General features: G+C 37.9%; 9 protein-coding genes and 1 non-coding gene across 12 annotated transcripts; 8 read left to right on the top strand and 2 right to left on the bottom strand.

Moving 5' to 3' along the window:
• The first annotated feature begins 9,859 nt into the window (after window positions 1–9,859).
• LOC116193297 (cold-regulated protein 27) lies at window positions 9,860–12,681 on the top strand. Its single transcript, XM_031522114.1, has 5 exons — window positions 9,860–10,043; window positions 10,726–10,911; window positions 10,997–11,261; window positions 11,965–12,083; window positions 12,201–12,681. The coding sequence occupies exons 1-5, from the start codon at window positions 9,969–9,971 to the stop codon at window positions 12,267–12,269; spliced, it is 714 nt and encodes a 237-aa protein (XP_031377974.1). The 5' UTR covers window positions 9,860–9,968; the 3' UTR covers window positions 12,270–12,681.
• Window positions 12,682–13,615: 934 nt separating this feature from the next.
• LOC116215570 (coenzyme Q-binding protein COQ10 homolog, mitochondrial-like) lies at window positions 13,616–16,322 on the top strand. Of its 2 annotated transcripts, XM_031551447.1 has the most exons (5): window positions 13,616–14,055; window positions 14,137–14,332; window positions 14,937–15,068; window positions 15,743–15,872; window positions 15,963–16,322. In XM_031551447.1, the coding sequence occupies exons 1-4, from the start codon at window positions 13,736–13,738 to the stop codon at window positions 15,863–15,865; spliced, it is 771 nt and encodes a 256-aa protein (XP_031407307.1). In that variant the 5' UTR covers window positions 13,616–13,735; the 3' UTR covers window positions 15,866–15,872; window positions 15,963–16,322. The 2 variants fall into 2 exon arrangements, with proteins under 2 accessions (XP_031407307.1, XP_031407227.1); XM_031551367.1 differs by having other exon boundaries at window positions 15,743–16,322.
• A 3,004-nt stretch (window positions 16,323–19,326) lies between these two features.
• LOC116189057 (non-specific lipid-transfer protein-like 1) lies at window positions 19,327–21,038 on the top strand. The gene is made up of 4 exons (XM_031518586.1): window positions 19,327–19,677; window positions 19,797–19,857; window positions 20,368–20,470; window positions 20,576–21,038. Exons 1-4 carry the CDS (start codon window positions 19,552–19,554, stop codon window positions 20,655–20,657), a joined length of 372 nt encoding a protein of 123 aa, XP_031374446.1. The 5' UTR covers window positions 19,327–19,551; the 3' UTR covers window positions 20,658–21,038.
• A 753-nt stretch (window positions 21,039–21,791) lies between these two features.
• On the top strand, window positions 21,792–23,590 carry LOC116189048 (alpha-amylase-like). The gene is made up of 4 exons (XM_031518575.1): window positions 21,792–21,987; window positions 22,070–22,199; window positions 22,312–23,117; window positions 23,212–23,590. The coding sequence occupies exons 1-4, from the start codon at window positions 21,901–21,903 to the stop codon at window positions 23,473–23,475; spliced, it is 1,287 nt and encodes a 428-aa protein (XP_031374435.1). The 5' UTR covers window positions 21,792–21,900; the 3' UTR covers window positions 23,476–23,590.
• A 3,075-nt stretch (window positions 23,591–26,665) lies between these two features.
• LOC116191375 (alpha-amylase-like) lies at window positions 26,666–28,571 on the top strand. Its single transcript, XM_031520251.1, has 4 exons — window positions 26,666–26,825; window positions 26,974–27,106; window positions 27,279–28,063; window positions 28,163–28,571. The coding sequence occupies exons 1-4, from the start codon at window positions 26,739–26,741 to the stop codon at window positions 28,424–28,426; spliced, it is 1,269 nt and encodes a 422-aa protein (XP_031376111.1). The 5' UTR covers window positions 26,666–26,738; the 3' UTR covers window positions 28,427–28,571.
• A 342-nt stretch (window positions 28,572–28,913) lies between these two features.
• Window positions 28,914–31,744, top strand: LOC116191359 (protein CYPRO4). The gene is made up of 2 exons (XM_031520250.1): window positions 28,914–30,661; window positions 31,219–31,744. Exons 1-2 carry the CDS (start codon window positions 29,033–29,035, stop codon window positions 31,498–31,500), a joined length of 1,911 nt encoding a protein of 636 aa, XP_031376110.1. The 5' UTR covers window positions 28,914–29,032; the 3' UTR covers window positions 31,501–31,744.
• A 581-nt stretch (window positions 31,745–32,325) lies between these two features.
• LOC116210938 (protein WEAK CHLOROPLAST MOVEMENT UNDER BLUE LIGHT 1-like) lies at window positions 32,326–37,046 on the bottom strand. 2 transcript variants are annotated; one of them, XM_031545112.1, is made up of 3 exons: window positions 36,615–37,046; window positions 34,777–35,633; window positions 32,326–34,592 (listed from the first exon to the last, which is right to left on the bottom strand). In XM_031545112.1, the coding sequence occupies exons 2-3, from the start codon at window positions 35,599–35,601 to the stop codon at window positions 32,706–32,708; spliced, it is 2,712 nt and encodes a 903-aa protein (XP_031400972.1). In that variant the 5' UTR covers window positions 35,602–35,633; window positions 36,615–37,046; the 3' UTR covers window positions 32,326–32,705. The 2 variants fall into 2 exon arrangements, with proteins under 2 accessions (XP_031400972.1, XP_031400965.1); XM_031545105.1 differs by having other exon boundaries at window positions 34,777–35,637; window positions 36,615–37,045.
• Window positions 37,047–40,289: 3,243 nt separating this feature from the next.
• On the top strand, window positions 40,290–40,362 carry TRNAR-CCU. The gene has a single exon. It is a non-coding gene; the product is annotated as a tRNA-Arg (tRNA).
• Window positions 40,363–41,003: 641 nt separating this feature from the next.
• On the bottom strand, window positions 41,004–44,119 carry LOC116193206 (protein TIC 22, chloroplastic). Its single transcript, XM_031522004.1, has 8 exons — window positions 43,630–44,119; window positions 43,340–43,402; window positions 42,563–42,637; window positions 42,252–42,302; window positions 41,961–42,020; window positions 41,809–41,880; window positions 41,397–41,598; window positions 41,004–41,303 (listed from the first exon to the last, which is right to left on the bottom strand). The coding sequence occupies exons 1-7, from the start codon at window positions 44,047–44,049 to the stop codon at window positions 41,470–41,472; spliced, it is 870 nt and encodes a 289-aa protein (XP_031377864.1). The 5' UTR covers window positions 44,050–44,119; the 3' UTR covers window positions 41,004–41,303; window positions 41,397–41,469.
• A 13,833-nt stretch (window positions 44,120–57,952) lies between these two features.
• LOC116192317 (probable calcium-binding protein CML28) lies at window positions 57,953–58,637 on the top strand. The gene has a single exon (XM_031520847.1). It carries the CDS (start codon window positions 58,042–58,044, stop codon window positions 58,348–58,350), a length of 309 nt encoding a protein of 102 aa, XP_031376707.1. The 5' UTR covers window positions 57,953–58,041; the 3' UTR covers window positions 58,351–58,637.
• The last annotated feature ends 2,955 nt before the right edge of the window (window positions 58,638–61,592 follow it).

The raw sequence follows: 61,592 nt of genomic DNA, 5'->3' as shown, positions 1-61,592 counted from the left end.
TCGTTTCTATACAACTGATATATTTTTATAAGAGGAATTCGACGACGACGATGTTGACTATTATTCGTATATCTAATTAATATAATTAAGATGGTTAACCACACGAATATCGTTTGACCGGAACTATATTTTATAATCTCCTAAACTTTAGGATAATTTACGGGGAAATCTATAACCGAAAGAAAAATGGATTACGAAATGTGAGAGAGAGAAGATTTTGGTCATACCAAACTTTTTTACCAGTGAAGGGAAGTACGTAACTGGATAAGGCTCTGACTTTCTTATATGCATTAATTCTCAAGTCAATGAACCCACAGTTAGATTTCCCTATATATGTTCTTATCATTAATATATGTTTCTCTCTATTTTCCGACTTAACGGTTCACGTACACGCTTTGTAAATCCAGCAGCCTAATCTCCCGACATACGAAGCTAAGCATTACCGTCTTTCCCGTCCTTCCGTTTCGTAGATGAGTAGAGCAAACATAACCAACCAAAACCGAGCATGTTTTCTTCACACGAACGATTCGAGACGTAAAGAAAAGCCCGAACCGAACTGGCCATGGGAAGAACCCCACAATTTGCGGCTAACTGAAGCGGGTTGAAACTTAAACGTGATGCAAAGCGATCAATTTCACAACGACAGATGAAGGAAGAGGAATGGAGGGCGCGGACCCGTCTTTCCTTCAATGATATATTATCATCATCATCGTCATCTGCTTATGGACGGGCTGCGTACTCGCTATAGACCTTTTGGAATTGGTGGTTTGTGCTTGTACTAATCGTCGAGGGATAATCGAACAAAGGTAAATAAAATATGACGAAATTCGAGCAAATCAGATGATGGGGAAAAAGGACAAAAAATATCTATCCACTTCTTCATATAATAATAGCAATTCAATTTCTCTCGGTGGATAGTCATTTTCTGGTCCAAAAGGGTCTTCGAAAAAGCCAAAAATAAAAATAATGTAGAGTTACCTCTGGAGCAATATCTGATTGGCGGTCATCTTTAATTCAAAAGTTCAAACTAATAAATTGTAATATCTTTATTAGATTTTTCTCAACTTTTCATGGAATTTAAATTCTTAATAAATAATAACAAATCCAAGTGAAAAATTATGTAAAGCAATGAAGAACTAAGAGATTTTAAATGCAATTTGTAACAAGACTACTTATAATCTTTTTATTATCTATTAGAATTTTTATTTTATAATATTAGATTTAATAATCTCTTTTATAATTGAAATAATAATAATAAATCCAAAATTTATTTTTCGAATTTAATAATGCCGTTGCATATGTCATATGTGTACCAACAAGGTATACTGCTCCTACTTAATTATCATTTTTACCAACATAATTAGCACTGATTTAAGTATTTCGACACCGATCCAGGCTAAATAGAGCACACATGCAATATTTTCTATTTCTCAAAGGGTAAGTAAGGAAGAGGGGGCAGAACGTGGCGCTCCGCGCATGCTTGAAGGACAAGTCCCGACATTAAATGGAGAAAAAGAAAAGGCAAAACATGAGGGCATGTGTGCATAGAGGGAGCTGAGCACTATCAACTTCAATTGACTAAATCTTAGTGATGTGAGTAGTACATAATGCGCATGGTGCGCCCTTTTTAGTTTCCCCCATTTTAAGCAATCAAAAGTTCTTCCTTCATATCTCAGGTATCGTTTCCTGTTATGGAAAATTTAATAAATTCTCACGGTCTAACATGTATCACTTCTTTAAACAATATCGCTCTTAAATGATTACGCAGCTTGTGGCTATAGATAGTGCTTAGAAAGAACAAGAAGGAGTTCAAGTCTCTGCAAATTTCTCTTGTCAATACCATTATCAGTACAAGAAAAACGCCCTATTACCGAGGGAAGAGCTCGCGGGAAAACCATCAGGAAAGGGCCATTTCCGGTGGTTCTCCGGCTAATCGGAAAAACCTACCTCGGTAATTTTCTGAGCATGGAGGATTTTATAGATTTGTAATCGCAAATGGAGGACTTCATCGAGGGTCCCTTCAACATGCCATCATTTATAACAAAGAATGGAGGATTTCATCGAGCATGTTGAGCATGTTGAGGATGACTGTGTATCGTCGACTTGGATTCACAAAGTTCGGGAGAATTATATCTAAGTTAGGTTGGAAAGGTTTAAGATACAATCACTTTGATATGCCATCCATGCAAAAAAGTAAATTTACTTAAAATTATAATAAAATGACTCAATAATAAGTTAATTATACGTATTCCGAGTGAGCTTATATTAAAAGCTACATGCATGGTAAAAATGCTTTACTTGAAATTTTAGTAAAATGCACGATCGGATCACGTCAGCGCATACGATAACTGTAACACAGAATTGATTGAGTTGAAATCTAAGCGCGTCACACTTCACTAATAACCGGAGAATGCGCGTCCCCTTCTTAATTAACAGTTGATTATACTAGAAATCCCTCTGTATGCCTTTTTCATTTGACTCTTTCCCTTTCTACAGCCCATCTTCCCCACTTTTCTTATGATTAATTAAGTGTCCAATTACTGGAAAGTAGAACTCGATGAGTGACACCTGTCCTTGTGGTAATCTTCCACCAACCTCGGAGGTTAGAAAAGACAACCCACGGACCAAAGGTCCAAAGTCATATATTGGGAGAGAAAAAAAAAAAATTATACACTCCCACAAAGTAAAAGAGGATTGAAGTAGATATTCCTCCACGTTGAAGTGCCTCATTGGGAACCAAACGCCTAAATTCCAAGCCCCACGTGTCCAACGATGACTCCTCTCGAGGTCATAGCGAGAGATTCGCTCTCACTTTAGAGTTATTTGAATTACGGATTATGAATGATTACGAAAGATTGAGTTATGAAGGATTATTATATATTGCGGATTATGGATAATTATAAATAGATGGATCGTGGAGGGTTATTATATAATTTATGCAATTCTTCATAATCCATTCCTTCATAATCATTCATAATCCGCAATCCAAACGAGATATTGAAGAGCTCGTGCCGGTAATACATCATATAGAGTGGAAGATATCATTGATAATATGTCAGAAAATTATACTTTATCGTTAGTATAATTAAAGTCTCGGCATCGTTGAATTGGAAGAGTCTATAACCTTTGCTAACCGACGAAAGGCCATCTGTTGGTGCAGAGTCCCTGATACTATGCTCGAATGTACGGTAGAAGCTCCCATAATTGGTAATTTATATTTAAAATTAGTTATAACTTTGACACCCAAAAATAGTTATAACTTCACATACAACTCTTTATTGTTTGAGCGTATGCTCTAGTATCGAAAAGTTTAATAGGTCCCGCAACTAATCTGGTTCGAATGTAATCAGCTTGCTAAAGGGGTAAGACCCTCCTCAACATAGACTTTTTCTATTCATAAAATTCGAATCCGAAACCTTATTTAAAAGGAATAAATGTCGAGCCGCTTGAATCAACTCATTTTTTATCGGTCATGGTTCATGCTAATCGTGCCTTGTGCATAGCTAGTAGACCAAACTATACCATATCGATCGATACAAGTAGTCCAGAAGCACGGTGATTCGTGGGAATTCTTTTTTATTTTATTTCTAGTGATCTTCGCGAGTCGTGACGCCCACTCATAGGCGCTCCGCAGCGCCCGACACGTGGCAAGGCTCTAAGCCGTCGACTTTGTCTGTTTTTGTCTTGTTTGCGGTCAACAAATTTAATTAAGAGTTATCTTTCGACAGCCCCACCGCATGATCAGATCAGAGAGAGAGAAGAGAAGTCTTTGATTCCTTGTTTCAACTACCAGAAACGACGATGGACAGTTAGTCCACGTGCGAGCACGAGATTGAATTGAAAGAGAAGCTTTGCTCTTATCCTCTATAATTAAAATGTCCTATTCCTATGTCCTCGATAAAGCTCTCCAGCTTCGCTAGCTTGAAGTGAAATAGGACATGGACAGACATTGCGATGAATTGAATGGCCGTTTGGGGACAAGAGTCCGTTGGGACTCCTTGTAATCTTCCTGATTAGCTCGACACGTGGTTCCTGTCCATGATCAGAAGACAGTACCCTGAAAAAAACTTTGATCCTGAATCTTTAAATCTGTACGTTACAGAACGTCAAGAGCTGAAAATCTCGTGTCCAGGAGTAAAAACGATCCGGATTACCTATTAATATAAACTCTTCAATTGAGCATGGGTTTATTTACATTAGGGTCCGATAAAAATTGAAGATCATAAACGAACGGGAAGATGCCTCCGCCACGGTTGATGGCAAGATCGGAGTGTCGTGAAAAGGGTTGCTATTATAGAAAGGTTAGTGTAACTAGTATGGAATCAGAGAAATATTGAGGGGTGGAGATGATGTTTCGCCGGTGAGCCGAGTTCGATACCGGTTGCTTGATTTATGGATGAGAATCACGTATTCAAAAGCTCCCCCCCCCCCCCCCCCCCGGAACACGGGGCCTGGTTAGGCTGGTTTAGCTTTAAATAAATGCACCATATAGTGACGTTTAGATAAATCACGCATTCAAAGGCAATGCTTGTTTGTGCTGCGTTTTTTTCCGAATTTCTTTTGTTTGTTAAAGAGAAAGAAAATACCCTTGTAACCGGAAAAAAAAAAGGAAAAAAAGAAAATAGAAATAAAATATTCTTCCGCTATTGATTTTTTGGACTCGATATCGTGGGGTGTTAGTGTTGCAACTTTTTACAGAAAATATTTCCATAGGATTCAATTCTGGGTTGGGCCGGGAGGTATCATCAGATGTTCTAACTGGCCCATGTCCGTGTTGGGAGAATTTCGATGGGCCTGATGTCCCTTTAAAGGAACAGTAGCCCATTGGACCTAATAAAGAAGTGAGATGATACTTCCTTGTCATTGTTACGAGTTCAAATGGACCTAATATATGTACTCTTACGGAAAATCGAATAAAATGATGCGTAATTTTTATTTTGTTGTTTATGGTGGTCGCGTAATCACATACCTTTATAAAAACCTTCATTTTGCTCGGCTTCTTTTTTATAATTTTTATTTTTATTGATAACTTATGGGTATTTGGATGGTTTTGATTTCAAGATATACTTTTCATATACAGTGGAGGTCTACACAAACTCGACTTAGACGAAATTATGAAAATTTAAAATTATTTCAAAAAAAGAAAAGAAAACAAAGGATCTCGGGCAGTCCTAGAGATTCATCAAGATCTCGATTAAGACTATTTCCAATGGGTATGCCTCTCCCCTTGTCTCTGAACTAGACCCACACTGTCACATAGGCGTCAAGTCAGACAGAGATAAACAGTTACTCTAGTCGTGTCTATGATTCTAGTGACTATGATCCGGCCCCACGCGCATACCATATTAATTAAATGAATATAACTACTATTATATATAATTAATAATATGTATTTTTAATGGTTTTTTTAAAAAAGGGAAATGGCTAGCGCATGAGGCCCAGGGTTGCCACGCGACAATCTCTATTTACCGATTGGCCGTTTCTCTAAAGAGGGCGGTGCGCCTTGCGTCAGAGACGCGTGCGACATCTTATCCAGCCGCATTGAGACCAAAGCCATAACAATTGTTAAGCCAAGCCACGTTCAGAGCAATAAATAATAGCACCAAATATCCCCGTGAAGTCCTTAATCTTCTGCTCCCCCAAGTAAAAAAAACACAGAGCCTTCACCCACCACTTCCAGTTCGAAACCCAAGAGAAACCAGGGATTTGAGGAAAGGGAGAAGGAGATGGGAGAAAAAGAGAGGTGAGGGTGACTGCCATCTTCGTCCATATCTGTTTGGGAGGTCAATGGCGAGTCGGAGAACCCAGACGAGGTGTTGACGGCAATCACCAGCGGTAGCCTCGCCTCCTCATTGTCTTATCTGTCGGTTTGCTTTTTCTTTAATTTTTAAATTTTAATTTTAATATCTGAAATTTTATAATGTTAAAAAAAAAGGCCTCATTCAAACATTTTAACAAACTTTGTGGCCTTATTAACACAAAATTAAAAGTTTTGGCCTTAAAAACAACACATTTGGTACTTAATCCAAACTAAATAAATAAAACTATGGGGCTAGATGTCTGCTAACTAATCTTTTAGGGACCAAATTAAAAGTAAACTCTAATTTTCATTCACATATCAATCGCGACAAATTCGGATTATAATTTTCGAATTTACATTTTAAACTGGGGGTGACCTCGCGCATTGCCGCAGGATGAAATTTTTTTTTAAAAAAATTGATTTGTCATAATGGTTTGTGAAATAATTATTATAGTGTATAATTAAAACTAATAATAAAACTGTTTATTTGTAAAATTTATGAACTCTCAATAGTAAATAATTTATTTTTTTAAAGATGGTATTATGTTACCATATATGATGTCATTTATCTTTTTATTTCATAGAGTGTGTTTTGATTCTTGAATGTGTTAAATGGGTTAATTCCTGAATGTAAAGCTTATAGTTTTGCTCATAAAAAGAGATGTACAAATATAATTTGAAAAAATTATTAAATAAAGGAAGACATGATGGACTTTAATAAAATTAAAATGTTTACATTTTATAAATTTATGAAAATAAATTAATAACGAAATTAATTTTCATTGTTGACTCTTTCCATATGGATAAAGGGGGAAAAATATTACCTATAATTCAAAAGGTGCGTGTTTAATCAATATAACTTCCTAAGAAAGATGCAACATATACGAATAAAGTTTTTATCTATGAATGAATATTTATATAAAAAAATTATATGGTACATGTATAACTCTTCATAAAAAGGTAAAATGGATAAGAGAATATTGTGAAATACACGGTGTCAAATCTTATTGTGATCGAGAAAAAAAAAACTCATACAATATATGGGCATAAAACATGGCATTTTATTTTTTAAGGAATAATTTGTCAACCATAATGATTGGCCATTTGACCTGGTAGATCAATTAGGTCACACTACTATCTAGTCGGGCCAAGATTAAAAATATTGGACAAAAGAAGAAAAAAAACAAAGAAGAGGGAAAATATTTCACACTTATAAACTAATTTTTTTAAAAAAATATTATATATATCGTAATTTTTATATCTATTATTTTTAGTAAATTTTTTTTTCTAATTTTTCTAAATAAAAGTTGGGGTAAAAGTAGTTTTAGAAATAATCTGACTATAACAATCGAATCATTTGATATAAACGCGTTGACTGAATTATATAGTATCTTACTCTGGTCAAATTTGAAATATTAAAAACGCGTAACTTTTCGATAGAAAGATCAAATCATTTGGCGTAACCTATCGACCGAATTACGCAGAACTTTATTGGGGTCGGATTTAAAAACGCTAAAAAGGCTTAACTTGTCGACCTTACGATCGGATCTTTTGGTATAATGCGTGATCGATTTATGTGATATTTACTCGGATCGGATTTGAAAGCGCTAAAAAAAGGGCAAATTTTAGAAAATGAAAATTACAAAAAATAAAAATACAGTTGATGATCGGATCATTTTGCGTAACATGTCGATGAGATTACGTGGTACCTTATTCGGCTTAAATTTAAAAATACTAAAAAGATGTAACATTTCGACCTAACGATTGGATCGCTTAGTGTTAACATATTGACCGAATTTTGTGAAATTTTATTGGGATTCGATATTAAATGCTTAAAGTATTGATATTATAATTGGATCTTTTGACATAACGCATTAATCGAATTATGCTGTACATTTTCCGGATCGAATTTGAAAACGCAAAGAAAAAGGGGGAATTTGGGAAAAAATTTGAAAGTTTTTTTTAAAAAAATGAGGGGTTGCGAGTGGGAAAAAGCCACCGACTCTCAAAGCGACGGATTTCAAATCATTATTTGTATATAATTAAAAAGAAATAAAAAAAATACATTTTTTTAAAAATAAAATAAAATATCGAAAAAAGTGGACAAAAACCTCTCTTCTCGCTCGCAGGTGCCCTTATATGACCTGTGTTCATTAATGAGGCGACTTTATAAAAAAAAAAAAAGGAAAGAAAGTGGCTAGTGGAGGAAACGTCTCCACTCGTCGACAGATGCCGTTATGGACTTATTTTCATTATTTGTATATATGTATAAAATATAATATATTTATGAGCAGCCCATTAGTAAGAGAGAGAGAGAGAGAGGAAAATTATTGTAAAAAGACAAAATTAAAATATAAAGAGAAAAGAAAATATATACGTGGGTTTTGCTTTGACTGGGGCCAACAGTTAAGAAGACACCGCCCCGCCGCCAAAAGTTTTTCCCGGCGTTTCGGACAAAAGAGATATTTCGGATTCCCCCGCCTTCACTCAACAGGACCAAAAATATCTGGTGCTTAGGTGGCATGTTTATTGATTTTTTGGACTCGATTTCGTGTGGTGTCAGTGTTCCAACTTTCTACGGAAAATATTTTCATAGGATTCAATTCTGGGTTGGGCCGGGAGGTATCATCAGATGTTCTAACTGGGCCTTGTCCGTGTTGGGAGAATTTCGATGGGCCTGATGTCCCTTTAAAGGAAAAGTAGCCCGTTGGACCTAATAAAGAAGTGAGATGATACTTCCCTGTCATTGTTGCAAGCATGGGTGATTAATTTCGGGTACCTTATTTTTTTCACGATATCCGGACCCTACCTCGTAAGGGACAAGTTTCAAGATTTTGGAACCGAACTCTACTATGTTGAAACATGGAACTGGAACCTACCTAGAACCTGTTCCGGGTACCGATGATACCACAATGATTGGCCATTTGACCTGGCGAATCAATTAAGTCACACTACTACCTTGTCGGGCCAAGATTAAAAATATTGGACAAAAGAAGGAAAAAACAAAGAAGAGGGAAAATACTTCACACTTACAAACTAATTTTAAAAAAACATTATATATATCGTAATTTGTATATATATTACCTTTAGTACAAAATTTCTTCTAATTTTTCTAAATAAAAGTTGGGTAAAAGTAATTTTTGGAAATAGTCTGACTATAACAATCGAATCATTTGACATGACGCGTTGACTGAATTATGTGGTATCTTATTAGGGTCAGATTTAAAAACATTAAAAATGCTTAACTTGTCGACCGTACGATCGGATCTTTTGGTATAATGCGTGATCGATTTATGTGATATTTACTCGGATTGGATTTGAAAGCGCTAAAAGAAAGGGAAATTTTAGAAAATGAAAATTACAAAAAAAAAATACGGTTTATGATCGGATCATTTTGCGTAACATGTCGATGAGATTGCGTGGTACCTTATTCGGCTTAGATTTAAAAACACTAAAAAAATGTAACGTTTCGGCCTAACGATTGGATAATTTGGTGTTAACATATTGATCGAATTTTGTGAAATTTTACTGGAATTCCATATGAAATGCATAAAAGCATTGACCTTATGAAATGTCTCCTCTCACCCGCATGTGCCCTTATAGGACCTATTTTCATTAATGAGGTGAATTTATCAAAAAAAAAGGAAGGGAAGTGGCTAGTGGAGGAAACGTCTCCCCTCGCCCGCAGATGTCGTTATGGGACTTATTTTCATTATTCGTATATATGTATATAATAATAATATATAATATAATCCTAGATATTTTGTGAGCAGCCCATTAGTTAGAGAAAGAGAGGAAAATTATTGTAAAAAGACAAAATTAAAATATAAAGAGAAAAGAAAATACATACGTGGGTTTTGCTTTGACAGGGGCTGACAGTTAAGAAGACACCGCCCCGCCGCCAAAAGTTTTTCCCGGCGTTTAGGACAAAAGAGATATTTCGGATTCCCCCGCCTTCACTCACAGAACCAAAAATATCTGGTGCTTAGGTGGCATGTTCATGGGCCCCATGACACGTGTAAAAGCATCGACAGCTGTCCAAAAAAGGCCTTCCCCTCTTCCTCCTCCTCCTCGTTCTACCTCTCTTTCTTCCTCCTCCTCCGTCGTCTTCTTGCTTTCCGATTTCGTTCATCCTCATCGTCATCGCCATCCCCTCCCTCTCTCTCGAATGGAGAAATCGCAAAGTAGTCGGTCCACCGCAAGTTCAAACGCCTCGGCAGAGCAGAAGCTGTGCCGGACTCCGGTAGGTGCCGCTTATTTTGAACCTCTCATCTCCCTCTTTGGCTCTGTTGACCTTCCTGACTCACTCATCGTTGATTGATCGACCTTTCATTTCGCAAAATGGTGCCATTTCCTTGATTTTTCTGCGGAGTGTTGATTGATTGTTGGGTTGGGAGCTGATTGCAGGATCTATGATTAGACGATTTGCTCAAGCGCTTCTTAGTTGGAAATGAAACCCTCATGATTGAAGCTAGCTAGTTGAAGATCGTGATTTTTGATTGACTGCTTATTATTTCTCAGAGCCCAGCGCTGGGCAGTAAAGGGGTCAATGGACGATATATTGTTTTTCTTTTTAGGAATAATTAAGAATTACTGGACATATCAGAGCTGGGTTCGTTAATAGTTAGTAGTAAAAACGAACCATTAATGCAATAGGAGATGTTTAAGGCAATGAAAGAACACTTGATTAGTTTCGGCATCAGTAAAAACCATATATGGCATTACCACCGATGTTAGTTCCGAATCCAGTTGCTTTGTAGCTCGCATCGTTATGTTATTGTAACTTACGAAGTGATCATCACAAGCATGGTATTCGAGTTGTGGCTTTCTGTTTATTTGTGAAAGTCATTAGGATGATTGTAGGAGGTATTCGTCGAGGACTGTTAGTCTCTACTGTTATTCTTAATGTATTTGGTCTTTCTCAGGAATCCTCGATGGCAGAATCCATGTCCATGGAATGGACAGATGAGAAGCACAGCCTCTACCTCAAATCCATTGAAGCTTCCTTTGTAAACCAGCTGTACAATTCCCTTGATTTACGCAACTGTCACTCGCAAAACGAGCAATCCTCCGGGAAAATGCCTAAACCCATCAGTTCCCCTTCTGGTCAGGTTAGGGACTACTAACCTCATTCTGATGCTTTTACTTGCTCTGCATTTCGATATTCTTACATTTCTTTTACTCTCTATGTTCCAGTTCAAAGTTCTTCGAGATGGCTTCTGGCAAGAGATCAATTTCACGAGGCCTGGCTTTCAGCAACATAAAGATGATGAGTCTCGCTACGTTCTTTCTAGTCCATGGATAAAGCACTTTAAATCCGCACCTAAGCTCCCGGAATGTGAAGCAGTGAGCATGAAAGACAAGGGGAAAATCTCATGTGCATCAGCTGCCAACTTAGAGCAGCCTTCTCAATGTTGGTCTCATCGTAAAGTTGGTGGAATCAATAGCAGTGCTGATTTAGGTAAAATGCTGCATTCTGCATTTAAATCCTCTGCAATGTCATGCTTAGAAGCGATACGTGTTAGCTTACAGTTTCGAGCTATTTTGTCATACACTTTCTTTGTCCCTGCCTGCTGGTTGCGCTTTTTGTTGAGAAGTCAAACTTACTAATCAGATAAGGAAAGGTTCATTGAAAGGTAGAGTCCTTTCTTGCCTAATCTAGCATTTTGTTTGGATATCTTTAAACTCTTGTAGTGCTGCTGCTTTATTCTTCAAGCATCCGCCGCCTTTCCTTTGTAATTGGTGATGGAGTGTTTTTATTTTGGAAATTTACCCTCAGGGGTTCATCGAAGCAATCCTGACAACTCTCCATTTTATTATATTTTAAACACTCAACACCTATATTTCATGCTGAGTTGTTCTATTATTGCTTTTTGTCCGAGTAAGCCTTCCATCTCAGCACATTAGAGGAAAGTGCTTTATGTATTTTCTCAAAGGGTGAAGCTGATAATTATTTTGCATGATATTGCTTTAATATTGTGATTCTCTTACCATGAAGACGGTGCGTCTCAATTCACTTATGCAACTCATCGCCCCCTATTTCCTTGTTCAGCCAATCTATGGTCAAAGTATTCTTTACTTGCTTATTGCTTGGGACAAGCATAAAGCAAAGACGAGGCAACAATATTTTTGGCTGATGAATTAAGTGATTTGGGTTCTTGCAGAGGTTTCTGATCAGAACTTTATCAACGATGATGAGGAAGGAGACAATGCCGGCAAGAGCAGCATGGATGGTGCCAAGAGGATGAAAACTCGGGAAGGCGGAACTCCAAGCACTGATCAGGTAATCGACAAGCTCTGGATCATTATTCTCATTACACAACATATTACAATCATGGAAGCGGTTCAGTATGAAATGTCCTTCAGTATGAAATGTCCCCCTTCTCTCTGCTTCTCCCAGGTCGTTCCGTTCGGTATGCCCCCTTTGAATGACGATGTTACGAAGACCTGCGCATCCTTGGGTGGATAAGAGTACTTGGACCTCAGAACGGCTATTAAAAGATTCGGGCAGGTTTCTCTGTACAGACTAACAGGGACAAATGATTCAAGATTAGATTGCTCGTTGGTTTGCCTGATAAAGTGAACGAGAGCTTGGTGCTTCCTAATTCATGCGGCAGCTTGAAAGGAGAAACTAATGAAAGAACGAATGCAACTTTCTTCGAGGAATAACGCTTCAGTTTTGTCGACATCGAAAGTATCGCCAAAAAATTATGACTTGCTCTAGTGTTTTGTCATCATCAAGGTTAAAAGAAACGAGTCTGGAGAGATTCCTGTGAGTGATGAAGATTATTGTTTTGCCGCTGTTGTCAAGATTATAAACCCTATTCTTAATCTTGTGCTTCTCTCTTTATATGCTGATTCAATCAAGTTGTGTGATCCAATATAGCTGCTCCAGTGTCCGAGCTTCGAGGGTCTTTTGTTCCGAGAGCGGTGGTTGTCGACGTTATTGTCTTCTTAGATTACCAATGAACGACCGGTTAATACAGATCGCAGCTTTTGTAGACTATATTGTGTTTACAATGATTGTACGAAAACACGACATTTTAACGGCAACAGCGTGTAAAATTTGGCACTTCTCATACAATTTGCACAGCGAAAGTTAAAAGGAAAAAAACATGTATTATGTTTGTTTATCAAATCAAATTTAATTTTATATTTTTTTTTTAATTTAATAATATAATCATTATTTTTTTAATCATTTTTTAAATTCTTTATCATATTTTTTTAATCTATTATTAAAATTATTTTTTAATATTAAATTTTTTCAGCTATTTAATAATCAATAATTTTTTTCAGTTTCAACATTTTTCGTTAATTCAACAATACAATAATTACTTTATTTATTTATTTTTTAAATTCGCATATTTTTTTTCAATTATTTTTATTTTTATCGTCTCAAATCAAATTAAATCAAACTTAATTTCGTTAGCAAATGCAATGTGATCAATCAAAATTTTTTTTTTGGGCTAATCTTGTTCAGGTTTCGTCCAACTAATCATAGGGGCTCTGTGAATCCTCAGCGGCGTATAGAGTGGGTAATCACGTCAAAAGTGCTCCGGTGACCCCAAAGAAATTCGAATTCAGGATCGGATGCAAGTTTAAGCGCAACTTAACCACTAGACAAATCTCTTGGGTTAATAGTCAAAATTATTTGCTTCAACAGACTAAAGATCTTCTAGAAACGTCCAGAGGTTCGGCTTCAATGAGAACCGCCAACTTTAACCCCCTCCCGACACGTGTCGCATTTCTAGCGGAGGAAGAATCAAATTTAAATAAAACAATTTTATTTTATTTTATTTTATTTTTCGCAAGGAAATTTTCCTCTCTTTCGTCTCCTAAATCGAACGCGCTCATTTCATTCTCGGTTCTCCTCCTCAACTCAGCGGATCCCAACCCTACCCACGAAGATCTCCGATACCTCTGGGAAAATTCGTAATGCCGCCATTTTCAGCCGCGCCGAAGGCGTTGGGGTCGTTGCTATGGCGCAGGACTAGTATAGGACGCTTGGTCAGGCGCCACGCGAGCTCCGATCCAATCAGCAATTGCGACCGATTTAGGTGTTTGGGCTGCTCCGGTGTTGCCGGAATCGGGAATTCATTTGGCGGAAAACAACCTGGTCGTCACAAGGAGGCCGGGCTTCTCACCGGAAGCTTATGGAGCGTTAATAATGGGCAGAGGAGACGGTTTTTGGGCTGCGGAGATGGCGAAGAGGGCAGCGTCCTGTCTAAGGTTTACGAGGAGAGGCGCGTTTTGGGGTAATCTTCTTTGAATCTCCATCTCCTGACATATTTTACTGCCGATGATTGCGAAGGGGCTGATTGGCTCTTCATTGTCAGGTATTCTCCGACCCAGCTGTTTGATGTGGTTGCTGCTGTCGACTTTTACCAGGATTTCCTCCCCTGGTGTCAGCGGTCCGAGATACTCAGGAACTATCCCGATGGATCCTTGGATGCCGAACTGGAGATTGGTTTCAAGTTCCTAGTTGAAAGCTATGTTTCACATGTTGAGATGAAGAGACCAACCTTTATAAAGGTGAGTTTGCCTACAGGCATGCTCATGAAAGCTGTCAATGAATTTGTAACCCGGGTTTAGTTTTCTAATGGGTCGGTTGGTTTATGTTTCCGATTATTATAGAAAATAGTGGAGCTTGGTCGTTGAAAGCGTTCGATTGAGTCCTGCCAGCATCTTTCATGAGCTTGTCCGATTATGTTTTTCTAGAATTTTGGAGTTTCATTATACCAAGTATAAATTGTTCGTGTTTAGTCTATTGACATCTATGCAAGTCCTTTGTATGATATACTTATCGAATTACTCAGAAAGTGGTAGTTTTATCGTGCTGGAGATTTTGTGTGCAGTCTTTGAGTTTGGCCAAATGTCCTTCTTTACCTCTTTGTCATTTTCAGATTGGTATGATTTATTGCTGATCTCCTGTTGAATATGGTGCTTTAAGGTTATGATTAAAATGTTGGAAATGTCCTCTTGTTGCTAATGACAAGGTAAAATTGCCTATATTAGTTCATTGTTAAATCTGTGGTAAATGGCCTGATACTTGTCCTTGATGTTTTTCAGTGGATATTTCCTTGTCTTTACCCAATCTGTGGCTTTGTTATTGATTATTCCTCTGCTTTTCTCGCAGTCAACAGCATCAGACAGTACACTTTTCGAACATTTGATCAATGTTTGGGAATTCAATCCTGGACCAGTCCCGGGATCTTGTGACCTTCACTTTTTGGTGGATTTCAAGTTTCAGTCGCCACTCTACAGCCAGGTACTGGTCCTGTTTCTCCATCCGTTTTCTTTATTTATTAGAACTGAAAACCTGCTTGGTCACGGCCCTCCTCGTTTTCGCTTACTCTGTTACTGAATTTGGTAGATAAGAGCAGTGGACATCTGTAACATGTGAAATTCGAGATGATTACATATCAGTGTGTGATTATGTTACAAGTTAGTTGGGATTCTCCTTAGTTGTTTCTTCAAGCTTTGTCCAAATTAAGACGTGTAATTATCCTTGTTTCCCATCTTTTGTGTCTCTCAATTTGTGATAGACACCAATATCTCTGTCACACTTTGAAAGTTTTCAAAGGCCTCGGCTGACGAAAGAAAAAAAGTTTTCAAAGGCCTATCCTGCTCTCTTCGTCCTCTTTGCAATGCAGAAACTGATTGCGAGAAGCCTTTGCAATGAGTTCCTCTCGTGCTGGGAACTACTACAATAAGGAGTTGGATCCAGAATAAATGAAGTCTATATAGCAATCACATTGGATTTTATCTGTTAGAGAATTTAGAGAATTTGTTCACATGTGACCATAAATTTTGGGATCTATGGGTTTGTGTCTGCATCCACATTTACATGAAACACAACCTTCCTATAATATGTGTCTTGAGTCTGACATTTGTGATCAGTTCCGATAGTTTTGACATCGGGTGTGGTATTGTTGCTGTCAGGTGGCCTCCATGTTCTTCAAAGAAGTGGTAGCTAGATTGGTGGGCTCATTCAATGAACGCTGCCACTCAATATATGGGCCTGAGGTGCGGATTCTTGAAGAACCTCACCGTCAGAGGGCGTAAGACTTGAGTAATAATTCTTGTTCTGATCTCTTTCACAGCTGAAATCCGTCGTCATATACGACACATTGAAATATTGGTCCATGTCATGCTTGATCAGTTGATCACTCTACGGAAGTGAGGCCCTGGCCTGGTGAGCTAACCTCGGAAACTGGGCCAGAGGAGCTGCTGATAGTGTACGATGCCTTGCATTCATTTTAGATTATCGTTCAAAGAGGGAAGTAAGAAATCCCTTGCATTGTTTGTAATTTTATGTACGGGATAGGAAGATTTACAATAAATAGCATTCATACCTATAAAAAAACACAATATAGCATTCATTCGAAAGCGACATTGCCATTTGTTTTCAAGTACATGGCATGAGAAGACATTGATCAAATTGTAACAAATTGAAAAATGAGTGTTTGATCACTCAAATAATTATCAGTTTAATGGTTATAAGGGAGATTCATAAGCTTAATAGATGAGTATCGCGGCTAGAACATCTTGATTATCAAGCGAAAGCGTGTGCTATTGTATTGCTCCACCTTTGATATCTCATTAATTCTTTCTTATATCATCATTGAGAGGGGTGGGTCATTTAAAATTTTCTCCTTAATATTCATTTATGTTCTTTTGATGTTCATTTAAATTGAATAATATTAATTCCCAATTCTAATTCTAGACGCTATTATAAGTGAAGACCAACCCCCTGCTCATATCACAACCACCACTGTTGACCAATGGATACGGCGAGAAAGAACTATATTGTTAAATAACTCCCAAGTTGTAAGGTGGTGTTAGGGTACAGAAGCTCCTTGAAAGGTGAGTTTTAGCTTCGAAAAAATAAATTTCTTGTTATTTAAGAAGAAAACTTATCATTTAACAAGAGTTTTGATTCAAAATAATAACAGATTGTTTGGTTTGTGGATAAAATTTTAGAATCATAATTCTAACTTAATTCTACCCACAACAAAACAAAATAATTCATACAAATTCAAAGAGTGGGCCCCATTTATACCACTTTTTTTCACAACAAAACAAAATAATTCATACAAAGTTAAAGGGTGGATTCCATTTATACCACTATTTTTCAAAATTAAAATCTGATTTTAAAATTCTATTATGAAACCAAACGCAACATAAGTATTTTATTATTAGTATCTTATTTTTCATAATAATAAATTTCTTGTTATTTAACAAGTTTCTTATTATTTTGATACCGATAATCTGCAACGTGAAAGGCTCTAATTGGCCTTCGTAAACACTCCCTTATAAGGAGCCTCCATAGTGAAGTTTATCTGAAATTACAATTCACACCATTATTACTCTTGAAAGAACTCTTGCTCATATCACTGTTGACATCCAGCCGCCGTTGTTAGTTTGGGCTGCCTAATGGATGTGAACTCCATGCATCAACGATGATTTCCAGTCGATATCGATTTTATTTATAAAATCATTTTTCAGATCTTTCAAATGGATTTTTGCAAATGAAAATGTTAAAGTCTCCTAGAAAGTATGCCTAATAATCCTCCTAATACTCACATATATTAAATAACTCTTGAATGTAATGAAGGTATATTATTAAAACAACATTAATAGAAGCGACATAGCAGAATCGTGGGAGCTCCATTTGAGAACTCTCAGCTCTTGGTAAAATGTCATTGATTGTTTAAATTATTCCATTTGATAATCATAATCTCCATGTGAACTGACCTTTCATTTTAGTTAAATGAACTTATACTATATTCTATTGGTGTTATATTCAAAGAAGGTTAAAATTTACCTATAGTGTTTGCAGGTAATAATATATAATAAATTATTTCTGAAAAATTAAATATTTTCTCGATAATTAGAAAGAACTCATTGAAAGACGTGATATGCCTCAAGTTCAACGTGCGAAATTCTCTATAAATACTTGACAAGTTCATTTTACAAGTGATATACTTCAAGTTCAATATGTTATATTCAAAGAATGTTAAAAATTGTCTAGATTATTTTCAAATTCATTGAACATGAAAAATATACCACTTATGCCGAGGAGTTCTTTCAAAATATTGAGAAATTTTTTAATTTTCTAAAAAAACAATTGTATATATTATTACATACAAATAATATGGATGAATAATCAAAGTGCGTCAAATATGACTAAAACAAATATAGTAAAATTCATTGAACTAAATTTGAAAAGTCAATTCAACGTGGAACTGGAGGTTATCTAAAATATCAATTAGAAAAAGGTCACTCTAATAGAATTTTCAAATGGAATTTACATAGTAATTAGTTTTAGTTATGCAGATATGTTTGATTCTTAATGAAAGAAGTATGTTGTTCAAGGTGATAAACATTTGGTAACTCATAAATAATATTTTCCTCACAATTTTGCCTTACGTTTATTTATTTTATGATATTAAATTGTTTTAAAATAATAAAGGTACTCAGATTCGAATACATAAAAAAGAAAATGCTTCAATTATAATTTAGACTAAAATAATGTTTTTTAAACGAAAACAAATACATTAATTATATAACTAAGTACAGACTCGTGTTTTACAGGCATACAAAAAATTAATAAAATTTTGTTGGAGAAATTAATTTTAATATTTATTTGGAAATCTAAAATAATAATTTTTTTTATTTGCAACTTTAGCGTTTCTTTTCATTTTTAAATGATTAGACGTGGATAATAATTTCGTTGATGATATAAATTATCTGAATATGACCAACTATGAGCCGGGGCTTATAAAATTTGGATAATGTAGCTCAACCACATCGCGTATTTTGGATTTTTCGATGTATACCTTAATATTCGAAAGCCCAATGGGTTCCAACCAATCTAGTTCAAGCCATGTCAGTCCATCAAGAGGTTAAACTTATTCAGTCAAGGAATTTTTTCATTTACAAGATTCGATTTAATCTAAGGAAAATAAGTGCTGGATCACTTGAACCAAAACGTTATTGATTCTCGAAAATCAATGAATGTCTCTTGATAACAAAAACAAGTGTATAGTAAAATGTCCAAGAGGAAGATTACAAAAACAGAAGAAAGTATCGGAGATCCACCAAGATCACTACAAATAAAAATACAATGTGATATAAGCACATCAAATAAACGCAATGCAATTGCAAAAATCTTTCCAGTTGCTGTAGATTTATTCTCGGCCTATTGCAACTACATTTTGTATGGACTCTATTTAAAATCGGGAAGCAAAGCTAAATGAAATTCATATAAAAACTGTTACTATGTAAAACATAGAAGTAGAGCCAACGGAAGTCTTGAACTGTACTCAACGTAAGAACCCTTCATAGATTAATAGTCAATTCCCTAAACAGTCAAACCAAATAATCGAGCCTCCTTAATCGATTCAAATCAGCGAAAATCAAACCAAAATAATCAGACTACCTCGTGATTCCGTGTTTTGGATTTTATGAGTGTTAATAATTGATATAATAGCCGATAATCATATGACAAGAACCGAAGTAAATAAGAAATTGAATGATGGCACCTACATATCAGAGGAGAGGACTGCCTCGGGAAAGCCAACCGCGGAGACGTGTCCCATACCGGACGTAATCCTTTCTCTCCACTTCTACCGCTTCAACTACCGATTCGTCCTCTCTCCTTCCGACGACTCCGATCAGCTGTCATCCCTCTCCTCTTGGCCGTCCTTCTCCTTCCCTAGCGCCTCAGCGTTTCCCCTTCCATCACGATGGCCGCTCCCGAGCTGAAGTCGGACGCCCTGATGGAGCAGATGAAGAAGCACCTCTCCACCGACGCCGGCAAGGAGATCACCAAGAAGGTCGGCCTCGTCTACCAGATCAACATCGCCCCTAAGGTCACCCAATCTCCCTTCCTGCCTCCCTCCCCTCCAGGCATGTTACCCCCACGGCCGCTGGGAACCCCAATTTCGTACTGAGATGTTTGCTGCTTGTTTGCTCTTCTTTGGTGTTTCAGAAAATTGGGTTCGACGAGGTGGTCTATATCGTTGATCTCAAGAAGGGCGAGCTCACAAAAGGTCATCTACCTGTTCCGTGATTGTTGTAATGCGCTTTCTGTTCTATCTTTCTGCTGCCGGTTCTTCACCTATATCTGCTTGATCTGATCGGAATAGAATTTTGCCCGATTTGAGTTCTTGGAATTGCTAGGTCTTCCTGTTCACTGCGTTGTCAATTGCAACTCTCAGCTCTGGTGTTGTGTGAATTTCGGCTTGCGATTCGGCGTCTTCATTCCGCTTTGCCTCTGTGTTTCCATGAGTCTGTTGTGTTGTGTGTATGTAGACAAATAAGTACTACCAACAGCTTCGTGGGCTTCTCGTATCGCTTTGCACTTGTTTTGTCTCGTCGAGATTTAAAATGGCTAGCCTGCTATAGGGTTCATCTAATACAGACCCTCATGAAAGTCGGAAGGTTCACCGATAATTGTAAAGTGTTTCAGAAATTAAAAGATTTAATCAGATATAAGCTGGTTGTTGTGTAGTTTCAGTCAGCTTGTTAACCATGTGATGTTCATTGAAATTCAACTGCAGGGCCTTATGAAGGGGGAAAGCCCGATGCCACCTTCTCCTTCAAGGATGAAGATTTCATCAAGGTGGCTACTGGGAAAATGAATCCTCAGATTGCTTTCATGAGGTATGTGGTTCTTCTTGTCCTCGCGTTGTACTCTGATCTCGTCGTTTCCTCTTCTTGCTTCATTGCTATTTTCCATGGCTTAACTCGTTTTAATGTTATTATCAGAGGAGCCATGAAGATCAGAGGCAGTTTGAGCGCAGCGCAGAAGTTCACACCCGACATATTCCCAAAACCATCGAAGCTGTGAATACAGGCAGATGGGAATCATGTGCTACGTTAGGGCTTTTCTCCTTTTTCATGTTGAATTCAGAAATAGGTTCGAATATTCAATTGGTAGCACTGATATTCGCTATAATGCAACACAGATGGGTTGTCTTCATGGCTCGGTCGAAAACTTCCCTCATTCCATTCAGCTGTCTTAGAATATGAAATTTGCCAATGTCATGAGCTCGACCTTCCCTCATTCCATTCAGCTGTCTTAGAATATGAAATTTGCCAATGTCATGAGCTCTTCTTTTCCAGTAGCAGTGTATTTTCTTTGCTGGGACTGTCCTGTCCATCTGTATTTTCCATTACAAGATTACATTTGTGTTTCTTCCATGATGAAACTGCGTCTCATGTTTCTCAAGTTGCAGCATTTCGGATCGACAAACTTTTCCAGAGCAGGTCTGTTGGGCACTCTTATCTTATGCTCCAATTACACTGCAATTGCGGAATTCCTCGAACCTTGAAATCAGGTTTTCCGTGCTCTGTTACATAACCGTGTCATTGTCAATGTTCAAAACGATTCAGATTGCACTCAATTTTAAAGATGCTACTGTGAGTAAATCGGTCCCAAGCCGCCTTCTTCCTTATTGCCCCTTATCCTTTTCTTTACACGAATATGAGATGTCGACAATCTAGTTTTTGGCCGTGCAAATTTATGCAGTGTCCTGCTCATGTGGGTTCATGCCATATGATGCACATGGACACGATGACATGTTAGGCTGCAGCCACTTTGTTGCGTATTTATGTGGGAGTGGGAACGTAAAAACTGCGCTACTAACATGCTAAGACTCGTATGTGAATGTGCCTAGTCGGAAAACTTGCAACTTATTAGTTTGTAAAGTATCGGCCCGCTCTATGGGAACTTGAACGATGATCCGGGGAAAGAGGTACATTTCCGACCCGCATTCTCATTTAAACGAACTCGATCTTCCACCCAATTCTAGACCATCTTAATAGCGTTTCATTTGACTTGATCGGTCCAGCACATACCGTGTACCATGGGTTTGATATTTGAGACCTCATCCACATTGGACGAATTACGTATGTTACGGTCGGTCGGTCTCCGTGTATTACGGTAAAATTTTCCACATTTTTTTCCGTAAAGAGAAAGGAAGCACGATAACGGTCAACGGTCTTTCCACCCCATTAATTCCATCAGCGGAGATATATACAAAAGAACGATCCTTTCTCCCGAAGACACGCAGACAGAAGCAGAGCAGAGTATGAGAAATTTCCTCTGTCATCTGCGCCTCCTCGTACTTTGCTTCTCCTTCTTCGCCCCGCTGGCTTCTCCCGCCATACTATTTCAGGTAATAAATGAAGGAATATGATTCAATTGAAGTTGGACCGAATCTGTGTCTGATTCGATTGAAGTTTGTCTACTTTTGACAGGGGTTCAACTGGGAATCAAGCAAGAAAGGGGGATGGTACAATTCCCTCAAATCCTTAGTTCTCGACTTGGCCGGAGCTGGAATCACCCATGTCTGGCTTCCTCCTCCCTCCCAATCCGCCGCTCCCGAAGGTAGACCACACGACGACTCAATCCCGAGCCTATCCTGTTTAGTTTAGAGCTCCAGGTTTGATTCTCTATGACCGAATGCTGTGTGAATTGTTAACCATTTTTTGGTTTCTAGGATATTTACCGGGGAGGTTATACGATCTTGACGTCTCGAAGTACGGGACGCGTGACGAGCTCAAGTCCTTGATCGATGCCTTCCATCAAGCAGGCATCAAATGCCTGGCTGATGTAGTAATCAACCACCGGACCGCGGAGAAGCAGGACGGAAGAGGAATATGGTGCATCTTTGAGGGCGGGACGCCTGACGGTCGGCTTGACTGGGGGCCTTCCTTCATCTGTCGGGACGACGCCAATTATTCTGACGGGAAAGGGAACCTCGACTCAGGCCTGCCCTATGACCCCGCCCCGGACATCGACCACCTGAACACTCAGGTCCAGAATGAGCTGTCGGACTGGATGAATTGGCTGAAGTCCGAGATTGGGTTCGATGGCTGGAGGTTCGATTTTGTTAGGGGATATGCCCCCAGTATAACCAAAATCTACATGGACAAGACGAGCCCGAATTTCGCAGTTGGGGAGAAGTGGGAAGAGCTTTCGAATGGGCCGGATGGGAAGCCCAATCAGGACCAGGGTCTGCACCGCGAGGCATTGGCCAACTGGGTGCGGGACGCCGGTGGGGCAGTCACAGCCTTCGACTTCACCACAAAGGGGATCCTCCAGGCCGCCGTGCAGGGGGAGCTCTCGCGGCTCAAGGACTCAAACGGGAACCCACCAGGGATGATCGGCCTGATGCCCGAGAAAGCAGTCACCTTCGTAGATAACCACGACACGGGGTCGACTCAGAAACAGTGGCCATTCCCTTCCGATAAGGTCATGCAGGGGTACGCGTACATCCTCACGCATCCGGGCACCCCAACAGTTGTAAGAAAAATCTTTTCCCTTACCATCAATTGATCTAAGAATACCGGCTGGTCGATATTTGTAGCTAGTGACATGTTTACATGTGATTCGCCAGTTCTACGATCACTTCTTCGACTGGGGGCTGAAGGAGGAGATCAGCAAGCTGATATCAATCCGGGCGAGGAACGGGATCAATGAGAAGAGCAGAGTGAAGATCGTGGCCGCCGATGCCGACCTCTATGTTGCAGCCATCGGTGATGATGAGAAGATCATGATGAAGATAGGACCGAGGTACGACGTTGGAGGGCTTGTTCCAAGCAATTACCAGATTGCCACCTCTGGGAACGACTACGCTGTGTGGGAGAAGAAGGCAGTTTGAAAAACTCTCTGATGGAAGATAGCTAAGAACTAATCTCATTTGTGATCATCAACAAATAATAAGAAGATGACTCTTCCTATGGTAATAATAAATGCCTTTCTTTTTTTTTTTGAAACATCTCGACTATTAAAATGAAATCAATCAATCAATCAATCAATCAATATATCAATCATTCAATCAATCGATATATCAATCATCAATCGATATATCTTTCTATCTAAAATTGATCACACCTTAAAAATAGGAACAAAACAGTAATTAATTCATATATAGAAATTAAAAGATAATAGTTAATATTATAATTAATAATAGTATTATATGAATATAAAGAGAATATTTCAAACTTTCGTTCACTTATTATCATTTCATTAATAAAGAAATTTATTCATAATTAATAAAATAAAGAATCATTTAAAATTATAAAAACTTGAAATCAATTTTAAAATTTTAAGAATTATAGTTAATCTTAAAAAGCTCAATTAAATAGAATTTTCATTCAAGTGATTGGGTTATCTTATCTTAAACTATTCAACTTTTTAAATATTTATGAAATTCAAATTTATAATAAAAACAAGCAAATAATGAAATTCAAAAGTTTTGATAGGTTCTAAGAGAATTATTCTTTCATCTAATACAATTAAGGATTAGATCTAAAAGTATTCAAATTTTAAATAAATTTTCCTAGAAATTAAATTGGTAAGTGTAGTAATATATATATTACATGAATTCCTTAATTAAGAACTTTTGATACATATTTGCTATATATTCTTCTATCACGGGTCTGAATTACCATATTAAAGTTTACAAAATATAAAAGATCAACTTTTGCATGTTGATATAAACTATAAATTCATACAAATTATTATTTTCATATTTAAATTTTTATAATAAAACTTTCTTTACAAAATTCATTCAACGTATGGGTGCGATGAACTAGTATATTATAAAGATGAATTCAAGGACATAAATAGAGTTACAATGGCAAATGCTAAACTAATATAGTAAAATAGATTATGCTTGTAATAAATGCCCATAACAAATGCTCCCATTATTGCAAAAAGAAAAAACTAAATTTTCATATATTTAAGGGTTAATAACCTAAAGATGCACAAACTTTACACATTTTTTCAATTTTAGCACGATTTTTTTCCTTGACCTAAATATGCACCAACTATCTATTTGATATCAATTCTAGCACGCAGTCAAAATTTTCCATTAATTTGAACGGAAATTGCTGACGTATGTTACCGGTTACACATGACTGAAGATGATAGATTGAGTGGGACCCACGGGCATTTCTTAATAATTTTTTTTCAGAAAAAGATTTTTTTTTAAAAAAAATTAGTTGAGGGGTGAAGGCCGATGGTGGGGGCCTCAATCCCAGTCACCACCTCCCCAATTAGGGTCGCCGTGACCACAGAGGGTGTAATTCGACCTATCATCTTCATCCACGTATCATTGATAATATACGTCAGTAAATTCTATTTAAATTAACGAAAAGTTTGACTTTGTGCTATAATTGATATCAAATGGATAGTTTGTGCATTTTTAGGTCAACGAAAAAAGTTCGTGTTAGAATTAAAAAAATACGTAAAGTTTGTGTATTTTTAGGTAATTAACCATAAATTAAATTTTATAGTAAATAAAATGTTATTCTAAATAAAATAAATATAATAAATATAATAATATAATAAATTTTAACATACAACGGACAAGTCTTATAAAAATAAAGAACATATATTTGGTTTATAATTATGTAATAATTTCTAAGATACAACGAAAATGGCCGTAATAAATGCTCTCAATATTGTAAAAAAAACTAAAATTCATAAATAAAATAGTATAGTAAATAAAATGTTATTCTAAATAAAATAAATATAATAATATAATAATAATTTTTAACATGCAACAAACAAGTCTTATAAAAAATAAAGAACATATATTTGTGTTAATAATTATATAATAATTTCTAAGAACAACGAAAATACTTGTAATAAATGCACCCAACACTGTAAAAAAAAACTAAATTTCATACATTAAATATTATAGTAAATAAAATGTTGTTCTAAATAAAATAAATATAATAATAACATAATAATTTTAAGATATTATACAAATAAAGAACATATATTTGTGTTAATAATTATATAATAATTTCTAAGATACATTGAACAAGTCTTATACAAACAAAAACACATATTTGTGCGAATAATATATATTCATGCCGGCATGTGACAGTCATTCTACAAAAATGCCATAGATTGTGTGTTAAAATTTATCATATGCATATGATAACATAAAAATTTATATGTTTGAAAATGAGGATATCAATAAATTAATCATATGCATATGATTTTTCATTCAAAAATCATCGAAAGCCAATAATTATATGAATCACTTAAAAGAAGAGATTGGAATTAAAAGAAAAATAATTAAGAGTTATAATATTTACATATGGATGCATTAATGGCATTCTTTAGAAAAATCACAAACCATCTGTACAATAATATATTTGCAAAAGATTTAAATACTACCTTAAAGAATTTAAATTATTTAATGATTTGCTCCTGATAATATAATTCCTAAAATCTAAAATGTAATGTTTTATTTTCAGAAAGTTGTTGGCTCCACCAAAATGACTCTATGGAAGAATGAGATATCATATTGTACATTTAAAGTAAAAACAGATCGAGGTATAAATTGAAAAAAAGATGTAAAAGAAAGTTATATTATGTAACAATACATTTTAAAATTCAATTGATATTAACAAATTTAGAAATTAATTGTACCAAATAAATTATCGTGATATTATGTTTACACGTTCGTTGATGTTGAAGTATATAAAATATCCTTGGAGAGTGAAACAATATTATATATTCAAAATCAATATATGACAATATAATTTTCAACTAAAATTTTAAAATCAATTTAAAAGTTTCATAAGTTAAACGACCCGTGTATAAAAACTAGTCTTTAAGCGAAATTGATAATCCTCAATTTAAATGCATATCTTTTTAATTTTTTCAATTATAAGGGAGGCCTATAGACCAACTACATTAACTTTAAGCGTGGATTACGGTAGGATTTTCCGCCTTTTAATTGAGAGAGTCCTTTTTTGTTTTTTTTTTTCCATAGGAGAAAGGAAACGCGATAACGATCAGCGGTCTTTCCCCATTAATTCAATCAGCATAAGTATATAAAATAAGAAAGATCCCATCAGTTCACACCACAGACAGAAGCAGAGGAGAAGCAGAGCAATCAGCATGAGAAATTTCATGTATCATCGGAGCCTCCTCGTACTATGTCTCTCCTTCTTCACCCCGTTGGCTTCTCCCGCCGTACTATTTCAGGTAATACTATGGACGATGATGTAATTGATTGATTATGTTATGGTGGAAGAATTTTGGTCCGAATGTAACGGAAGCGGCAGAAATCAGTGGATTCATGATAACTTCCTGACAGGGATTCAATTTGAAAGCTGTTAACTAACTTTGACAGGGATTCAACTGGGAATCGTGCAACAAGCAAGGGGGATGGTACAATTCCCTCAAATCCACAGTTTCTGACTTGGCCGGAGCTGGAATCACCCATGTCTGGCTTCCTCCTCCCTCTCAATCCGTCGGTCCTCAAGGTAGACGGCCCCCCGACTCAATCTCGTGCCGGCCGACCCGGTCTAGTCTAGTTCTCGAGCTGTTTAGGACTAATGCTCTATGCATTGTTTCTAATGTTTGTTTGAGTCTGTCTGAACATGGCGGGCGTTTTATTCTATATATATGACCAAATCCCGTGCTGTGTGTTTCTAGGATATTTACCGGGGAGGTTATACGATCTCGATGAGTCAAAGTATGGGACGCGTGACGAGCTCAAGTCCTTGATCGATGCCTTCCATCAAGCGGGCATCAAATGCCTGGCTGATATAGTAATCAACCACCGGACCGCGGAGAAGCAGGACGGAAGAGGAATATGGTGCATCTTTGAGGGCGGGACGCCTGACAGTCGACTTGACTGGGGGCCGTCCTTCATCTGTAGGGATGACGCCGCTTATTCTGATGGGAAAGGGAACCTCGACTCAGGCATGGGCTACGACGCGGCCCCGGACATCGACCACCTGAACCCTCAGGTCCAGAGTGAGCTGTCGGACTGGATGAATTGGCTGAAGTCTGAGATCGGATTCGATGGCTGGAGGTTCGATTTTGTTAAGGGCTATGCCCCCAGTATCACAAAAATCTACATGGACAAGACGAGCCCGAATTTCGCCGTCGGGGAGAAGTGGGACACGCTTTCGTTCGGACAGGAGGGCGCGCACCGCGAGGCATTGGCCAGCTGGGTCCGGGATGCCGGCGGGGCAGTCAAGGCCTTCGACTTCACCACAAAGGGGATCCTCCAGGCTGCTGTGCAAGGGGAGCTCTCGCGGCTCAAGGACTCAAACGGGAACCCACCAGGACTGATCGGTCTGTTGCCCGAGAACGCCGTCACCTTCGTAGATAACCACGACACGGGATCGACTCAGAAACTGTGGCCATTCCCTTCCGATAAGGTCATGCAGGGGTACGCGTACATCCTCACGCATCCGGGCACCCCAACAGTTGTAAGAAAAACCTTTTTCCCTTACCATCAGTTGATCTAAGAATCCCGGTTTGTCGATATTTGTAGCTAGTGAGTGACATGTTTATGTTTGATTCGCCAGTTTTACGATCACTTCTTCGACTGGGGGCTGAAGGAGGAGATCAGCAAGCTGATATCAATCCGGGCGAGGAACGGCATCAATGAGCAGAGCAGGGTGAAGATCGTGGCTGCCGATGCCGATCTCTATGTTGCAGCCATTGGTGATGATGAGAAGATCATGATGAAGATAGGACCGAGGAACGACGTTGGAGGCCTCGTTCCAAGCAATTACCAGATTGCCACCTCTGGTACCAACTACGCTGTGTGGGAGAAGAAGGCAGTTTGAACTATTTGATGGATGATAGAAACGATGTCTATATCTCACTCGTGATCATTGACAAATAAGAAAACGATGCTTCTTAATGCTTACTCGTGTTTTAATGGACAACATCCCAACTATTAAAACGATATCATATATGTATTCAGCCCGACGTATAAATCTCAATTATTTATACATCTCTTTTAAACGAGTCAAAAGTAGGTCATTCACGCTCAACCAGAAGAATATATAGCATTACTTGTGCGGCGACCCGTTTGGTGGAGTGGGGAGCATGATGAAATAACACAAACACAGCCTAACAACAACCCAAACCCCTCGAGGTTGAAATTCTTGTGATTCACTGATTCGTGAAATTGCTATCGAAAATTTAGAGGAGGAAGAAGAAAATTGTTTCTAGATAAGTAAATATTAGAAAGTTGAGGGGGTAATCTGTAATTTTATTTTCCTCGTGGCAAGTGGGAAATCGACAAAACCTAATTCGAAAAGGAAATCTCACAAAGGCGCTCCGCACCCATTTTCGAATTCGAAAACCTCCCGCTCTCCATCTCCTTCCCATCTCCATCTCCATCTCCATTTGCTTCTTCCTTTCCCCTTCTTCTGCTCACCAAATCAATGGGGTCCTCGCAGAGCCGTGAAGATGAGCTGTCGGACTCGGAATCCGAAGCCACGCCAGCCAGATCGGAAGTGGAATCCGAGGACTACCAGGACGCCAATGGACAGGGCTCCGCCGAACGAACCCCCAAGACGCCGTCCTCGGTTGACGAGGTGGAGGCGAAGCTCCGGGCCCTGAAGCTCAAATACCCGACCCCTCAGACCCAGAACCCCCACGTCAAGAACCCGGTGAAGCTCTACCTCCACATCGGGGGACACACCCCCAAGGCCAAATGGGTAATCTCCGAGAAGCTCACCTCTTATGATTTCGTCAAAAGTTGCAGAATTGATGGCGGGGAGAATGAGAGCGATGAGGATGAGGAGGAAAATGCGGGGGAAGCTTGGTGGGTCCTCAAGGTTGGGTCGAAAGTTAGGGTTAGGGTTGGGGCCGAGATGCAATTGAAGTATATCGGGGAGCAAAGTCGGGTTGATTTTGTGGCTCAGGGTGTGTGGGCGTTGAAGTTCTTCAGCAATGAGGACTACAGAACGTTCGTGCAGAGTTTTCAGGATTGTCTGTTTGAGAATACTCACGGGTATGAGGCGACGGAGGAGAACAGGGTCAAGGTGTATGGAAAGGATTTCGTTGGCTGGGCTAATCCACAAGCTGCAGATGATTCAATGTGGGAAGATGCCGAAGATGCTTTCCTCAAGAGTCCTGGGTCTGCTACCCCGATTAGGCCGAGTCAGGACTTGAGAGAGGAATTTGAGGAGGCTGCAAACGGGGGAATTCAGAGCTTGGCTTTAGGGGCATTAGATAACAGTTTCTTGGTGAGCGATTCCGGCATTCAGGTGGTTAAGAACTTCAGCCACGGGATCCATGGTAAGGGTGTTTTTGTGAATTTTGACAGCAGTAGGAATCGTGGGTCGAGCTCGGTCTACACTACCCCAAAGAAGGCCCTTCTTATGAGGGCAGAGACGAACATGCTCCTGATGAGCCCTGCGGATGAAGGAAAGCTACACTCTAGGGGGCTGCATCAGCTTGACATTGAGACCGGAAAGATTGTGTCTGAGTGGAAATTTGAGAAGGATGGTGTTGATGTTACCATGAGGGATATCACAAATGACTCCAAGGGGGCCCAGATGGATCCCACGGGATCCACATTCCTGGGTTTGGATGATAACAGGCTCTGTAGGTGGGACATGCGTGATCGGAAGGGTTTGGTTCAGAATCTTGCAGATTCGAGCACTCCTGTATTGAATTGGACACAAGGCCATCAATTTTCCAGAGGAACTAACTTCCAGTGCTTTGCAACCACTGGAGATGGTTCGATTGTTGTCGGGTCCCTCGATGGGAAGATAAGATTATACTCAATCAATTCTATGAGGCAGGCGAAAACAGCTTTCCCTGGTCTTGGTTCACCAATCACTCATGTGGACGTGACTTTTGACGGGAAGTGGATTTTGGGCACGACTGATACATATTTGATCCTCATTTGTACTGTTTTCACTGATAAAGATGGGAAAACAAAGACGGGTTTCAATGGCCGTATGGGGAATAGGATTGCAGCTCCGAGATTGTTGAAGCTAACGCCTTTGGATTCTCATTTAGCTGGAGATAATAACACCTTCCGTGGCGGTCAGTTCTCATGGGTACGTTCATATTCGTGCTTTCTCATATCAAGCCTTATTTTCTTTATCTGTTGGTACATCCTTTTGTGATTTAGTAGCATTAATTGTGTCAATACATCAGGTGTCGTTTAGACACATGAATGCCGTGCTGATGTCGAGGGTTGTTGGTTCATGTATATCTCCGTCTTTGCATTTTGACGAGGTTCTGATGGTAGGCTTGTGATTGAATGGATTGCTAGTGGTGAAACCATCCTCTTTTTTCTGTACTTAATTGTCGGGTTGCTCGTAAATCTCTAGGCAGAAGAAGGTTATTAATCAGGAGAATGCAGCAAATATGTGTTACACTAGCCTGTTCTTGCTGTTAATGAATCCATCAGATTCTACAAGTGAGAAGTAGATTTGAGAAGCCATCATAATTCTTTTCCAATCGACCTATATATTGTTTGCTATATAAATTGCAAAACATCCTTAACTGATACTGCCCTGTTCATCATTCTTTGTATCGGGTGTGTTCATCTGTGTATTTCAATGAGCAAAGCTGTCCACTTTTAACGTTTTGTGTGACTTATACTCCATAGGTGACAGAGAATGGGAAACAGGAACGCCACCTCGTTGCGACTGTGGGGAAGTTCAGCGTAATATGGAACTTCCAACAGGTTAAGAATGGGTCCCACGAGTGTTACCGCCACCAGGAGGGCCTCAAGAGCTGCTACTGCTACAAGATTGTCCCCAAGGACGAGTCTATTGTGGACAGTCGTTTCATGCATGATAAGTATGCAGTAACGGACTCGCCAGAGGCTCCTCTGGTCATTGCTACCCCTCTGAAAGTGAGCTCATTCAGCATATCAAGCAGGCGCTAGGACAAGTTTGGCACTCCATATCTTTTTCTGATGTTTTGTTCTACTACTGGTGTTGTCGGTTGAATTGATTTCTGAAATGCTTTTTCCTTCCAGAAGGTTACTCTAGTAATTGTAGTTTTATTAGATTCTTCGACTTCGAAGATGTGTAGTATTAGCTCTTTGATGGCACTGCCACTTATTGTTAAGGCGAGAGAGAATCTGAATATTCTCTGAAGTTTATGTTAATACTGCAGCTGTTCCTTCAGTCTCTCTCTCTCTCTCTCTCTCTCTCTAAGTAGGATCCAAGTTCGATCAATTAAAGGCTTGATCTCTAGTCAATGTACAGAGCTCGAGCTCGATTGAGGATTGGTTGCTCGACTCGGAGTTCAATCCATTGGCTTTGGCTTTTGACAGTTAGGAGTTCGTGCTCGAGATTGTAGTTGAGGCAAAATAAGCTCCTGAGGATATGGACTGTTTAAAAGCAGAATCGCGTTTTTTTTACTTTTATCAAAATAGCCAGAACGTTGAGGCTAAAACCAGAGTTAGAGAGCATAAGATACGTGAGTTTAGTATCAACAGTTTCGACCTCATCGTGCTCAAGCTAAGCTCGAACTTGGCACGAGCTTGAAAAGAACAGGCTTGGTAAAAGCGTGGAACTGAATCAGGCCAGAGTAGCTCAACTCGATTGCATCTTGAAATTCAGAACATGCGGATTTTGAAGCATCCGCCTGGGAAGTTACAGCAGTTCGACTGAACAAGAAATGGATATGGCAGACATTTCTTATTTTCGATCTGAAATCCAACAAAGTCTGAGAAGTCATGCAAGAAACATATAGAGAGATTCAGTGCCAAGAGAAAAAGAAACAATTCGTATTCGTCAATATCTCACAGCAAACCAAAGGAATCAGAACTTATAACTTCAGTGCTCTACTCATTCTATATTTCAAGCATATACATTGAAGGACCGTGTCATGTGTATCCCTTCACCGTTCATCAACCCAACAAATAACAGACCGATCTGTATGAATTCAACCGCTCAAAAACAACCACAACCACCATTGCAAGTCCTCTGTAACAAAAGTAGAAATTATGGTACACGATGATCTATTATCAACAGCATTGGTGTCTTCAAGTAAAAGCGAGAACCGGAGCCAAACGAGCACCCGGGATGTCACTATAGAGACTTGATAAGCCCAAAGGATGGAAATCATTACTGAAGAGAGAGTTTACGCTGTCTTGGGTGAGTGAGTCTTTCTCCTGGCCAAGAACAATAGGATCCGGGGAAAGAATGATCTCTTCTTCTTCTTCCCATACTTGACATCAGGGGAAGAAGAGTCTGTCTCAGTGCTACTCCCATGATAATTACTCGATTGGCTCGAGATTCTCTGGGTGGGGACGGTTGGTTCAGGAATCCTTATGAAGTTGTTCGACTCATTGGGTGCATTTGCGTTAAGTTTAGAATCTGCTCTTGGGCTGGCAACTGGTTGGGACGATTCTGGGGCCGCACCAGCGGTGGTCTTGCGGCGCTGCTGCTCATGTTCGGCTCTCCACTTCCTTAACTCCTGCTCCACACCTAACTTCCCTTCCTTGGCCCTCTCAGCCTTCTCTAAGGCCTCTTGTAGCGCTTCCTTTCGTCGGGTCATCTCATTATTTGCATCCTCGAGCTTCTTGAGGCTCTGAAGCTCAGATTCCTTGGCCAGGTCAATTTGGGAGATGGCTGCAGCCACCCTCGCGTTGGCTTGCTCCTCGGCCTCATGAGCCCGCTTGCTAAGCTCGTAGTACTCCTCGAGAGACAGTGTCACTCCAGAAGAGGATGAGTCTGCTTCATTGGCGGGCAGTGCTGATTCACTCTCCTGCAAGGCCTTGATGGCTGCTAGGGCCAGTTTCTCTGAGGCCCTGGCTGCTTCAATCTCCTTCTTGGCAGCATGCAGTCGGCTCTCGAGTGTGCTTGCTCCAGCCTTTGCTTGCTCAGCCTCTTCCTTCGCTCTACGAAGTTCTTCACGAGCTGATTGGGCCAGTTCTTTGGCCTCATCTGCCTCCCGGGCTGCTTCCTGTAATTGCTTTGGGATCTCTACCATCTTCTCTTTGGCTTCCTTCTCTTTTGCCTGGACAACTGCGATTTCAGCCCTCGTTCTTTCCAGATCAACCTCAAGCGAAGCCACTGCAACCGAAGCCATGCCTTCTCTCTGCCTAACGGTCTCCAGCGCTGCTTTCTCCTTATCCAATTCGGATTTCAAGGAGTTGGCAGCCACCTTAAGGCAATTCACCTCTGCAGTCGCTTTTTCTATGTTGAGCATTACCTCCTCGAGCTCCTTTTTTGCAGAAGCAACTGCTGCCTGCAGATCATTGTGGGCCCTCTTCTCGGAATCTTCGGACTCTTCGTTAACCTCCTGCTTCAAGTTCGACTCCATATAAGCTGCCAGTTCAGCCTTCAGATCAACGAGCAAGGTTGAAGCAGTATCTAACTTCGATTTGAGATCCTTTGCCAACTGAACCTGCTGGTTCAGCTTCTGAAGCTCTTCTTCCGCCTGCTTCAACTCCTTCTCCCAGTTGAGGCAATCCTGCTCCCGGGCCATAGCTGCCCCAATCCGCTGCTCCTCGGCTTCAAGATGGGCTGCCTGGGCCGATTCCAAGGCCTCCTTGGTGGTAATCAACTCGATAGTCAGTTCCTCCACTGTCTTCTCCACTTCCTTGGAGGCAGCAGCTGCCTCCTCGGCTTTCTGCACGGCAATCCCCTTCTCCTCCACCAAGGACGCGTACTCTTTCCTTAGAGACTCGAGCTCCTCCCTCACCGACTTCAGCTCCGAGACAGCTGCTGCATGGCGGGCCTTGGCCACCTCGAGCTGGGCCTTGGCTGCCACACTGGCATCATCGGCAATCCCCTGCTCCATCTCCTCCACCCTCAGCTTGGCCAATTCGGAGTCCTGCTTGGCCTGGTGTTCTTCAGTCTGGGCCCTCTCAAGGTTGAGCTTCAGCTCCTCGATCAGCCTCTTGGTGCTGTCAAGCTCCTTCACTACCCGAAGCTTCTCAACCTCGGCTGTCTCCGCTCGTCTCCTGTACTCAGGAATCTCATCATGTGCCTTCTCGAGTTCTTCTTCTACCATTTTCCGTCTCTGCATCACAAAGAAAAAGGGAAAAAGAAATTGCAGTCAATACAGGCAGAGGTTGAAATGAAATGTTTTGTAGTGAAAAAGGGATACAATAGTCAAAAGAGAAAAGAGACGAGAAATATAACAATGAGCCATCACACAAGATCAACTCAGCAATCGAAAATAGCAAATATAAAATTGTTATTACCTCCACTGTTTGAATTTTATGAGCTTTCCAATCGACTATTCCTCCAAACTTGGAGACTGCTTCTTTGACAGATTCGAATGGTGCTGCTGTATCCACGAGCCCCCTTCCTTCTCCAGCCTGTTTACCAGTCGCACTTCTAGGTGTCCCGATCCTTGGTGACCCAAAAGAGGGGCTCCCACCGTTTCTTCGAGGCGTGCCAAGGAAAGTAGAAGAAAGGAAGTTCTTCACTTGAGTGGCAACGGGAGGTAATCTCACAGTCTCAATATCAACATTAGCCGTGGAATTTGAACTCTCATCTTTTATTGATTCTGTCTTAGAATCCTCTGAAACTTTAACCGGAGTCTCAACCTGCGCTTCTTCTACAGTAACAGGCACTTCTGAGGCAGTATTTGCAGGGGGAGCTGGATTCTCTCCTGTTGTTTCGTTTTCCGTCGAAGCGACACCGAGATTATCTGGCATCCCTCCAGTATCAGAGGCATCGGTAACTACAGTTTCCTCTTCATTCTTGGTTTCATTGACAACTACAGTTTCCTCTAGGTTCTTGGTTTCGTTGACTGCTTCTCCTTCATTCTTGGTTTCATTTACTGCTACTGGAGAGGTCGAAGAGGAGTCTTTCTGAAGAGTTTGATCTTGTTCTGAAGACGGGCCAGCAGAAGTATATTCAGGGGTCACAAGTTCGGATGAATTTTCTTGCGATGGCAACGACTTGTTGCCAGAACCGACTTCTCCATTTGTGCTTGAGAAGACATGAGCTTCAGAGCTTGGAGATTCCTTATTGGGGGATTCAGGCAGGGCCATTTCATGAGTGACTTTCACCTTGTCCATTGAAGGATATGATAAACCAGGCTATTGATTGCCTAACTGGGTTAAGAAGAAAATAAAGAAACAATGAAACGTTTATAACTACCATCAAAATTAGAATTTGAAAATTCCGACATGAAGCTAGATCATCTTTTATTTGATGAATGTTGAATCAAAATAATTTATGCAAATGCTTAGGGCGAACAAAGGGATCGTAGGAAGCTGAATAAATTCTAAGACAACCCAACTGGAAGCTTAATTTCCTCGCACATTCATCTATTTCATTAGCTGAGATTCCTTGTGATGCCCGTAATGTGAGAACATTTCTGTTAACTTTGAAACCAGAGCTTGTTTTTCGAAAAGAGAATTTTCAATGTAAAATTAAAGTTATCATAACTCAACAAAAAATTATAAATTTTCACATCATACGACAATTCCATGCCTCTGTGGTCCAGAGGAAGGAAGTTTTTGTCTTTCTGAAAAGAGCTTATTCTCTACTTCGGTGGCTGACAACTAACTTCAACCACTCGAAGACCAAAAGAGAAAGGGTCAAAAAGATAATCAAAAGCAATCCAATCCAATGCTTCTAACATTGCAATATATCAACAGAGAAATGGCTTCATTCGTGATTGGATAATTAAACCAACTACGAACTTCCTGATTAAAATTTTCAGAATTGAGATTACTTTCAATTCCATTAGCTCCAAAACCGAAAATTCCAATAAGGAAAGCTCGAAATTTAGACGGTTAACATGGCCCCAATCATCAACATCATAATCTATCAGATAAACCCGTCATCCTGTTCAGAAAAAGGAAAGAAAAACGCAGAAGCTCCGGTTATGTCCCGAACTAAAAGATCAGCTTCTAACCCCACAATTCCCTGAGCTCCAAACGCAAAATTCCGACAAACAAACAAACAAACACACACGAATTCAGATCATTTCCGGAGTTCCACCCATCAGCACCACCAGCATCACCATCATCAGATAAAGCAAGAAACAGGACAGCCACCCGACAGGACACGCAATGACAATTACCTGAGCAAGACCCAAAATTCTTCAGCTCAACCCAATTGAAGATAGATGGAAAGCACACAATCTCGGTGGGTAGTTCAAGGGAAGGGGAAACCTTTGGACAAATTATGGGACTAGGAATAAATATTGGTGATGGGTATTGGGTAAGAATAAAAAGATGGGGGCTTTGAAATAGGAAGAGGGGACGGGAGAGGAAAGCGGGCGGTCGGTGAAGAAGGCGCACAGACTAGATCCACCTGTCTGTAAGGTTAAACTCCCTCCCTATTTCAAGATTGGATCTTTCTTCCAATTTAACTGTCTCAAACAAAACAAGAAACAAAGATTGCTCTTTTTTTCTTCTTTTTTTTTCGTGCGTGTGTGTAAGGGTGGGATTTGGATTGGGTCCAACGTGGATCGACGAGAAAACAGAAACTGGTTTGCGGGCAAGCTGAGAGAGAGAGAGAGGCTGTTTGTTCTGTTGACCACAACTTGTCAAGCCAGGTCATGCGGCAGCTCAGATCTCTGTCTCTGTCTCTGTCTCTCTCCCCTTCATGACATTTCCTAGCAATTTTTTTTACAATATCCAGCAAAAAAAAAAAAAAAAGTTCACAATGGAAGATCATGTCACGTACCTCACTAATTTATTGCCGCGACGATTGGTCCGTGAGTCGGAGATGTCTTGAACAAGTATATGTCATAATCGTTTTCGTACTGTAACCTTGGATCGTTACATTTAGCAGGCCAATCGTGTATCTCTACGAAATACTAAGGTAGAATTTTGTTGACAAGAGATAATCGTCAATAACGAATGCATGATGTGTTTCAAATACAATTAGAACTAGTTTTTCATAAGTTCGGATAGTAGAAACGTACGGTACTGACTAGAAAATTCCAGGACACCAATATAAAAGTATCTCAATCGGTAGTTGTACAAAATTTAAGATCATACGGGGAATTCAATTTCTCTTTTATGTCCGAAAATCACATAATGTGAATGTACAATCGTTGTTTCCTATCATTTGAAGTAGAAAAACATGCATAATCGAGTTTATTCCCTTAGGACATCATCCTATTTCTTAGAATTGAATGTCATTATGGTAATTCTATCTGTATGAAGTTTCTTAAAAGTGCGGCATTCTATAACTACGTAATGTTACTAGGCATGGGACTTTTATATGTTCACACAAACCCTAATTTAGGAGAGCATTCTCTTAAAAGGCTTGGCTTGTCTCGTGTAGGCTAGCCATACAGCAGAGCACGACTTGTATTAGGCTCTTGAGCTCGAGCTCATGTCGAGCTCGCATGGACTTAGAGTGGACATGAGTTTGAATTGGACTACCGTAATATATATATATATATATATATATATATAAAAAAAAGCTCATTTAGACTCGTAAGCTTCACGAGTAAAATACCATTGAGCTCTGCTCGGTCCGTTTAACTAGCGAGCTCGACCGAATCGGACTCGAATAAGAGCGAGCCGAGTTTGAGCTTTCATCAAACTAATCTCGAACCGTTTGCAAATGTCCCGGCTCATTTCCACTCTTACTTGCGAGAAGGTAAAAGATGAAGGCAGAAAATGCACTTTAAAAGGGGTTTTCCATTTTTAACTAATTAATTATCCTTTTTTGGGGGGCCTGTTTGTTTAATATTATTTTTTATTGGATCGGGACAAAAATAAATCAAAAGTCGCCGCCCATCATGAATATCCTCACGCGCATCGGCGCGCGTACGAAGGACTGTGATCCTCAGTGACAATTATATCCCTTTCGGACATTCGCAGATCGCCGTGACGGGGCGCTCTCTGCGAGAAGGGTCATTTCGTCATTTGGAAGCCAGCTCGATTATCCACTCGCGACTAGCGCGAGTGACAAACAAGATGGCAACATCTCATTTTCCGGGGCCCACGTGGGCCCGGGTCCCACAAAAATTCACCGACCACTAACCTAAATCCCCGGGATGCGGGTTTCGGTCCGAAACACTGTGGGTGGATCCAACTTAGTCCTCATCCAGTAAATCCGTCAATTTATTTATTTACTTACTAATTTTACAAAAAAAAAAGTCCAATTAAATAGTGCAAAATTTCCAAATAAATCGGAGTGTTAAATAAGAACTAGATGATCGACCTGTGCTATGCGCATGCTAGTGTCAAAAATTATCAATTAAAAATATTCATTAATTCCACCGAAAAAAATGTCGGTTAATTTTTAATTTTTTCAACTTTTTCCCTTCTTTATTGATAAACTCTTCTTACCTTGCGAAATTATGAGTTAAAAATGTTTGTTGATTTTTAATTTTTATACTTCTTTCCTGCCATGTTGATATACTCTTTAGATGTTACCCAGCAAAAAAGATATACTCTTTAGATGCTTCTTACGTTTTTGTTTGAACAAGTTTCCTTCGGAATTTCTATAGGACTGGCATTTATAAAGATTGAAAAAATAATAATCTCAAAGGTCATCGAAACTAAGTTGGTTAGACTTTACAACTTTTCTTTAATAATATGCAATGTGCCATATCCATATTAAGTCCAATGTTATTAATTAATTAGTTGGGATATGAAGAGTCACTCAATGTAAGACCTCTTTTGTCCCGCGTGTCACAATATAAAGATTTGTTTCCGGTTTTTATATGTTGTATATAGATATAGATATGTCCCGTTGGAACTAAGAGGATGAGGACTTATTCAAAGAAAAAAAGGGACGAGAATTTACTAAAAAATAAAACAAACATTTATGTGCATAGATAGAGATGCTTTTTCATGTTGATAAATTCGCCGAAAATTTTCAACTTTAACTTTTTTTTAAAATTTTTATGTTAATTATTTCAGGTTAGAAAAGTGGACAAGAAGAATTTATGTATGAGTAGATGTGTCGTGTGTATCATTCTCGAATGATACATAGGCATGTTTCGCAACATGTCTTAATGCCGATTTTTATATGAAAGGAGTTCACTGAATTGTTAGTTTATTCGGAGTATAGGGCATATATAGGTGTGTGTTGTTTGAATATACAGACTATATACTAGATGATAAAATGGTTTATAGATAAGATATTGTATAGAGAAGAATAGTGTATAATTTATGTCCATCTCATGACTAACCTAATCTGGTTGGGGTTACGACAGGTTTGTATAAAAGGTTTTATATATATATAGATAATATGCCATTATTTGTATGATATATATGTGTATTTATATTTAATAATCCAAAAGAACTTGTTGTGGGGGCAGCCGTGATTGCTTTATAAATTATGGCAGTGGGAGTCATGAACATGTAGAGAAGAACTAAAGCAATTAGAGAGAACGTCAGTCAATGTGAAGGAGATGTGTGATTAATTAAAGCAGGCAAATCATACCGATCACAATCACATCAAGCTATGAGACCACTTTCTAGACCCCGGTAGAAACGTATATATCATAGGAAAAGCAGATATTCAGCTCGAAACCGCAGACTATGTTCATCGAAAGAAAAATTAAAAGAGAACGAGAAAAGGATATCGTGTTATTATATTTTCGATGCGCAGAAGCTGTGTAACTGTGGACAGCTCTATTTTTAGCGGTCTTCTCGGACCAGATTAATCTCGAGGTACTGATTGATAGATAGGATATTTAAATCCGAACATTCTCAGTGCAGAGACATCACGATACAAGCGATTGCTTATTTTATTAAATTTTATGCCTACTCAGCGAGAACAACAAGCGCCTGTAGCTCAGTGGATAGAGCGTCTGTTTCCTAAGCAGAAAGTCGTAGGTTCGACCCCTACCTGGCGCGTTCCCCATTTTTACATTTTCACTTGCCTTTTTTTTTTTGGGGCATCCTTTCTTTGGGTAAACAAAATCGCGAACGTTGATCCCCGCAGGTGCAAATGCAGTTTCTTTTCTAGTCCAAATACAAAGGCTTGGCTCGCGTGGACATCTCGAAGTCGAGTCACCCCTCCACGCCATCCCGTTTATCTTAAAGCAAGAGTATTGCACGTGGGCTTGGTATGCAACAGGAGTGTCGTTCTCAGCTTGGAGAACATATAGTAAGTTGACCTATTACATCGGTGGTGGATCACTCACTAAGATCCGTCAAATAGCGGGACAAACTAAAAGGGCTTCAAAGGCTATAGAGTGTCAAGCTAAAACGTCAGCTGATATTAATTCAACTGTTGCCTCAACTTCAGCCCTCAAATAATCAAAATTGAGTAACAGTACAAAGGTTATCGGCCCACCTGACACGGTCTTTTCTTTTTTCTTTTTTTTTTCCTCAAACGGAAATGAAGATCCTTTATTGATATCCAAGCGGGTACATCAATTCACCGCAAAAGCGGATACAAGAAAAAATATCCGAGTAGAAATTACAAGAGCGGGATCCGTTTTTCGACCCTATAGGCAAACTACAAAAGGAAAATAGACTTGAAAGCCACATCGAGTAAGAACATCACGATTGTAGTAAGCCTTCCTGAAACCACTTGATCCGCTCTTTCAAAGAGCTAGAAATCCGAGCAATTGAATTGAGCAACAAGTTCTTACAACAAATCAAAGCTGCATTGTTTGAGTACATTTTTTCCTTCTCTTCTTTGCTAACATATACCTCAGTACATGTAAATGTAAATAGTTTCTATAACCATAAAAATGTAGACTCAGTGACCACTCTAACTCGGGATCCTCCTCGTCATGTCAATCTCACCTTCACCACACCAATATATCTGCAGCATCTTCGAGCATCTCCTGAGTCATGAAATTAAAATTGCTAAGAATACCGTGGATTTGTGTGTGAATATAGAGAGAGTGAGAGATAGACCATCAAGAAATCTCACCGACCTTATTTGCTAGTAAAAACAGGCTCTGGAGTCCTTTTGGAGGACCAGTCAGTAAAATCAGCTTGGACCATATTTCATGATTTCCCCACTTCTTGGATGTGCTGAGAGTGGCTCTTCCCCGGTGGGATAAAGATCAGATCTTCCCACCCCGAGTTCTTCTCACTCATCTCCATTTTCTTCAAAACATCTTCCAGACTTCCAACCTATTAAATCAAATGCACAGACACACGAAGAAAGCAGAACGATAAGCACCGTCCACAGTAACAGTGGACAGATCTGTTCCCTTTTTAAAATTACCCTCTTGAGGCTTGAAATCGATTTGTCCGCATACACATTATACATTTGGTTCAAACTCCACCACCTAATAAACAAGGAACAAAGCAGAAACAAGCAGTGGCAAGTTAGATTGCTACCATGATATGCTGTGAAACTCCTGGTCCTCTCGACGCCCTCGAGACCATTGAAAGTTCTTTCTCGATATCTTCCTGTATTAAGCACAGGATAATTAGCAATTACTCAGACCAAAATAATTTGAAAGAAAACAGGGCTCAAACATCAAACCCACCTTTCGAAAATATATTGGGCAGTAGCGCCTGTTCTTTTTCTTCACAACCAAAAGGTCAGACTGCAGAGGGTACATCAATCAACATGAATATCCACTGTAGCCATTTGAAAATTATTATAATGGATAACTCAACTCAACCACAAGCTAAAAATTTGTTATATGTTCTAAAAATAAACCACAGGAAAGGTTTAATCAATGCATTAACATAAATATTAAATTTGCTTTTTCCACACCCATCAAGACCCCAACAGATCCCCCAATTTATGGTTTATTGATAAATGATTGACATACCTGAAAAACAGGAACTCCATCAAAGCCACTCTTGGTGTCAGATGCTTTCAACTGGAATACAAGAAAGAAATAGTGAGAACGTAAGTTACAACACCTTCCAGAGACAACTCTTACACTACAAGTTCTCCACAAAAGGAAATGTCCTCTCCTGTTACAACAGCTTCCTGTTTAATTATTAATATCACTTTAAGATATCTCGACATTTTGGCTACATCTGAGACTATGAAATTTGATAAAAACCAAAAAATCAGATGACAAACTGTCCCATAAAGAAGTAAGAACAAAACATATAAATTTAGTTCATAACTAACCTCAAGTGCATTCTTTATCTGAACTGGATCAGGCAAAAAACGGAAGGCAATCCCTTCTACCTTCAGCATGTATACCTATCAAGTAGGATTGACAAGGAAAAAAGACATAATTAAATTTTAATGAAAAGCGCAGGCACTTTGTATGCTTGTTTAGCTAATAAGCATCACTCGAAATAGAGGTAACAGACCTGTACCCACTTCAATATTTACATAGAAAATTAAATAGGATACTTAGGAAAATCATTTAGAACGCTCATTATTAACATGGCAATCTCCTTATCACCACTAAGAAAATATGCGAGAATCCCTTGGGAAAGGAAACTTCACTGAGTGGCACTCACAGCTAGAGCCTTCAACTTGACCCATATGATGCCAGGTTGCTTAATTTATATTGTTCATATTGCAATTTCTAACAGGAAGTTTGCATTACTGAGCTAGCAGAAAGGACAACGAAGCTTTAGTAAATATGGTCCTACACAGCCAGATTAAGAAATTACTACGAAGAAAGATGAGGACAAATGTAACAATTGCTTTCTTGAAGGGATAGGAACCATCAAGAAAGATGCCTCAGCATGTTACAAGAAGCTTATATATCAATAAAGCAGTTTAAATCACTTTCTTGTAGAAATTGCATCATTCCAGTCGCAATAATGTCCCATCAACACGAGCATCAAGGAGACAAAAAACAAGCATCTGCAGCAGCTCACTCAAACTGCAACCGAAAGATAAAAGAACAATTCATCATCCATTAAATCGAATAAGAGCCAAACAGTTTACCTGGTCAAGTGTGATGGGAACAACCCGAGCTTGACCTTTCAGCTCCCTTCTCCGCAGCCGAACCTGTAATTTGCACCATTGAATTGCCCCAATTTCAGCTCAAAAGCTTCCAGCATTAGGAGCAGAATTTCCAAAATTTGTGACATGTTGTCCCCAAGAAAACGAGTTCGGCAGCCGCTCATGTCTCACTTTTCAAAGCATTATTCGTAGCTCTCCCATCGCTCAATTCTTTTCCTTAATTTTCCCACAGCTTAAGGATGAAGCTAAAAGGGAGACTGAATGGCGCTTACCTGAGCTAGAAATGACTCCGCATCCTCCTGCCGAAAGCAGAGCAGACCTATCGACTTGGCGCCATCGGGATCGGAGATGAGCACGAACTCGTTGTTCGAGTTGCTCACCGTGTAAACCGCCGTGCCGGCTAGGGTCTTCGCGACGTGACCGGAGCCGACGGCGGACGAGGAGGAGGAGGAGGAGGAAGAGGAAGAGCTCTTAGCCTGCGCCACAGACGCGAACGGCGGGGCAGCGGCGGAGGGGGCACGGGGCCAGGCCGGCACTGGCGGTGAGAAGTTCACGGCGAGGCTTCCGGCGAGCCGCTTGGTGTCTTCGAGCCGAGCGGAGAGCTCGGAGCCGAGCCGGTGGCATTGCTGGTGGAGGAAGGAGGAGAGAGAGGGGAGAGGGTTTGGGGGCCCATAGGGTTTTGGGGATTCCATCGCCGATTGATGCAACCAAACGAAGCGTTTTTTCCTCAGCCCAATTTCATATCCCGATTTTAAGTATTTATTTATTGGTCCTGTAATTTAAGTTGTAAGACCAAATAATGTATTCGCGGGACGAGTTTTCTAACTAAATTTGCAAATGCGTTGCCATGTTATGGATTTCAACATTTAGGGGCAGATTATTCACTATTCACTTCTTCGAGAGGCGATGTTTTTCTCACTTTTCTAGTCTACGTCGATGATCTGATTTTTGTTGACAATAATTTACATAATTGTTCATTTTTTTAAGGCTACAATATCTCGATATATCTCGAAGGCTATGTGTCAAGACTGTATTCATTTCTCCTCAACAAGAGCTGGAAATTAATTTAGGATCTACAATTTTCAATTTGAGTGGGAATATCACCGGTACTAAAGATTAGTGATATATTGAGATCTAATATGTCATAATTTTTGTAAGATAATTTCCAATATTTTCACTAAACATGTCCCCACTTGGGTTCAGTTACGAAGGCTGTGCGTCTAAGCTATATTCATTTTCTCCTCAGCAAGTCATAAATCCTAGATCCTTATTTTCCAACTTGAGGAGATTATTCCAGATATTAGAGATTTGTGATATATCGAGATATTGTATATCATAATTTCTATAAGGTAGTTTCCATCTTTACTGTTTTACGAGATATTCTTTTTCAATATTTGTGCCAACGGATTAGGAGAAGATTTTGTATCCAACGGAATCCACGTGACAATATTACAAGACACGTAAAAATTTCTATTTTTGTGAAATTTTAAAAAATCAATAAAAATGGGGACACCGTAGAGGCTTGTGATATTCCCACGTAGATTCCGTTGAATACCACCATTGCGTACATGACTTTCTCATGGGTTAGGGCCTCCATCTCTATATTTATCTATATATAAACTAGAGTATACCCTAATAAATAGGATCAAATTATAATTTCGTATAAATTAAGAAAATAACAAGATAGATGCTGCGGAAATAATGATATATATACATATTAAAATTCTATATTTCTTTATTTATTTTAATTTTTTATATTACCGAATGTGCAATTTTTTCACTTTGTATAATTCTAAAATTATTTGTGATTATAATTAGAGATAGCTATTTTTACTTCTCATAATATAATTTATATTTGGAAAAATGACTTGGTAAATCACAAACGTATACACTTTTCTCTACGTTTTATCACAAAATAATTTTTTTCTACTAGAAATGCACAAACTATCAATTCGTTATACATTTTGCCATGACGTTAGTTTTTCCATCAATTTTAATAGGCATGCTGACGCTGGCTCACACAGATTGGTTGAGTAAGACCCACATAAACTTTTTTCAAAAAATAAATCTGAAAATTTAAAGAAAAAATAAAAAAATTGCATAAAAAAGGGGGGAGGAGCAAATCGGTGGGGCTTGCCGCTAGCCATCATCTCCCCAATCGGGATCGCCGATCACCACAGCGATGATTGGTGACCCCAATTTTTGGAGGGGGTGTGGAGGGGTGGTGGTGGTCTCCAGCAAGGTCTCATTGAACGGAGTTGAGGGAATCCCCAATTTCAATCGGTGGGGCCTCGTCGCCGACCACCAACCCTCTAATCGGGGTCGCCGACTGCACTGATTGAAATTGGGGGAATCCTTAAACTTTGATCAAAATTGGGGATTCCTTCAATTTCGGTCGATGGAGCCACCTTGGCAGCCACCATCCCCAATTGGGGTTGCTGGTCACTGTTGTGGTGATCGGTGATCTCGATTGGTGGGTGGTGGGTGGTGGCCGGTGTCAAGACCCACCTATCGGCTCCTTCCCCTTTTTATTGCAATTTTTTTTTCTAAATTGTCTAATTTATTTTTTGAAAAAAGTTTATATGAGTCCTACTCAATCAATCTGTGTGCGTCACGTGGCACCATTAAGTGCCATGTCAACACGCAAATTAAAATTGACGGAAAAACTAATGCTATGGTAAAACGTACAACGAATCGATAGTTTGTATATTTCTTATAGAAAAAATTAGTTTGTGATAAAACGTAGAAAAAGTGTAAAGTTTGTGATTTATTGAGTTATTTTCCCTTTATGTAATCATCATAGGATTTAAAAATTTTCTTTCTAATAATTATCGGTAGACAAGTAATTGTATATTTCTTTATATTGATAGATATATAAAACTTCTATATTTGTTCATTTATTTTATTATTTTATATTACCAAAATGTTTATATAATCTTACCCATTTACTTTGATTATAATTAGAGTTAGCTATTTTCATTGCTTATAGTATTATTCATATAATCATCAGATGGTTTAAAAAACAATTTCATGTGGTATATCTTTAAACCACATGGTTTGACATGTACTTTGATAGATGTTTTTGTTTTTGTTTTTTTTAACTATAAAAAAAAAGAGCATCATCACATGCGAAGAAAGCATAGGGTATGAATACTTTGTAAAGTGAAAATAGTGGGAAATGTTACGAAGTTGCATGAATAGGCTACTTGCAAAAAAGACATTCCTACTTATACTCTTAATTCGTAGTTTAGTTGTTTACATAATTTTGAAAGTCCTCGTAACTTCATTTGATATTATAGTTATTGAGTAGGTTAATCAAATTCGAAGCTAAATAAGCATTACCTCAATCTATTCATGTATTCGAGTACTTCTCCGATCGATAAATTCATAAGTTTATTTCGCTTACTTTATATTTCTATTTGAATATTTAAGTTTTTATATATGCTGAAATTGGATTCGACAATGAAACATATGCTGATTGGGAAATTTAATTCTTCTTTAAGTAATGACAAATATTTCAAAAAAGTTACAATGAAAACATTCCACGTGTAACGCAGTTTGTACTCCTACTAGTAAAGAAGGATTGGTTCGACTTAAAGGAAGGGCCTGAGAGGGAGGGAAGGGGCTGGGAGCGTATTGGCCGATGGCCTTAGCCCTATCTCCTAATTCACCAGCATCCTCGGAGGATGCTGACAGCCCCGAGCCCACCTATGAGGTCGTTGGCATCCTGAGAGGGTGTCGACAACATCGGACGTGGGGTCGGGGCCATTAGCCAACGCTTCGACCCACCGGTTCGGTTGAGATCTCAACTTTGAAATGTTGACCGACCCGGCATGGGACTTCCTTATTGGCTTTAAAACCTACATCAACACCCATTAATGGAAAACAATGACAATAGGACTATAAAGTGACAAAAACGTGAAGGTTGAGACAAGAATGACAAAAATAAAAAAGGATCTAGGACGAAAGTGGCAAAAAGCCGGGCAAAGTTGAGAATCAAAAATATATTTTTCCCTAAGATTAAAACTGAGCATAAACTTTTCATAAGTCATTGTTCAAGTAGGACGAGATATAAATTTTTAACGCCTAAGTGGATTGATAATCACTAGGACAGAACATACAATAACTATATAGAACCTTTGTGCTGATACGTTTTGGTTAAAAAATTCCTTTCTAGTTCCTTTAAAAAATTAGGAGATTCTCTAAAATAAAATAAAATACGGAGTTTTGCTTCTGGTGGTAACATGCTATGGGTCATAAGCAGATTGATAAACGCTAGTACACGTAACTATTAAATATATATTAACGGAGAAATCAAAGGGAAAGTAGGCTTATATATTCTCATGACCAAATATACAAACACTGCGCAATTTATCAACAGATTCCAAAGAGTGGGACGATCAAGTGAGAAGGCTAGACATGGCTGAGAAATTCGCAATTGTCACGACCTTTACTTTAATATGTATCTGCTTCAAAGTTGCTAAATGCTACTCAGGTGAGCGCGATGGCGATAATCCTAGATACGGTATATTGTCGGTGACATGCAATGGTGATGAAACATATGGAGTATTTTCAGATTACAGCAAAGCTCTCGCATATTTGTATTCAGATTTATTTGTCTACGTAAAGATAAATGGTTTTGATTATTACACGGTATCCAAATATGGCACGGCTACAGTATATGGACATGGAAAATGTAACGGGGAACTTTCAATGAATGGCTGCGGTTACTGCATGAATGATGGTGCAATCAGATTAACCGATCATTGTGGTTCCAGCGTTGGAGCGCAAATTCAATTTGAAGATTGTAGAATAAGGTATGAGAATTATCCCTTTATAGAATGAGACACTTTGTTCTACCGTATTGATTGCTCAGAATCGGATGGGATGTGAATATTTCATGAATAAATGTACTTCATCGACAACATGTATACTTGAGTTTTTTGTACTTGCTGGAGAAGAAGACATGCACCCGGTCCGCAAGAACATGGTTCCTATCCATACGATCATGTAAGCGTGTTTATTCTCTTAGCAATATTACTTTATAAGATTTTAAGCTTTTTTTTTTTACCCCTTTTCCTTTTGTATAATCAGTAAAGCTCTGAACTTAAGTAAACTATCTTGTTTATTTTGGCGTATTGAATGGTTAATTAAAGTTGTGTTTATAGTTTATATATGTAAGTCAGCTTATGTGTATGTACATTGCCACCCCTAACCATCTCCATATTGAAAAGTCAAGGCCACGATCTCGAGTTCACCCTAATATCCTTCTCCACATACTACAGAGTAGCTCTGCCATACATAGCGATAAATCTATCTCTAATGCTAGTATCTCTTTGGGCCTTTAAACTGAGTCTCACCACTGTCACATAAACGTTACATTAGACAGATATTCATTTACCAAAAAAAGAGACTCACTACTCCAATCATTATCTCAATTTTTGAGTCTCTTTATGAGGCCGGGTTTCATATAAGAAAATGCCTAAAAGAAAGAGCCAATGTTAAAAAAAAAGAAAGGGAAGTGATGGGGGTGGGACACCCCGTCTCTCAAGTCTCTCATTTGAGAGACGCTCAGAGGGAGACCTCCCGTTGGGGATAGTCTAAGTAATCATATGAGACTGAACAACAGCATGCTGATTCTATACCTCTGTGAGAATGCATCATTCGAACATAATTATTTGCATGATTTCATGAGTCCATAATTTTGAGTACGGAGATTTGACCAAAATGTATGTACGGGATGACTGAGAAATGCATGGATTATGACCACCCGAGGATCCTCTTTTCCTTTTATTTTTTAATGCGGTCTATATAGTAGATTGGCAGGGGGTTGTGATCGGAACTTTGGTGGTTAGCTGGCCAACTACAGACGTATGTTTTGTTCATATTTGAGTGATTTTATTTATATTTATTTTTCTTTGTAGTCAGTATGGAGGATTCCTCCAATCTGTCTGTTCTTGCAATTACATTTAATCTTGAATTCATTATCAAGTGATGATATAGAACGCTCATTCCTTTGGAGAAGAAAAGAGAGTCTATATTGTATCGCAAATTTTTACAATGCGTTTGTTTTCGGAGTTAAAGTCACGAATTTGTGATTGTGATTGTGATTGTAGAAGAAGACAAAAATATATGGGGCCCACCAGTTTAACTTTTGAAATATGAAATGAGTGGAAGGTATAGATAATTAATTATAATGGAATTGTATTTTAATAATATATGGGGCCCACCAATTTGACTTTTGAAATGAGTGTTTTGAGTTAAAGTTAAAGTTAAAATCTTAAATCACGACTTTGAAAACAAACGGAGCGTTACAGTTTGTCCGAATTGTTCTAACTGGCCAGCAGAAAATTGCAAGGCCTCGGGCGGAAACAAAGAGTACTACAAGCACCGTTGGTACGAAACAAAGAATAATCTATGGATGCCGAGCTTCGGTCACCACTTCACCAAAAAAAGAAAAAAAAAAGAGAAAGAAAGAAGAATCTATTGATCTTGGGTTGGTTCTGAACCGCTATAACAGTAACTAGAAAAAAAAAGAATTATATTATGATCTCTTTACATATCAAAAAAAGGAAAGGGAACGTGTTTATCATCAATTTGTTAATCACGCATTTTCTTGGTACTTCTCAAGTTTTATTTCAATAATTCCAGATTTTTTTATGATTAATTAAAAATAAAATAGAAAATAGTTAGAGTGGTGTTTAACTGGTTGAACCACAAAGCAAAGTCCGCTCCTCTTCAATATTCGGACCGGGTTCGAAACATTGATCCTCGATCGCATGAAAGAATAACAAGGTTTTTTTTTAAATCTTTTTCCTTGTGAAAAATATCTAGACTTGATCTCAGGTCTTGATATGAATCTTTTATGGAATAAAACCATGAAAAGGGAAAAATTAAATTAAATAAAGACATCAAAAAGGGGAAAAGGAGTGCTCTGCCTTTCCCTCCGAAGCAATATCACCCCCAATAGTTTAGGATTTGTGTCCTCTCAAACGCGAAAATTTTCATTTATTTAATTTCCATTTTCCTTTTTCTTTCCTTTGTTTTGTTACAAAACAAAAATTAAAAAGAAAGATATATATACATAGCCCATTCTTCTTTATTTTGACCAATCCATGGCCCATTCACGTCAATTCTAAGCAAGGAACCGTAGTGCATGTCTACATTACAGCCTTCTACTAGCTTGAACTTATCCGATATACAAAAAATATTTTTTTTCTATTATAAGGGAAGCCATGAGCCTAATAAAAAAAATCATAATATCATAATATCTAATAAATGGGCATGATGGTCCCACTGAATATCGAATTCGTAAGCTTTTGATTACCACATGATAGTATACATCACTGCACTATACCTTCTTTTGATAAATATCGAAAAATATTGAAAAAGGAAAACTTAGTGAGTGATAAGGAGCTTTGGGCAGTAATTTCTTCATATTCACCTCCAAAAATTTAATCAATTATTCTTTTAAATTAGACTCATAAGCCTATTTATCCAACAATAAAAAAAGAGACTCATATGCCTATTCAAAAAAGTAAGAGGATGAGAACTAAAAAAATACGTAAAGTCTTATTGGTGAGAATTAAATTAGAAACTTATGTATTTCTAAATGTAAGTATTAGACCTCATTTTCATCTACATAATTAGTCTACATATATTATGAAGTTGGGTGCCCAATAACTGCATATGTTAAATGTAAAAACTCGGATCTACTTAGAAATCAACTAGACGAAAGGTCTGTGCATATGTGCGGGCTAGAGTTGTTGCTTTTATATACTAAAAGATGGAATGGAATAATTGAACAGGTATATAGGTAGCATATAATTTAATTGTGATAAATCTTTGTCTATGAGGAAGTTAATTTTGATCTTCTTTTTCAATTGTTACAATTTATTTAATTAATTTTTTTTACAATATGCGCAATATATGTCTATATATAAAATGTAAAAGACTTTTCTACTTCTATAATTGATAATATTTGGAGTTTAATGAGTAATGTGATACGATAATGGCACGTCATTTGTAATTTATATATCTTACATGACACCATCCTATTAGTTGCCTTAATTTTTATAATTTATATAGATACTGTGGCTTGAACAGGTTCAATTTGCGAATCAGGAAGGCTAGTTATATATATATATATATATATATATATATGCTTATTATTTTATTTTTTGGTTAGAATGAACAAAGATACACTAAAATTAAATTAGAAATCTCTTGATTCAAAATTGATCGAGAGCGAGTTCGACAACACTAAATTCCCGTCCTCTCTGTGCACCAAAAAAAAATAATTTCCCGTTCTCTCTGGAGAAGGCTTAATTAGTTAATTAATAATTAGCTTCGACTAATTAGTTACGTGTAGTCAATCTTATCATCAGCCAGTCCATGTGGGGGGTGACGACTAATTAGTTACGTGCAGTCAATCTTATCATCAGCCGGTCCCTTTGGGGGGTGACGAGAACAGAGTCCTATAAAAAGCAGCCGCTAGCAGCAGTTCCTATATGCTCATCTTTAAACACACTCCAAACCCTGAAACAGCTCCCTTATTTCATACACAACACCTCCATCGACCCTGAAATAACCCGTAATAATTACACATGGGACACCCGAAAGCGAAGACCCTCCCGGAGTCTGCTGCCAGTGCGACCGACTCGAAGATTAAGGACTACTTCATGAAGTTCGACACCAACAGGGACGGGAAGCTAAGCAAGCAGGAGCTAAAGATGGCCTTCCGTGGGCTTGGCTCCAGGGCGCCTTGGCTGCGCGCCCTCCTTGTCATCTCCAGAATGGACGAGAACCGGGACGGCTACATCTCGGATCATGAGCTCAACAAGCTGGTCGAGTTCATCCACCAGCGGGGTTATAACTTCAATTTCACTGCATAGATCTTACAAGTTCTGTGGTTTTTGGTCCCTACCATGTCATCGTAAGGTGTTCGTGTACATATCTCTCTGGTTAGTTGAGGGTTTCTCCCGACCCTTATCTTTCTTTTCTTCTCCCCTTCTTTTTACAACTTTTCCTTTTGGTAAGAAGAGGAGGCTGCTGCCTTTGTATGTAATATTTTCGTTCTCTTGGCTGGAAGAAAAGCTTATGTCCTTTGAAAGGCAGTTAGCATCTGGAACTTGTAACATATCCATATGTGTGTGTGTGTACATATATATATATATGAAGGTCTGGTGTGCTTATATATATTTCTGTCAAATGACATAATCGGATTTTCCTGCTTTCACTTTTATTTTTAAAATTTTCTCTAGAAAGAATCTAGCTAAAATTTCTCAAGATCTCGCCTCTATCTCAAATGGTCGAGAGAGAGGCGAGATCTTGATTGGGAGGTAAATAATGAGTTGAACCAGTGAAGATTGAACAGAGGGAGGAGAGTTAATACGATATATGCCTTCAAGGGATATGGTGATGGCGAAACCCAGATGCCTTTTTTTTTTTTTTGGGATGATCACAAATTTTTAAAGATTTATCACAGTATATCATAGAGATAAACTTGTTCACAAAACATGTATGATGATAACTATATTAGGATGATCAGAAATCCATGATAGAATCGAAATATACTTTTCCATATATGCTTCGGGCTGATTTACCCATATATTCCTTTTTTTCTTTTTTCTTTCGGGGTAGGAAAGTGGCCGAGGCTGAAAAAAATAATTAAAGGATATAAAGTTGGGGTATAATTAACCAAACCCCAAAATGTCTTCTAACAAAAGATGACCGAGATGACAAGATAATACATGAAGAGTAACGCACGACAAGTAGGCAAGAGAGATTTTAGTGAACCAATCTGCACAAAAATTGTCTTCACCATATATAAGTGTGCTTCATTCAGCGGGGTCAAACTGCATGGTTGGTAATGCTACCAAGGTTGGTAACAAAAATAACTACCACTGTTATTTTTTATTTTAGTCATTAGATTTTAGTAGGTAATATCTGAACCGTACACATGTTCATATTTATGTAACTCAAAGATTCATTATCCATATTTTTCTTTGTTATACCTTCGACCACAGATCTTTCTGACAATGCTAGCAGCCGAAACGAGTCGAACCAGATTCGAAATTAAACCGGAAATTAGTCCCAACATCAATCAGTGATCAAGGATACCACATTCAGCCATTTTATTTGATTTCCTCAATTAGAGTTAGCCCCAAAATCAATCTCCAAGATTGAAAATCGCAAGCCCTCAAATTGGTCAAGCAAATCACCGTAAATAAGCAATTGAAACTCAAGATCAATCCAATTGGTCAAGAGAGAATGCCCTAAAATCTTGATCTTGATGAAATTGATACAAATTTGGGGTTTAAATATATTTAATTAATACAAGATTGATTCATTCACCCAGCTTCCTCGACCGAGTGGAGAAGGGGAAAAGAAAAAGGGCCACATCGATCAATGAAATCAATCATCAACCATAGAATCAATTAACAATTAATTTGATTCCTTAATCCATCAAAAGTATGGCAGAATTGCTAGGAAACTGTATCTAGCATATTTTCATGATTAACGAAATCAACAGAAAATAAATCATAATCTGATCTAATAGGATCCATATACTTGACCAATTGTATGTTGGGTTCAATTGTCTCTTGTTCGATGGAGAAGAGGAAGAGAAGACGACATTATACAGTGTAGCCTGGCTTTTTTTTTTTCCCAAAGTAATTAATTTATATTTTTATTTGGCTGATTGGTGAGGTTCGGTTTAATACGAAACATATTTGGCTCATTCACGACTGAGACTACGAGTCGACAAGAATATGCGTAGCCGAAAATATGGATTCACCCATCACGTGTTCGATTCCAAGCTTACAACATAATTAACAAATTTCATGTAGTATTTTCGGTTATATGGGAGGTTCATGAATCTAATACAATGAAATAAAAATCATAATATATTATAAAGAAGAATGTGTAATTTCACTACGAGAATCCAACGTACAATTTTTTGATTAATAGACGAGAATATATGCTATTGCTCTATTCTTTCTCAGTTACAGGTAGTATTTATGTTGCCCTAACATGTCTTAATTATTAATTATTTTTATGGAAATGTTACAGCGGTTGGCACTAAAAAATAATTACCGCGGTTGTTTTATTCATGGCCAAAAATATGAATAATCAAACTATGATGGGTGAATTAAAAATAAAAGAATTTAAAACACGTGTACAGTGAGGATCTTAAGTAAAGGGATCTGAAGACCATAAATAAAATAACCGCGGTGGTTGTTTTTAAGTGTCAACCGCGGTAACATTTCCAAAATATAAATAAATAGATTTATATATTCTTCTGCCATCTTAGGTTTACCCTATAGCTAGAAAGCCCTAGTCGACTGTGGATACTTTCTAAGTGGCATATTGACGGGATTGAATATCGACTATACTTTCTAAATTCTAAGAAGTTTTTACACTTCATACCATTTGATATTACTAGCACATGCGCAATTGCATTCATACTTTTATCAAATTTAGGTTTTAATTTTTATGAAAAATTTGTCAGATATATGAGAATTATTATTTATTTTTGTAAATATTTGATGGTTGAAATTAATCAAGTAAAGGTGGATAATTTTCTTTTTTTGGTGAAAAAATTGTAGGAGACATTGCTTTCGCTATTTCGGAAGATCGATCATTAAAAATTATTCTTTATCCTAATAATTGTGGATATATTTTTTAATGGAAAGAAAGTGGTCAAATTTTTAGGAATTTTTTTCCTTTTTTTCCATAAAATTAGGAGAATAAATAGGAGCGGAATTTATAATAAGACCAAACTATAGAAAAATAAAAGTGGTTATTACACGAAATTTTCGTTTAATAATAGTAGTATACGAAAAAATATAATATACAAGATATATAGATGAAGTAAATCAATTGACAAAACCTATCAAGCAGTTACATGTATATCAGCTATATAAAACATCTTCTACCTCAAATCATCTAAGTTTAATTTCTACGTAAAATCTTTGTGTAGAAAATTGGATCTTCCCCGCGCATTCTTTTATTTCGCTTATTTCTTTTATAGGTAGGTTGATGGACTTCCCTCATCATCATATAACAGGGATTTTGTTCGCCTATCCATATATATATATATATATATATATATATATCTTTGTAGCTAACTGGTTAGCTAAATCTGGCGTTGATAGAAACCGGGAATTTGTTGCTTGGCTTTAAGTTCTTTGTTGTTGACTTTACTTTTCCTACTGTCACTAGTCTTCATGTTTTTTTCGCTGTTGCTGATTCTCTGTTGTATTGACTCTATATGGCTTATGTAGCCATCTTTTACTAATGATAAGCCGAGATTCATCAAAAAAATTATACCTGCTTGCTTTTTTTTTTGGTCAATCTGCTTGCTAATTTGAGTTGATCAATTTTTACTTGTATTATATACACATAAAAAAAAATGGTTGGAAGACCGTCCAGAAAGATTATCAAATATTGCGGATATATTTTATAGTTTACTGTACTTGTAGTACTGTGAAACATAATACGTGTGCTTTGAACTAATTAGATCAAAACACTTACAAATAAATATAAATAAACACACACACATATATACAAGTACCAACCTAGGATTTTGACTGAGGGGGACAAGGTCTTGCGAGTAGGAAGATAATTTTTTTTTTAGGAGGGGACTGTATAAAAATGTTTCATCAAAATTTATAGATTTTTTTTAATGTGAAAATTTTAGATAGGTGATTGCCCCATCAGCCCCTTGATCCATCCTTGTATACATACACCACAGAGAAATGATCCTTTGCCTACCTTTTTTGGGGTTTGGGTGATGGTTTTAAGCATCGGAAAAAGTCCCATGATATAAGCTTGCTGACACCTTTGGAAAAGCGTTGGCTAAAACAACCATTGGCCGATGCTTTAAAATGTCGGCTTAGGCCATTTGATTTTTAATCAAAAAGGTTTGGCGACGCTTCAAAAGTGTTGGGCAAGCCTAGTTCTATGACAACACTTATAAGAAGCATTGGTTTAGGATTAATTAAAAAAAGAAAAAAACTTGGCTGATGCTTGAAAAGTGTCTGCTCAAATAATTTCAAATTGGAAAAAAAAAAGGCATCATATTGTGAAAACCTTGACAACATGTTTAAAGGTTAACAAGCATTGCTCAGAAAAAAGAGACCACTAATTGAGAGGCAACGCCTTTCTCTCTCCTCCCCTCCTCGTCCTTCTTGGCCTCCTCCTTGACATATTTGTCCTTCTCAATCTTTACCTCCTTGCTGCTCCTTGTTGTTGTTGCTCGTCCGCGTTGAGCTTTCAACTCCTCCTTCTTGTTGTTGCTTATCCTCTTCCTACAAAGTAAGAAAATAACATTTACAGGAGAGTAGATAGACGGAATGAAAGAGAGAGATAGAGAGAAAAAACTTGTTCGGCTTGTCCTCATCTTCCACCTTGACATCAAAGAAAGATGCAAGAAAAGGCCTGTGCTCGACTTGTCCTCTCCTCGACATCTTCCACCTCAGCACTCACGCAGCTTCTCATGCTCGGGTTGTGTTCTTTTTCTACCTTTTCAGGGAGAAAGTGTGTTTTTAGAGAGAGAGAGAGAGAGTTGGGAGGGGGGGGGGAGTGAGAAGGGAAAGAGAAAGTGAAAGAACAAGCTAGACGATTGGTGTACATGACTTAATTTAGCTGAAAAAGGTACATGCGGTTATATTCAGGGGAATACAATTGATTGATAGTATGAGCGATATAGACGCATATATTTTAAACTTTGAAGGGCATTTTGGGAATGTAAATGTGGAGGAGCACAATAGTGAGCTCCACACTTTTTTAATATGTAATGGATTTTCAAGTTGTAATTTTAGGTTGAACAAGAAAATTCCCTCTCATCATTTGATTTATTTTAAAAAAATAAAGGTTGATGCCTTTACGCGTTGGCCCAAGGGAGCCTGATTTAAGTCGACGCTTTGAAGCGCTGGCCAATTTTGATTAAAAATTATAAAACATAAATAATTTCTATATATTTTGGTGATGCTTTTAAAAGCATCATATTAGGTCCATTTTATAGTAATATTTTCAAAAGCGTAGCAAAAAGTTCCTCTCCCATAACTTTTAGCTATGGTTTTTAAAGCACAGGTAAAAAACAAAAAAAAAAAAACAAAAAAAGAAAAAAGATTTGTCGCCTAAAGCTACTCTGACCCAAATGTAACTGCATGTTTTCAGGTTCCAAGTTCAAAGAGAGGCTAGCGTAGAGCCATTTTTGTTTTTAACTGAGCTTGCTTTAAGCTTTGGACTTCTCTGAGGAATGTGCTTGGGAAGCTTGAGCAAAACCTACCATGGCCATGAGATCAGGGTTTGTTGGTTCCTTGAGCTAGCACATACACATTTTCGCTTGGTAACCAAACAATTCTAGATTCAATATTTGTTATGGGACTATTCGTGCCTTTTATTAAATTCTCAATTTTTGTTTCATTGCATTAAATCTATGAATATCCTTTGTAATTAAAAAAAAAAGAAAGGAAAAAAAAAGAGCATGTTTTTGACCCCATGATAAGGTCAAGAAAGTATTGGGAAAGGAATCCTATAAGGAGAGGTAGTCCCAGTTCATTCATGCATATATAAAGCCCTCCAAGCAGTTAATATGTTCGTTGCCCCAACAGAAACATTAATCAGACAACTCCCTACGCATCTGCCTCTCTTTTTAAGGTATATACTTATATCGAATGGGACTCCCGAAGGCATGGATGGTGTACCCCAGAGTCCTTCCCAAGTCAATTACTGCGGCTGTGATGCAGAAGAAGACCATGAAAGACTACTTCCGGAAGTTTGATTGCAACGGAGATGGGAAGCTGAACCAGCGGGAGCTTGCGATGGCCTTCCGTCAGCTTGGGGCCATGGCCCCAGGGTTGCGGGCCCTCTTAGCCATCCTCAAAGCGGATGAGAATGGCGATGGCTACATCTCTGAGGACGAGCTCGACAAGCTCGTCGATTACGCCATTGAACGGGGTTACTATTTCAATATCTCCCCTTGATTAAATTTTGTCTTAGAAAAAATGGAAATCCCTTTTCTTTATTTTTCTTTTCTTTTCCTCTTCGTTTCCTTTTTTCCTTTTGGGTCCTTTTCTTTTTCCCCAGCCCTAGCTGATGCTGAACGCAAGCATCTTTTCTTCAGCAGAGAAGACTATGTGGTTATTGTTAGTTAGTATATGGGATTCCCTCGGAGGAGAAGGCTGCTGCAGTAACAATGTAATTTACTATATATATAAATATATATATGTATATATGTGAATAACTTTTTGGTGTATTCATATGAAGTTAATACATAGTTCCATCGTATGAGGGCTGTAATAGTTTGATCTCGTGAAGTTAATTAATTAAAGATAAATAGATACGCACTCCAAGTTTCTAATCTACACTTTGATATATGCCATATACATAACGCACTCACATAAGAAAGCAAACGACCTCGATAGCTCTTGTTTATAAACCATTCGGCCAACTTCCTGTTGGAATCCGAGTCCCAATATATTATTGAATCTCCATATTGTGTGCTGATATTGAATAAGTGCAATCATATTGAACAATATTTATATCCAGTGATATATATGGAAAACGATGGAACTGCAAATGTTGGAGATCGCATATCATTTTACCATCTATATTATACAAATTTGCTTAAAAACAAATTAAATTTTACCTGGCGAACTTTTTGTTATGGTGGAGCATCTAGTGTTTGATATTGATCGAGAATAAGAATCCCTCATGAAGAATGAATATGTATATTTTAAAACATAAAATATATCAAATCCGGGTGAAGAATATAGCAAAATTCTTGAAACGTACCCATTAGAATTGGTGTGAGGTTTAAAATTAGGAGTAACTCCCGTAGTACAAGTTCCAATTCCAGTTATTCACAGCAACAAATTAATTCATTAGCAACCGAGTAATGAACTTCAATTGTTAAAAACTCATCTTTAACATCTAAAAGTATTTCTTAACCATATATATAACATATACGCAGGCTAGAATAGCTGCGATAATCAATAAAACTAATGTTATAACTCTATAAAAATTATTTTTATCTTCAGTACTGTTTATATTAAATATTATGGTTGACCAATACTACATATTTTCCTGGAAATTTGGCTTTATTTGATTTCAAAATTGAAATTTTACTCCACTTTGCCCCACTCTATTCTTCTCTCAATTCACAACACAATCATTACTCTTTTTTTATTTTATTTTTCAATTTAAAAATAAATTCTCACGCATATTTCTTCTTAACCATTATTACAATTAATTTTTTAATACCAAATTCTCTCAACTATTCATTACATTTCTTTTGTCTTTTTCTACAATTTTTTTCTTAATTATTATTACAACAAATTTTTTAATAGTGAATTTCCCCAACTATTTTGTCTCCAATTGATGGAGTGCAGTAGAGTTATAACTCTACTTCGAAACCAAACACCCACTTAATATTTTTACACAAGTGCCTCAACCTAAATGTAAACCACTCAACCAAATATGAACATTTTAATTGATTTATTATGTTAATATTTTTGTCTTCCATATTGAAAATAATTTAGGTTTCGTGAAAGGACGTGGCAATATAATATTGTATCACTTCTGATATGGCTATTGGCAGTCAGACGACGGGTTACGCATGGAGAAGCCTCCTTCGTCATACATGGCATTTCCCAATGCTTTAACCCAACTTTTAATATTTTATATAGATTAATTTTGAAGCCTTATGATAATTAACGTGCAGCATTTTTTTTATTTTGAAAAGTAACCCAGTTATTTTAGTCGTAATACATTTTGTTCTTTAAAAAGTAAAAAAGTTTAATTAAAGAACGACCAGGTTGATGGTCTGACCAAACTTAAGATGAGGACGACCAAAACGAATGTTTGATCGATTTCAAATCTTGACGTGAATCTTTGACGGAACAAAAAGTGAAGCCATGCATCGAAAGGGAAAATGGCAGTGTTTCTCTGCCAACCCCACCGAGTCAGATTGACTGCCTCCCAGGATTTGTGGCCCTTTCATTGGAATTTTTTTCGATTTAAAGGGAGGTTTAAGTTTAGTAACACTATCAAAACTAAATAAAGGGTTAGATACGGTTTTAGCTTTAAAAAAATAAAGTGGCCAGTCTTCGAAACCGACAATCGATCCAATATAGGATTTCTACTGCTCCACCATATTCGTTTCTCTATCTAGAGTACTTTCATTTGTATTTTTTAAAACTTTATTCGTATGATTTAAACATTTTCTTTGTGTACTTTCTCATTCAAAGATGTACATTCTTTTTGTCCGTTTTTTTTTTTTTTTTTTTGTGAAAGAGGTCCATTCTTCAGTTCTAAGGAAGGAATGCAGCGCTTCTCTAAAAGGATATGCCCTTTTCATATCTAGCATTAATCCCAAAAAAATAGAAAAATATTCAAAATGGAGGGACGACACTTCTGGTCCTTTTGACACGTCATAGTCGAATACTTTGTTTTGAATAATATACTTTTGAAAGTATTTTTGACGGAAAATTAATAAGTTGCTTAATAAATTTTTTTAAAAATATCAATTCACAAAATAAAATTGTTATGAGTCATATAATAAATATAAAAATTGCATGTTTTAGGTAAACTAAAGAGTACTTGCACATTGGAGGGAAAATCGTACAATTAGTACAAAAAATTTTAAAAGTTACACAATAGATTCAAAAAGTTTTAAAATTACACTAATAATACAAAAAGTTTAAAAAACGTATCAATCAATTACATTACGTGATTTATAAACCGACACTATTAATTGTTACTTACGTAACAAATGACGTGTCTTATTGTTTATAACGTGGTGCAAATAATACAATAAAAAATTTATTTTCTAAATTTTCAATTAAAATAAATAAAATAAAAACAAATTGAAAAAAAAACTCTCTTTCTTCTCTATCTCACGTCTCTCTCTTCTCCCTCCTCTCTCTCTCTCCTCTCTCATCTATCTCTTCTCTCTATCCTCTCTCCCCATCTAGATCGCTCTCTTCTATTTGTTTCTTCATTTCTCTCTCTTCTATGTTTCCCTTTCTCTTTCTAATACACAAGAATATTCACTGCCCAATTGCCTACTCCTCTTCCCCCTCTGTCCCCTCCAAATATATTCACCCAACTTGTCTCCTTCTTCATCTCACTCACTCCCTTCCTTCTTCTCCTTCTCTATCTTTCCCTCTCTCTAACAATGCTTCCTTCTTCCTTCTCGATCGTCTTCTTAGTGTTGGTACCGGCG

Source organism: Punica granatum, chromosome 1, assembly GCF_007655135.1.
Source record: "Punica granatum isolate Tunisia-2019 chromosome 1, ASM765513v2, whole genome shotgun sequence".
In the NCBI taxonomy this organism is placed as follows: domain Eukaryota; kingdom Viridiplantae; phylum Streptophyta; class Magnoliopsida; order Myrtales; family Lythraceae; genus Punica; species Punica granatum.
Note: the sequence above shows the minus strand (reverse complement) of the source record. Positions and strands in the feature narration are given on the sequence as shown.

Bases quoted from the DNA above. Each gene is read 5' to 3' on its own strand.
- LOC116193297 (XM_031522114.1), top strand. From the start codon at position 9,969: ATGGAGAAATCGCAAAGTAGTCGGTCCACCGCAAGTTCAAACGCCTCG. The intron at 10,044-10,725 runs GTAGGTGCCGCT...GGTCTTTCTCAG, and splicing joins AGAAGCTGTGCCGGACTCCG to GAATCCTCGATGGCAGAATC. The intron at 11,262-11,964 runs GTAAAATGCTGC...GGGTTCTTGCAG, and splicing joins CAATAGCAGTGCTGATTTAG to AGGTTTCTGATCAGAACTTT.
- LOC116215570 (XM_031551447.1), top strand. From the start codon at position 13,736: ATGCCGCCATTTTCAGCCGCGCCGAAGGCGTTGGGGTCGTTGCTATGG. The intron at 14,333-14,936 runs GTGAGTTTGCCT...CTTTTCTCGCAG, and splicing joins AGAGACCAACCTTTATAAAG to TCAACAGCATCAGACAGTAC. The intron at 15,069-15,742 runs GTACTGGTCCTG...TGTTGCTGTCAG, and splicing joins AGTCGCCACTCTACAGCCAG to GTGGCCTCCATGTTCTTCAA.
- LOC116189057 (XM_031518586.1), top strand. From the start codon at position 19,552: ATGGCCGCTCCCGAGCTGAAGTCGGACGCCCTGATGGAGCAGATGAAG. The intron at 19,678-19,796 runs GTCACCCAATCT...TTGGTGTTTCAG, and splicing joins AGATCAACATCGCCCCTAAG to AAAATTGGGTTCGACGAGGT. The intron at 19,858-20,367 runs GTCATCTACCTG...ATTCAACTGCAG, and splicing joins GAAGGGCGAGCTCACAAAAG to GGCCTTATGAAGGGGGAAAG.
- LOC116189048 (XM_031518575.1), top strand. From the start codon at position 21,901: ATGAGAAATTTCCTCTGTCATCTGCGCCTCCTCGTACTTTGCTTCTCC. The intron at 21,988-22,069 runs GTAATAAATGAA...TACTTTTGACAG, and splicing joins CTCCCGCCATACTATTTCAG to GGGTTCAACTGGGAATCAAG. The intron at 23,118-23,211 runs GTAAGAAAAATC...GTGATTCGCCAG, and splicing joins ATCCGGGCACCCCAACAGTT to TTCTACGATCACTTCTTCGA.
- LOC116191375 (XM_031520251.1), top strand. From the start codon at position 26,739: ATGAGAAATTTCATGTATCATCGGAGCCTCCTCGTACTATGTCTCTCC. The intron at 27,107-27,278 runs GTAGACGGCCCC...GTGTGTTTCTAG, and splicing joins TCAATCCGTCGGTCCTCAAG to GATATTTACCGGGGAGGTTA. The intron at 28,064-28,162 runs GTAAGAAAAACC...TTGATTCGCCAG, and splicing joins ATCCGGGCACCCCAACAGTT to TTTTACGATCACTTCTTCGA.
- LOC116191359 (XM_031520250.1), top strand. From the start codon at position 29,033: ATGGGGTCCTCGCAGAGCCGTGAAGATGAGCTGTCGGACTCGGAATCC. The intron at 30,662-31,218 runs GTACGTTCATAT...TATACTCCATAG, and splicing joins GTGGCGGTCAGTTCTCATGG to GTGACAGAGAATGGGAAACA.
- LOC116210938 (XM_031545112.1), bottom strand. From the start codon at position 35,601: ATGGACAAGGTGAAAGTCACTCATGAAATGGCCCTGCCTGAATCCCCC. The intron at 34,593-34,776 runs GTAATAACAATT...TTTGTGATGCAG, and splicing joins ATAAAATTCAAACAGTGGAG to AGACGGAAAATGGTAGAAGA.
- LOC116193206 (XM_031522004.1), bottom strand. From the start codon at position 44,049: ATGGAATCCCCAAAACCCTATGGGCCCCCAAACCCTCTCCCCTCTCTC. The intron at 42,638-43,339 runs GTAAACTGTTTG...CCTACTTGATAG, and splicing joins TTCCCATCACACTTGACCAG to GTATACATGCTGAAGGTAGA. The intron at 41,599-41,808 runs GTAGCAATCTAA...TTGATTTAATAG, and splicing joins GAGTTTCACAGCATATCATG to GTTGGAAGTCTGGAAGATGT.
- LOC116192317 (XM_031520847.1), top strand. From the start codon at position 58,042: ATGGGACTCCCGAAGGCATGGATGGTGTACCCCAGAGTCCTTCCCAAG.